The following is a 68,594-nucleotide window of genomic DNA, read 5'->3' on the forward strand; positions in this document are numbered from 1 at the left end:
TTTTTCATTTTTAAATCCAAATCAAAATGACGTTGTTTTGGTCCGTAAAAAAAAAGTAAACGAAACGGCGTCGTTTTGTATGTTTGAAAAAAAAAATGTATGTATAGTTTGTCCCACCCCCCACCCCCCAAAAAAAATCCATCTCTGTTTCATTTTTATTGTGGATATGCGGTCTAGCATTGAGCTTTCAGGTTTAAAAGAGATTAGAGACCTTGCCAAAAAAAAAAAAAAAAATTCAAAGCAAAAAATACAAGGTGTATTCGCTGGTTTACTTGCTTGTGACATTAGCACTAACTCTTCTAATTGCTATTACAACCGTTTGAACAGTATTTTCGGCCATGAAATTTTTGAAGAATCGATTGAGAAATCGGATAGGTGATCAATGGATGAATGATAACATGAATATTTTTATAAAGAGAGAGATATATGATGGTATTGGTAATGATGTTGTCATGCAATGCTTTTAGAACATGAAAATGCATCAATGGATATTGTAAGAGAATGTTGTATGAAAAACTTTATGGATTAATATATAAGTATTAAAATGTCGTACCCAGTGCACAAGGCTCCCGCTTTACGCAGGGTCTAGGAGAGGTGAATGTTGGCTAGCCTTACCCCCATTTATGGAGAGGCTGCTCCCAAGTTTCGAACCCGAGACCTACCGCTCATGGGCGAAGGCACTTGCCATCGCACCAAGTGCGATCTCTTAATATAAATATTGTGTTTAGTAAATTCTTGAGCTTTTTAATTATGACTTTGTTGTTTGAGGATGACCCTATTCATATAAATCTCTGGCTTCGTCCATGATTGGGGATGAGGGTTGCACTCAAGATCTTTGTGCATGAACAAATGTTCTTAATTTTTTTAACTTTTTGAACTTTAATTCATGGCAATGTTACTTATGATTTAATATACGATTATGATGCGCTCTGGTAACAAAATTGCATGTACTTATTTTGGTGCACTCTGGTAAGAAATTATGATGTGTTGCTCAATTGTACATAGAAGAAGAATGTATTCGCTAAAACAAGATTACGATTCACACTTAGCACAAAGAGCAATCCCAAGCTAATCTCTGGCTTAATATCAATTAGCACCAACTCTCAACCAATGATTAAATTCCTGAAACAGACCCAACTGATTCAAGCTAACTACAGCTGACAATCAACCAATCAAAATAAGACACTATGACCAATATATTTGTTAAGAGCTAATGAATGGCAGTATCCTAGCATTAACAACCACCAGGAAAAACTATATGCTTCAAGAAAACTGCTGAATGAGAATTATACATAGTTTGTTTAGTTATGAGATATTAACGAATTATTTTGGCATACTTAATTTGAATAAGAAATGAGTAAGTGCATAATATAATTTTGAATAGAATCATATCGATACTTTGGATATTCATTCATGTAAGTAAACATCCTCTAAACTCGTCGGATAACCGTAATTATCTAAGAGAGTTTTATTAAGGGTGTTCATTACGTTGTGGTGCCGTTTTAGACTGTTACCAAATGATGACAAAATTGTTCAGATAAAAATATATATAAGCAATCTTGGATGAAAAGAAATTCATCAGCTGGTTTGCCCGAGAGGTTAAGGGGGAAGACTTAAGATCTTCTGCACATAAGTGCGCATGGGTTCGAACCCCATAGCCAGCACCAATTTAGATTTTTTTTTTTTAAATTTCTTTCTATTGAACTTAGTATTTCAAAAACCAGGGCCCATAACACAACAGTCAGCTTGAATATAGCCCATAGACTTGAAGTCCAATTGTAAGCCCACATACTTGAAGCCCAATTTTTACAAGCCCAAAAATACAGCAAAATATCGCAGTTCCCAGACCGCCTCTCCTTCCATCAGCACCACAAAATGCCCACCCGACAGACGAAAAAAACAAAAAAAAAACCATCAATAATTATTTGTTCCTTTTTTTCTAAGAAAAGAAAAGACAACTCATTTTCCGTAGGTTGACGAGGAGTAGTCATAATTGAGTATTATTTGGTTCAGGTTTGGTTTGTCAAGGCATTCGCCGGGAATCCTTCTCCGACAGTCTCAACCGCCGCCGCCCCGCCGTCAAGCTTATCCTTCAGTCCTCTCCAATTGGATCATCTCTGTCTGTAAGTCTCTGTCTCTGAGCACTGCAATTTCGTTGATATTTAGGTTAAATTTTGATGTATACTGAATTACCTACTTTTTGTTACTGGGTTCGTTAAGGTTTTGTGAAAATCCTTGGAACCATGTTCCGTTTTTGTAGAATTTTGATCTGGTTAGTGATAATCTGTTAAATCCTTTTGGTGTACTTGTATCTTAATTGGGTTTAGGGTAGGTTGTGATTAGTGAAAGAATTTGGAACAAATGCTAATCTTTTGTATTTGGTTGGTGTTAAGTGCTTAATTCTTTCGACCCATGTTGTAATTTAATATGTCGGATAATGCGCAAGCTCATGTCACGAAAAGGTTGATGCTTTGTAACCGAAAGGTTGCTACTTTGTGACCGGTGGGTCACAGGTTTGAGTCGTGGAAACAAACTCTTTGCAAAGTAAGGGTAAGACTGTGTATGATAGACGTTCTCCCGACCCTGACAAAGTGGGGAGCCTTGTTGGGACGGGGTTGCCCTTTTATATTTGTTTGATATTGTGTTGAATCAATCTGGTGGATTCGCAAATTAATTTGGTCTGGTTTGATTAATTTGAACCTGTGTTTGTCTAATTGCAGAGAGAAATATCACGTGTTCTTCTGGTAATTAAAGGAAAGATGTCTCGGTATCTTATGGAATTGTATCAAAATAATTTGGAGTATAGTGGGGATGTGATGAGTGCAATAGTTCCTTTGATGAAACTTTTGTCCCTCACGGTTATCGGACTGGTTCTTTCGCACCCGAAAACTCAATTGATACCCAGAGCTACTTTTAAGCTCCTCAGCAAGCTTGTTTTCGCCTTGTTCTTGCCCTGTCTAATCTTTACCGAACTAGGTGAATCCATTACACTTGAAAACTTTATTCAGTGGTGGTTTATCCCAGTAAATGTGTTAGTGAGTACGCTTATTGGTTGCTTCCTCGGGTACTTAGTGGTGATTATATGTCGTCCTCCCCCACAGTTGAACAGATTTACCATTATCATGACTGCATTTGGGAATACTGGAAATCTCCCACTCGCCATTGTTGGATCTGTCTGTCATACTCCGAAAAACCCATTTGGACAGCATTGTCACTCCAGAGGGGTGGCTTATGTCTCTTTTGCCCAATGGGTTGCTGTAATTCTTGTATATACCTTTGTTTACCACATGATGGAGCCTCCGTTGGAGTACTATGAGATTGTTGAAGAAGGGGGTGAGAAGGACGAACCACCAACTAACGATATTAGCAGGCCTCTACTTGTAGAAGCTGAATGGCCGGGTATTGAAGAAAAAGAAACCGAGCATTCCAAGACACCCTTTATTGCTAGAATTTTCAAAAGCATCTCAAGTGTTTCACAGACCACTTTGCCAGATGTTGATCTCTCAGGAGAAGGTGGCGGAAACAGTCCCAGGTCGATTAGGTGTTTGGCGGAACCTAGGGTGGTCAGGAGGATGAGAATTGTTGCTGAGCAAACTCCATTACAGCACATAATGCAACCCCCAACAATCGCCTCTTTACTGGCTATCATCATCGGGACAGTACCTGTGTTAAAAGCTTTTTTCTTCGGAGAGGATGCTCCACTATCCTTCATCACAGACAGTTTAGAGATTTTAGCCGGTGCAATGGTGCCTTCGGTGATGCTTATTCTTGGGGGTATGCTTGCAGAGGGGCCAAATGAGTCTACACTCGGCCTCCGGACAACCGTTGGTATAACTGTGGCAAGGCTTTTACTGCTTCCTCTGGTGGGAATTGGTATAGTGGCGTTGGCTGACAAGCTCAATTTTCTGGTCGATGACGATGCAATGTACAGGTTTGTGCTTTTGATGCAGTACACGACACCAAGTGCAATTTTATTGGGAGCAATTGCGAGCTTGAGGGGTTACGCAGTCAGCGAGGCTTCGGCACTTCTCTTCTGGCAGCATGTGTTCGCTCTCTTCTCCCTTTCCTTGTACGTTGTCATCTACTTTAAATTAGTAACATTTGTCTGAGGTTTGAATAAGATGTGTTTGTTTTGTGAACAAACAACGAAAGTGGATTCTTGTGATCTGCTCTTTCACTTTCTCATAAGCCAGTGATGCTTAATCGTCTAAAGCTTCATTAAAACCAAAATCAGATCTGTATGTTATGTTTACTATGAGCCTATGAAACTTGTTACACAGAGACAAAGTCATTAAAATATTTAATTGCATCGTGAGCTTCTTGTAATTAAATACGACATTAAAGTGATTAGTTGTATAGAGAAAATCAAGCGAGCGACAAATTTATCAGCACTATTATTAATGAGAAGTACACAATTAAATTTTTAGAGTGCGAATGATAGTATTTGAATTAATTTTTGAACTATTAACTTCCTGAAATCTCAATTTGTATTTTTGTAGAAGTGCATTGCTGTATTCTCTCGTTGCTATAGAGCTTGTTTGGATATACTTTTAAAATAACGAAAAGCGCTTTTAGAGAAAATGTTTTTGGGTTCCAAAAGAACCTAGAGTGCTTTCTGCAAGAAACACCAGATATGTCCTTCTAGGAAGCTCTTTGAGTGCCTTTCTAGGTTTTACTTGTATTTTTACTAAGGATTAGTTCTAAAAGTATTTTCACCAAAAGCGTTTTCGATTATTTTAAAACCACATCCAAACGAGCTCATATTGTTTCGGTGGCTTTTACTTAAGAAGACAATTTCAAACCAAAAACAAATGCAAACCCTTTTATCTTGGTGCACTTTGACTTGACCAAAGCCTTCTTTTCGTCGATAGACTTCAAAGTCCTAGGTTGAACACGGACCATTTCTTACCATTTGCACATATGAACCTTGTGTTTTTATCTTGAACAAGACGATTTCCAAACCATCCGACATGTTACTGTCTAGCTTGGGCTTCAATAAGATTTGTGAATTTTTTTCGTTTATAAAGGCAATTACTTGAAATGTTAATAGTTTTACAGAAAAATGAGAAAAGCAAATGACCCACGAACTGGAGAGATCTTTCAGTATGCGAAACTGTACATAAAAGTCATAATACAATTATAAAAAAATGTATTGTTATATTTGATGTATCAGACCGTATTTCTGACGCACTAAAGAATCTCTCGATTGACTGATAAACGAGAAAAACCAAACGTGGAAGCCGACCAATCAAACAAATGAAAAGGGGGCAACCAATACCAAATTTCCCAAATTACGAATGCAACGCATGCACAATCAAATTGAGTTCCCAAGTAGATGCCCTGCACTTGCTTATGTCTTTTTCATGGACTACACGCAACAAACAAGTGTCTTCGTCAACAACTCCAACAAACAGCCTTTTTCCACTCATCTTAGAAAATACAATTAATTTTTTAGTGTTAATGAGACATTTTTGGTATTGTTTATTTTTAACGAAAAATCATATTTTTATATTTCCTTAGTACTATTTACTACACCTTTATTTGTCATTTTTCATAAAAATTAAATTTTTTTTAGACTTTTCGTTAATTTTTCTTTAAATTTTTAACGTCCGTCGCACAAACAATATAATATTATAACACATGTATGGTAATACAAGTTTCGTTACTAATCACGTAAGTTGTGGCCATAAAAAATAAAAAATAAATGTTCCCACATAATTAAGAAATGCTAATAATAAATAAATTTGTTTAAAACACATATTAACGAAAGTGCTTTTAAAATGACTAAAAATGCTTTATACAAAAAATATATAACTGGTACTTCTTGTGAAAAGTACTTTAAATGTTTTGTAAGCAAATCACATTGGGGAGTATGCGGAGATAGGGTGCCAGAAGAAAGAGAGGAAGGGAATACGATTGATGGGGGAGTACACAGAGAATTGTAAATAAGGGAATTGGAGCCTATCCGGATTTATTTTGTGGTCATTCATCGTATATCGTATAGTAAAAAATTATTTATTTATTTTTTAATTTAAAATTAAACATAAATAGTATCTGAAGAAAACTGACCGCACGATATACAATAAATAGCTAGGATATGAGGATCACAAAGTGGATCTGGAAATGATTATCTTCCGTAAATAAGAGGATGCAAAGCAAATCACCATGGACCATGCTTTTTCTAAAAAATAAAAATAATAATAAAAAAGAATAATAATAATGCATAAAAAGGGGTTAATCTGATTCGTATGGAATTCTATTCCTAGCCATTGATTTATTATATGCTCAAATTAATCCAAACACTCCACTCAACTCAAAGGGGCATAACTAAATGGATGTCTTTACCCGAATTTCTTATTTCTCGACGAATAAACAATACCATTTTCGATGGATGATGTTAATCGTCTTTTTCTTTTTTTCAAAAAAGGTTCGTTGACTAAAAACGCTTTTAAATAACCAAAGTTTGAAGAAAAATTTTCAATCTTTTTGTATTTTAGAGCCGTGTAAAATTTTACTTATTTTTATTTTGAAAATAGAAATATAAGGATAAGGGGAGCAGAGGGAGGTTTCAAATTTTAGTCATTTTTCTTTTTATTTGTTCCTCATGTGGTATTGAGGGACAACCTAAATACTCAAAATTGTATTTTCTTCCTTTTTCTAATGAAAATAAATACCTAAAACGAAATTAATCAGTAGTTACTATTGCATCCGAAACGTCAAATACCGTAAAAGTTTGTTAATTGTTGAGCATCTAAACAATCCAACGGATACACCAAATACCCCTTCAACTAAATTGCATTTGGCTTAACTCCAACCAAATGCAACTTCTTTTGCCTTTTTTTTCTCATTAACAAATTATGAACTAACAATTAAAGTCTAACTCAAAAACCTATGTCAATATAAGAAAAAGAAAATAAAATAGTACTTGAAAGAGTAGCCCCACAGGATAGGGTTCAATCGTGCCATACCATACAATAACACAAAGTCACAAAAAAATTAGGAAATTTTTAAGAATAAGCTAAAAAGACAATCTATTTCAATCATATTTTATAAACCAGATCACGGTATTAATACGCCCCAATCTCCTCCAACTTCAATTTTCAATGCAATTCTTTGCATATAAATAAATGCAAACATATATTTTCAATGCAAATTTTTAAATCCACCCTCCTGTTTCCCAGTTCCCACCACCTTCATCTTCCCCTATAAATACCACTCCTTTCCCCAACCCGCCTCCTCACAAACCCTATCTCCTCCTCCTCCTCCTCTCTCTCTCTCTCTCTCTCTCCCTCCCAAATGCTGACTGCCACACATTCCTAGATACAAAAGCCCTGACTCTGCTGCCATTTTTTGGTCTGCCCAAATGCTTGAATACCCCAAAAGATAACATTTTTGATTCATTTTCAATCCAAATTCTGGGTTTTGATTTTATCTATATTTTAGTATAACCCAATAATAGTTTCTCTTTATTGATCCCATTTTATTTTTGGGTTCTTCACAATCCGGCCATGGAAGCTGGGATTTTGTTGCCTTTGCCGACCTCCTCCTCCCCTCTCTCTCATCCTCCTCCTCCTCCGTCTGTGATTCTAACCCAGGACGAGTTGAAGAAAATCGCCGCCTACAAGGCCGTCGAGTATGTTGAGTCCGGAATGGTCCTCGGCCTCGGCACCGGCTCCACCGCCAAGCACGCCGTCGACCGAATCGGCGAGCTTTTGAAACAGGGGCAGCTTCAGAACATTGTAGGAATACCCACGTCGAAAAAGACCCACGAACAAGCCTTGTCTCTTGGAATTCCGCTGTCGGACCTCGATTCCCACCCTGTTCTTGATCTCGCGATCGACGGCGCCGACGAGGTCGACCCCCACCTCAATCTGGTCAAAGGCCGAGGTGGGTCCCTCTTGAGGGAGAAGATGGTGGAGGGTGCCTGTAAGAAATTCGTCTGCATCGTCGACGAGTCGAAGCTCGTGAAGCATGTGGGAGGCAGCGGGCTGGCGATGCCGGTGGAGGTTGTGCCGTTCTGCTGGAAATTCACTGCCAAAAAGCTCCAGGACTTGTTCGAGTACGCGGGCTGCGTCGGAAAGCTAAGGACTTTCGTCGAAAATAGCAAGCCTTTCGTGACGGACAATGGGAATTACATTGTGGATTTGTATTTCCAGAAAGATATGGGGGATCTGAAGGCGGCTAGCGATGCGATTTTGCAGCTTCCCGGAGTTGTGGAGCATGGAATGTTCCTTGACATGGCCACCACTGTGATTGTTGCAGGGGAGCTCGGAATCACGGTGAAGAATAAGTAGCCGGAAAGGCGAATTTGGTGGTAGTTGGAGATGGGTTTCTAACTTGTTACCGGTAGGAGTAATTTATATAGCCTTGGTTTCCAATCGAAATGTGGAAGTTCGATTGGGGTTTATTGTAACCAGGGAAGTTTTCTTCTCCTAGAGTTGGTTTATACTATTTGTTTGGGAGGGTCTCCTGACGTTTTGATATTTTCTTTGATCCAATTGAGCAAGAAATATTGGGAAGTTTGGATGAATGACTGCCGACGGTTGTCATATTGTTTTGATATAAACTCAGCCTCATTATTCATGGAATTCTCTCACATTTTACTAATAAACACATGTTGATTGTATTTGTTCAGATTTTTGAATTGTAGTTGACACCATGTTTAATTACTTCGTTCTCGTTGAGATTATATTTGACGTTGTAAATAATCTTTCGATATCAGAACAGGCCCCATATTGTTTAATTTTCCGTTGAAACTTGTACGGTATTCCCCATTCAGTTCATCAGCGTGGAGGAACGGAGTTGTAGACATGAAAAGACATGAAAAGATAAAAACTCAACGGGGTCACCCTCGAACCAGACACATCTTAGGAAATTGTTGTGTTGATCTGTTCCAAATGTTCTTAGGTAATTGTTGTGTTGATCTGTTCCAAATGTTTTTGTTGCAGCCTTAGCATTTGTTTCTCGCCAAGGTTTGATTTGCATAGGTTCTCATTGGTATCAATTTGATACTATCAAATAGTCTGATGTAGCAATAGCATAATCAGAAACATGTATTGAACAAGGAAAGATTCATATCTATCAAGCGTATGGTCGGATCATCTGGTATGCGACATATTTGCTAAAGATAATCTTCCTCTAATCTACCCGTCAATCTCTTGAATTCTTTAGCACACATCTAACCGTTAAATTTATCAATGTATGTCATACGTGAATTTTCGACTTTAACTGCCCGGGTTCATGCCTCCTGAATGATTGCCAATTCTCTGCGCAAGTGAGATGATAGCGGACTTTCTGAATGCTTGGTGAAATCATAGCTGATAGCTAATCAGTTGTGCTCCTCTCTCCTTTTTGAGTTTTTGCGTTTGATTCCCCTACTAATTTTATCTCTAGCTTAGGCCCAACTTACCAATATCTAAATTCAAGTGATTTGATCGCAAAATATGCAGGCCCTTTTTTTTTTTTTTTTTTTTCTTGAGTTGCAATGCAAAATGGTCCTTGATCCGTGAGTAATTAGTAGGCCATTAACCCTAAATATTGTGAATAGGCCGAATGTCGAAATTTTCTGGGGTTCAAATGCAAAAGCAGATGGTGATTGATAGATTCGTAGGCATCTCTTTTCCCTTTCTCCTTTAATTTTTTTGTAAGATTTTCTCCTCTCTTAATCCGCTTCTCTCCCCTCTTCTCCTACCACACTTTTTTTTTGTCTTTCTCACTATACAAAATTAATATAAAATGTTGACGTGCTTTAATTGTAACTGCTTAAATAAGAGAGGAGGGAAGATGAGAAAAATTAGGAGAAGAGAGAATCATAATTCTCTAATGGATGAGATTGCCTCCTCTCTTCTCACAGTTTTTTTTCTTCTTCTCTCTCTCTACTTTTTTCTTCTTTCTCTCTCTACAAGATGAAATCATAAGTGTTCAAACAAGAGGGAAGAAAATGGGAGGGAAAAAAAGAGAGAAAAGAATCTTTGTCCTGCTCCAATGAAGTATGGAGTATTACTATTAGGCCTCGTTTGACAGCTCAGACTGTACTAACTATTTTTATCAGATAAGATAAATAGCTACCGGATAGTACTGACTAAATTAATCGAGCGTTTGGTGCAATATTGGACTAATGATCGTATTATTTATACTGTGTTTGGTATTGAACCAGATAAGAAAATGGAAGGAAAAAAAATTGACAAATCTTTGTTTCTTTGTTTGTTAAGATCCGAAACGGAGCACCAAAGAGTATGCGGTGGAGGAAGCTGAGAGAGATGCAGTGGCGGAGAAGAGGGAGGGAGATCATGCAGTAGCCATAATAAGATGCAGGGAGAGAACCGAAGAGTTTGCGGTGGAGGAAGCAGAGAGAGATGTAGCTGCGGAGAAGAGGGAGGGAGGTATTGCGGTAGCCAGAAGAAGATGCAAGGAGAGAAGAGTCTTGTTTTGGGTGGTTAGATGGAACCTGGTGGTGGTGGTGGTTCATGGTGGCCGGCAGAGGAATTGGATTTTGGGATTTGCGGGATTCTTCGGTTTCTTGGAAGCTGCTTGGAAATTTGGAGAGTTTTGATTGGGAAAATGGAGGGAGTGTGGTTGGTTTTTGTAAACAGAGAAAGCGGCTGGGAAGAAGAAGAGAGGGAGGGAAACAAAGAAGAAGAACATAGGGAGGGGAAGAACGGAGGGAGGGAGAGAACGCCGACTAAATTGTCCCGTGCTTTTAGAGAGTATAATGAAGCGGACATCCACCGAATAAAATAGGTGGGCCGGATTATTTAATACGGTATGTCAAACGATGCCTTAGTATGTGCCTAGTTAGTTATTAAAAGATTCTCATTAATCATTAGTGAGCCATTAATACTTTTTGGTATGAATTATGATAATGGAGTAGAGTGGATTGATTACTAATTTGCTAGGTAGATGGTAAAAAGAAATAATAATTACACATTTTTATCCTTCTCTCGTACGCACTTCTTTATTTAAAGTCATTGAACAAATGAAACAAAAACGATCAGCAAAATTACGTAAAGATGTAGGGCAGAAAAAAGTGTGGGATTCTCATCTCACCAGAAAGTAAATGGCCAACAATGTAAGAAAATCCACCCAAGCCTTCCACTAACAAAACTAAAGCCAACAGCTGACCACATAAAACCATTGATAGGTTCACATTCTCGGAGTTGTCCTTTCCATCCCACAAACACCAAGATGCACATTATGCTATTGTCGGTGACTGATTCTAGCAAACCATCTTTACCTGTTTAGCCTTCTTTTAGTGCTCAAAACAAATGTCAGAATCTCGATTCTCATGTCACTAATCAATTGAGCGTTTGATTTTTTTTTATTATAGATGTATATGAGACTTACATTTATTAACGGTTAAAATTATTTTTTCATTTTATGGTGTGAATGTCATACATCAACATCTACAAATGATTCACACTCAGACTGGTCCTAGCATTGTCCAATGCTACTATTACACCAATGGACAATGGTGCCCATAATCAAACGGCAGATACGATAACATTAGAAGTCTACACATATTTCGTGTCACAAGTGTATACAAAAACATAAGAAATGTTAGGTGTCGCTTGGGTTAGATCTAAAGACAAATTATAAAGAACCACCTCCACCACCTTGGAGCTTGACCTAAAGGCATCCAATCAGTGATCACATGCATGCACACCTTTTCAACTTCCCCTGGTCCCCCGTGTCATCTCTTTTTTCCACAGCTAGCTTGCAGATACAATAATGTGTAGAGATCATTTTATATATACTAGCATATGTGTGTGTGCGAGAATTTTTTTTTTTTTTTTTTTTTTTGTCTTTGAAATAGAAGGAGAGAGGAAGAGAATGAGAGAATGTGGGAGTGAAAAGTTTTTTTATTTTTTTTATTTTTATTTAATTAGAGATATGTTATGATTACATGTAAGTGAGGCTTTGAAAAAAAAACAGCAAAATTTGGTTGTGTGAAATTACATTTATGCCCCATATTTCTTATTCATGTTCTGTTTTAATTAGAGGGCTAAACTAGTAATTTCATAAGGTTTTGATTGACAATAAGTTTTATTAATTAGTAGAGATATATGAATGGGTATAATGTTAGCGTCTCGAGCTAATAATTTAAGAAAATTGACAATTCATTAAATATGTTATTTCGTGAGAATTTATAACCTAGCGCCATACCTGTCAGTCATTACGTCCCTTTGTAGGCCTTTGTTCCCTTGTCTAGCTGCCACGTCGCTCAGAGTTGATGTTTGAATAGGTCTGCTCTTAATATTCGTGGAACCTTGTCTCTTAAAGATGTCATTGACCAGCTTGCCATCTAGTGCTCAGGAAGCACTAGATGAGGAATTGTTTGGCGTTGATAAGACCCAACGTTAATAGGTACTCATATCATTAATTTGTTCGATGTATTTGAATACTTAAATATTCTCCGATTTGACTGATTATTTTTGTAAGAATAATATGCATGGTGTGAGTGTGAGTGGGAGAGTGATATATATAGTCACTTTCCAGAATTGAAGATAGAATTTGACCCCGGCGTTACGTACCAGTTATGCCATTTTTCTCATATACGACATTGGAGTACGTTTATACATGAGACGTTTATAGATGAAAGAGTGCTTCATATGTCTTTTATTAGGGTCATAATCCGATTGCCGTGAGAAATAATTAACATGATTGGGACTATGATGAGACTAAAACTGTATGAAGTTGAATGATAAAGTAATTTAGACGTGCATCGGCATATGTGTTAGTTAGCAATGTCCCCATCTCCCTCTCCTTGATTTAGACCTCAAACAACTCAATGTAAAACGGCTAAGCCAAGTTAAGTTAACCTACATTATCCTAACCAACTACAAAGAATAACAAATCTTCGTTTTGCTTTGATTCGAACTTTAGACAATTTCTAATATTGAAATAATATTACTAAATTAAAAGTTAGAAGTTGAACTAGGTCATCGTTTCTGAATGCAAGGTCAATCACACCTTTAAATTTTGATATCAAATCTCAAAATTTAATCTCATATATTGAGCAAAACAGTGAACATTATCGCTCCTTAAAGTGGAGAACAAAAACACACTCATATCCTTGCTCATTGAGTAACTGAAAACAAATGTGACTGTTCAAAATAGAAAAACAGGGATGACGCAAGGATTGAAGATCCACAATGTTATTTTATATGGTCTAATTTATTTATAAATTTAAGAAGCGTTAACCCATTATGTAATTTTTTTTTAATTAAAAATCCCCATTAGCAATATGTTTAGCGCAATAAACACACTGCTTTAATTAAAAATCCCCATTAGCAATGATGTTTGTTTGGGGCTGCCTAATTCCGTCCCTTAAGCTTAGCTTAGTCCTCCTAATCCACAAGCATACACACTGATTTTAAAAGTTGTTCACGTTACTCATATTTCATGCCCCAGTAAGAGATTTTAAGTTGTATTTTGACAAACTGGATATCTAAGTTATAGTAATAGTTAATTATTGCATGATTTTTTTTTTCTCAAAAATTTATTGCATGATTTAACTCAAGTTTTTTACAATTTACAATTTAATATGTGTGTAAAGACTTATTATTTTTGTATTTACTTTTTATAAGTTACTTTGCGTATATGTCAAATTGTAATTTGCAAAATAACAAATAGCCCCAACCCAAAAAAAAAAGGCAATATTCATTTTACGTACAAAATCTTTGGCGTTGAGAAGATGCGTTTTTTATCTGCCATGAATTAGCATATTAGAAAAGTTGTCGCTGTCTTTGACTGATATCATCCATCCCTCTCTAGTCTCTAGTGATAAATATAACACAAGACTATGACGTTATATGATCAAAATAACAAAAAAAAAAAAAAAAAGGGTTAGCAAATGAAAATTGAGAGATAAGCATGGAAAGCAACATTGTCAATTGTCAAGGGCATATTTGTTGATTTATCATCTTAACTTGTATAAAGCTGTCAATTTCTTATCTGGACTTTAATTTTAGCTGATTACCTATTTGAATTTTTATAATTAGCTAATTTTCCCCTTGAACTTTAATTTTAGCCGATTAACCATCTGAACTTTTATAAATAGTCAATTTCCCCATGCCTTAGATTTTAAAAGTTCACATCCAATTTCCCATCCATCTTGATCACGGAAACAACATATGACAACTATATGAGAGCAAAAAGGATGAAAAATTGGATGGATGAAAAATTGAATGAAAGTTTTTAAAATCTAATGCCAAAGGGAGAATTGGCTATTTATAAAAGTTTAATGGGGTAATTGGCTAAAATAAAAGTTCAAGGAAAAAATTGGCTAATTAAAAAAGTTTAAGGAGGTAATCGGCTAAAATTAAAATTCAAGAAGAAATTTAACAGCTGCATATAAGTTCGGGGGCAAAATAAGAAAAATACCTCATTGTCAAAATATGCTGGTTCTGTCACTCTAGAGATACTTCCGTTTTGTTCTCATCCTCCGATTGAATGAGAGAGTTCCCCTTTCCTCATGCTTGGTAATGAGAGACTTTTCAATGTATGGACACACGGTTTCAATAATAATATAATTAATTGAAAATTAAAAAAAAATTCTAATTTATTGTACTAAGACATTTGATGTATCCGTAACTCAAAACACTAAAAAATTTCTTTTTGATAACATTATATTATTATTATTATTATAACTAATTAATTAGGGACTGCCTTTTATATCAGTACCCCACAAGAACGGAAGAACCTGGAGAAGAATGTACGCATTTATTTCGTTTACAATGGCAACTTGGTTTAAATAAACATGAAAATATTTCTGAGCTGCCCCTACAAATGTAAGACAAGAACTTGTATAAGAATGCCGTCTACTTTTTTCTTTCAATTTTTTAAGTGATGCTCTTCATCAAGTATTTGGTAGGCATGTAGTCACGCAGAACAAAATTGCTCACTTGTTAGTTTATGCTCATAACGTAAGTGGCATTTTACCATAGTAGTGAAGAAGAGTTTTGTTCTTGCATCACACTGTGAATTCGAACTTCGTCGACTTTCTAATCTAACAAATCTATACAAAAAAATTCATGCTCATAATGTTATAATTTGAATAAAACAATCACACTAACCACCACAAAATGGCCTAGTAGTTGGGACAAAGTTTAGGTCTGCATTTCACACGACACATTTTGAGTTCAATTTCTAATGCTGGTGAACCGTATTATAATTATTTAAAAAAGCTGAAATGTTCTTGTGAGTCTTTTCAGTTTTCAAAAAAATAGACTACTCATAAATTACTATGCTGACTTAGTGTTAGTGTTTCAAGTACACGTCATAAAAGTAAACAGAATAAAATGGAAGAAAAAAAAGAGGAAAAAATGAAAGGGCAAAAAAAGAAGCAGAAAGGACAAAATTAGAAAAGTGGCATAAATAAATTAATAAATAAGTAGGAAAGCAAAGAGGTATGGGTTTATGGCTGTTGGGTTTGCTTGCTTAATGCAGTCACACCCGCCTTTTTCGGTTTTTTTTCTCTTCTCTAATCATCGGCCTTTACTTACCCCACCTCCCCATGTGCCTTTGGTTCTTATAAATCTCCCTCGCCACCAACAAATGTAATCATATTACAACACTGACACACTGTTAGTTAATAACACCTTTTCGAGATTTGGGTTTTCTTCCAAAACCAAATCTTGGAAATGGGTTCGATTCGTATCCGGATTTCTGTCTGAGAGTTTTGGTGAACGGAGAGTGTCAAAAGACTCTGCCAATGGAGCGCTTGCCGGTTTCCTCCACCGCCTCTCTCCGCTTCTTCTTCTTCTTTCTGGGTTCTACTAGCTGCGTGTCGGGTCTGACTCGGAATGGACTCGGACCCACCAGAGACCTTCTCAAGTTTAGTCTAGGTACGTTTCTGAATTCGGTTTTTGAAACGGGTTGGATCTCGCATGCTTTTCCGGTTGCGGGGAGGATTTAGTGGTAGAAGAATTGGAAAGTTGGATTTTCTGGAGCCATTGTTGTTTTTGGTTTCGAGACAAATGTGAGAATACATAACCTTCGGGCGCAATTCATTTCACTTTTGGTCAGCAACCAAACAAGGCCGATGCTTTTTCTGTGATAAACCAGTAGCCTTGGAGTAGCTTGAACTCAAATGCTTATTTTCCTCTGGTTTTTCTGTTTGCTAAAGTTCTGAGTGCTTTTATTTTTCAGACGCAAGCTCGAATTCCCCTTCTGTAGTTTGTGTAGATTAGATTAGAATATCGTTCGAATAAAAATGTTTTGAGTATTTTTTAAGTCTAAATGGTTGAATCTCAGCTGCTCAAAATCTTGCAACTTTCTAACATTGTAATTTTTTGACCTGTGTATTTGCAGTGGATGAAAGTCCGGGGTCGTGGAAAAATGGGATCTCGGAGACTGCTCGATCTCCAGGGCCTTCAAGCGATGCACCGCAAGGTAGGCTTGTTTTGGCGGCGAAAAGGACCAACAGGCCGGATATTCTCAGAAGGTTTAAGCATTATCGGGGAGGTTGGGACATTGTGGATCGGCATTACTGGGCTGTAAGTCTTGATTCCTTGTTGCATTGTTTTGGTGGACCTCCAGTATTGGTTTAAAGATGCAGAATTTGGTTGTTATGTCACGAATTTTTTGTTCTTTCTTTTACCTTATTAATATGCTATTTTAGGGAATAAAAAAAAGGATAAATTTAGTCACCGCCCATGGTGGTAATGTTTACCACCCTATTCATCACCGTTGGATGATTTTATATTTTGAGATTTGTGTCTATACATTGTACAGATCTCGAAATTAAACTCATCTAACGGTGATAAATGAGAGTGGTGAGCATTACACCACTTGAGGGTGGTGTGAAATAATCCCGAAAAAGTGATGCTTGTTACAATGCGAAGGTTTTAACTGATAAAGAAATAGTGAAATCCATCTTTTGATGTCCCTTCTCGTTCCATTGTTTTAAGTTGTGGTTACTTACAAAGATAAACCACTGCTTTGTGAATAGGAATTTTGAAGGATTATGTTGTTACTTGTACGTTTAAGTTTACCATCATTTCCGTTGTAATGTGGTCGCTATGTTTCTGCAGTCTGTTGGATTTACAGGTGCTGTTGGTTTCATTATTGCCGTCCTGTGGTTTGTTGCTTTTGGCATGATACTGGTGGTTCATCATTGCTGTGGATGGAAGATAAACATTAAAGATGAAGGATCACACCGCTTGCAGAGGATATGCTTGATTATGCTACTGGTCTTCACATGTGCTTCAGCGTAATGATCTGAACTTCGTATTTTTGGCTTAAGATTGTATAATGAGGATTTTTATGTAGTGTAGGAAAGTTTTCATACTATGGTTAGGCAGCACCTGATAGTATTGGCCATCTATGTCTCTTGTGCCCCAGCTCTAACACGATAAACTATATCACACAGGACTGGATGTATTCTTCTTTCTGTTGGGCAAGATGAATTTCATGACGAAGTGATGCATACTTTAAATTATGTTGTTAACCAGTCAGACTACACTGTGCAGACCCTGAGAAATGTCACAGGGTATCTGACCCTTGCAAAGGCTATTAACGTGGCCCAGGTATTCTTACCTTCTGATGTCATGGATGATATTGACAAGCTGAATGTGGATCTGAACACTGCAGCGGACACACTAACGGAGAAGACAAGTGAAAATTCTGTTAAAGTAAAAAGAGTCTTCAATATTGTGTATGTGTCCATAAACTTCGGTTCTACACTTTAATTAATGGGTTATACTGACTCCCCATGTTTTTAGTGGACTAATTTTTAGTTGATTGTTGCAGGCGTTCATCTTTAATCACCGTAGCAGCAGTGATGCTTCTCTTAGCTGTGATTGGTCTTTGTACGTAACAACCTAAACAACCTGATGAATGAAATCTATTATTTATTCCTCTTGTTTATTGGTATTTTTGCCTACTTTCAATTTCAACTAATTGATGTATCTTGTTGCAGTTCTGTCCCTCCTTAGGCACCAACATGCGATCCACATGTAAGTTGCCCTTTTACTCGGCCGTTTTGCTGTGCTTGTACTAATTCTACGACTCTTCACATTCTGGGGTGTTTTCATGTTTCTGTCTGACAAAGCCATGATGTTGTTGCAGATTTATTGTTAGTGGATGGCTACTTGTGGCAATTACATTCATTCTTTCCGGAGGTTTTGTTATCCTCAACAAGTAAGAATATGTAATCTTTGATGGAAATGTTTCTGTTTTGGTATATATTTGCTTGTCTAGTGAATCAGTAATTCAACACATTTCTATGGTGATTGTGTTTCAGTGCTGTTTCCGACACCTGTGTAGCCATGGAAGAATGGGTAGAACATCCTCACGCCGAAACAGCACTTAGCAACATCCTTCCATGTGTTGACCAGAGAACCACGGACAAGACCCTTAGTCAGAGTAAGCAGATTATCATTGACATTGTAAATGTTGTCAACCAGTTCATCTATACCTATGCCAATACGTACCCTTCCCCTGCAAGTCCATACCCATACTATTACAATCAGTCGGGGCCTCTGATGCCACCTCTCTGTTACCCGTACGATTCTCAGCTGAGAGACCGACAGTGTGGGGATCAAGAGGTGTCTATTTCAAATGCTTCTTTGGTAAGAATTGTCGACTTTGACTATTAATTTGGTGTCTTTGTATATTCTACTGGAAGCTGCTTGATTTGTGGAATTAATAGATTAGAGAAACAATTGACGATGGCTTGCTTAGTCCCATCTATTTGGTTGTGTGAATTCTTCAGGTTTGGCAGAACTATATATGTGAAGTCTCAGCATCCGGTATGTGCACAACTGTCGGAAGGGTGAACCCGGACATCTACAATCAGCTTGTTGCAGCTGTTAACGAGTGCTATGCACTTCAGCACTACACCCCGCCATTACTGAACCTCCAGGATTGTAATTTTGTTCGAGACACATTTCGAACAATCACATCAAGTTACTGTCCTCCACTGGACCATTACCTGAAAATTGTGAATGCAGGATTGGCCCTGATTTCAGTTGGAGTCTTGCTGTGCCTTGTTCTCTGGATACTTTTTGCAAACCGCCCCAGAACGGAGGAAGAGTTTGCAAAACTATCCTTACCAATAAAAGGCAGGAGCAAAAGTAGCAGTTCCGGCAATAATACCAATAATAGCAGCAGCAGCAATGCATTGTCATCAGACACATCAAATGAAGTCTAGTAGTACTAGGTCTCAAAGAGTAGAAATTGGTTGTAGAATTAAGGTTTGTTATCGTCATTATTTTTCCGAATGAAATATCAAAAAGAAAAACCGAGTGGAGCGAAGTTCCATTCTGATGAGAATTCTGGTCCTGTATCTGGTTTCTTGTGTATAGTAAAAGCAATTTAGATATCGTTGATCATCTCTGTCTTGCCTTTTGATTCCGAGTATGCGTTCATCTCAGTTTTGAAAATTTACAGGTACCAAATTATCGTCGACAAAATTAAACAGTTGAAATCAGAGGTACTGCAGAACTTGGTATTGTTTCAGAACGAATAGATCATCGTTCAGTCGACGAAAAGATCACATTTTCAATTGAAATTATCAAAGTGAAGCTTGAGCATTTTACTAATCTACTGAATTTGCCTCAAATTTGCTCACAAAATAAATCATGTAAAAATACGAAGACTATGAATTTTTCACTGAATTGATCTTTTCATATGCTAATTTTGCCCCCTTTGAATCACATCAGATACAAAAGAACCAGTGAAAATTACAAGAAAAGTCACCAACTTTCCATCTAATTACAAGAAAAGCTAACGACCCAAAAATTTCTTCGGTAAAAAATCGAACTTGTTTGCAAGAAATTTCCAACAATTAGCAGAAGAAGCTGTTCTCAAAATTCAGTATTATCAAACGGCACCTCATCGTCGGTTCTTCCACTTCCCGGCGAAGACTCATCGGCATCTTCCGGCGTCTCTGGCATCACAAGAGTCTCGCGGAGGCCGTGAACGACGAAGGTGTCGCCGTAGTACATGTTGGCGAAGAAGACCGGAACTCCATTCAGTAGCAAAACGTCGCCTTTCCTCGAGATTGTGATGGCGAAACCCTGCATATACGTCGGAAGCACAACGCCGTCGTTGAAACCTGCCAAATCGCTCCACATCAGCCGGCACGGAACGACGTGTCGGAGAAAGATCGAGGATTCTTGCAGTGGGTTGTCCATCGCTTGGTCGAGAGGAGCGAACACGGTCATCGGATTCGAGTTCTTGAAGCCAAGAAGTTGCATATCGAGGAACGACGCCATGACATTGTAGCCATGGGACCTCAGCATCTCACTCGCTTCTTCGAACCAGGAAGCTCCGGGAAACCCAGCTGTGGCTGTGCCGTTGGCGGAGGTTGGTGGGGATGAAGACCCACAAACCGGATCTGGAAGGGGGATCCGAGTCGGTGTCGGGAGATGAAAATTGAGGTCGAAGAAGTTTTCGATTCCGAAAATGATTAGGAACCCGTCGTCGTAGATAGGCGACCCGGAAGTGATCTTGACGTTGTTGAGCGAAATTGGAACGCCGGAGGGGGGCGTGGTGACGGAGAGAGAGTGGCCGGAGAGTAAAGTCGGGATCTTGGTGCCGGGGGGGAGGGATTTGAGGGTTTGGAGGGGCAGGGGAAGAGGGCAGAAGTGGTACTGGAGCAGAGAGAGGGCAGGTTGACCTGATTTGGTGAAGGCGGAGTCCGGCGGAGCGAAGATGGTAAGCGAGGGGGACTGAGGGATGAGGGACTCGGAGACGAGCTCAAGAGTCATCGCCATGGAGACGTAGCCGGAATCAGAGAGGATTTCGGCGGCATCTTGGACGGCCTGGGCCGGGAGGGCGGATGAGAAAGAGAGGAGTGAGAGGAGGATGATGAAAACGAGAAGCGGCTCCGCCATTGATGGGTGGTTGTGTGGAGGAGCTTCAAGAATCAAAAGGAGGAAGTTTGGTTTCTTGGAGTGGGATTTCGTTGGACTGCAGTTGCAAAGTGCGAGTGAGAGTGACAGTGGCATTCAATGTAAATTTAGAGACGGTTGGTTCTTGAATTTGGCGGTAAAAAGTGGACGCGTGGCGTGAGTGGGTTTGTTGATTCTCTGGTGTTCGTTACGAGGAGTTTGTTAGGCGGTTTGTCTTCAACTTACTGTAATACCCCTTTCACATGAGCATCTCTTCCGGGTTGAAGTGGTTGGCAGGCAAAGTCTCCGACTCAGACTAGTAAGGTCGGTGAATTAGGTAGGAAAGCGTAGGTCAGCGCTGTTGAGATAGAAAAGCTGACGGATGTGGTTCGCGATGGTGTCGAGAAGGTTGAGGGCCACCGGTGACCGTGCTTTCTTCGTTGCGCTCCCCCTTATTGTTAGTCCTCTTACCATACACCACTACCACCAACCATTAGCACAACTTCGAAGAATAACTTTTTTACTGTATACAACTATGGATGTTGTTCATATGCGACTCCCGCTAGCCGTAAAGTACTGGGTTCCAAACCTCACCATTGAAACGATTTAAGTTGCTTCTTAAGTTTAGTCCAAACTAAACTGGAGTTAAAACTCTGGTAGTGAGGTCATATCTCTGTCTTGAGAAAATGCTTTCTTTTAGCAGGGTCTAGGGGGTCTCGCAACCCTCGAAAAAGACTCTCATTGGTGGGAGGATTCATTCTTTATTCCTGCAGCTTAGAAGCCTCAAGCTCCACCCCCCTTAACCAGACCCGCCTAGTTTGAAAGGCTCAGCAAGAGGAAGTCTCTAGTCCAGTCTAGCGATCATGTTTGAATTCGAACTAGTTGGGGATTCGCACATGACTCTACACAATTTCATGATGCAAAAGTCCGACTAAGCCCTAAATGAGTAAGACAACCAAGAAATAAACCTAGTTGATCAAAAAGAATTTCCGCTTTTGACGCTATCACTTCTAGCAAAGCTGTGAGTTCATGAGTAAGTGAATGAACGAACCATGTTCCTAAAAGGAGTCCCCCCCCCCCCCCCCCAAAGCCCCTAGGTTGGGCGCTAGTGCTTTACTAATACAATAGTAAGGCCCTTTCGCTGAGCGAAGCTGCACCCTTCTCGAGCCTACTTAAATAGCTTATGCTTACAAAGGCCTAACCAGAGCACCAATTGAACCAGTCCTAGCCAGCATCCTTGTTATTTTGAGGAGGCATTCATGTTTATATTACAACTCTAATCTGTATGTCGTTCGTCTGTAGCATGTAGTCGAACCTACTTTAAAGAAATTTTTTACCCAAAAAAAAAAACCAAATTAATACGGACCGTTGAATTATATGACAATTGGAAATCCAACGACCATATTCTACCAGGTGTTCCACAACATGCACCATCGTCCCGACATTGCTTTTTTGTCTCTTGACGCGCCACCCACGCTTGTGTAACACATAAAAATAAGAACGTGTTTGACGTTACCATGACATTTAGATAAAACTCAGACAAGAGGGTGGGCAAGATTTGCCTGATGGCCCGGGTTTGTCCGGCAGGCTTGGGCCCACTCAATTCCCCGTCTTTGGGTCATGGGCTGGAGCATTTTTCTTGAGTTTTTGGGTAATAATTGCCTATTTGCTCGACTTTCAGGTATGAGCTGGACATGCTCGTATGAGAATGTCTAATCATCAAACCGATAAAGGATTCAATGATCGCCATTTAATAATTGAAGTATGATGCATTGCATGAGAAAGTCGATCGTCAGCCCACTTACTCAACTCTCCATTCCATCTCCATCATGCAACATGCACCAATTAAACGTATGCGTCTTATTGACCAAAAAAAAAAAAAAACGTATGCGTCTTAATTAGTCCACGTACATTAGTTATTTAATTTATTTACGCAAATAACTTAGAAACTAATTGCTTCGACAAGTCAAATAATAATATTTGATGCTCTTTCAGTCGACGTCCTGCAAAATCCTATCAATGTTTGTTGATCAACCACACCTTACCTTCTTAAAGTACACCTAGAAAAAAAGATAAGACCGAATTATTAGTCTAATGTTTTAATTTAAATATGGTTTACGTCACGAAAAAGGAAATGAAAATTGGTTTTGGTGATGCGACAGTTCAGGACTCGGATGTGGCTGGCCCTCGTCCAAACTCCAGCTTATGGGCAAAACCCTAATGTTAAGTTAATGGTCAATAATTAATTAAAATATTAATAAGTCGTGATAAAGCATCTAATTATGCATGAATATCTGTAACTAATCACTTTGAGTTTGAGGTTTGCATGTTTAGGTTTCTCCTGGCTACCTCCATGCACGGAAAAAGGAAATATATGGTCCTAATAACTAGGGAAGTCAGAAATTATTCGGGGATGAGCAAATTTAAAAGAGTGCAAAGTTTGAAAATATGATAGCCACCAAATTCTTTTATGGTAATGTCCATAGTTTATCACTATTCACTACAAACAAGTTACAATTGTTGCCGACGAGGTTTTATATTATGAAAATGTCACATAATAAGGTCATTATCAATCAAAGCAAATACATATCTCAATGTAAATAACCATAATATCACTAAACCATTGATCTCTCATTTTGTTACACAATTGTGTTTTCACAATCTTAATAGCAAAAAAAGCCCTCTCCACCAAAGCGCTTGCGATCGGTAACACCAAAACCAATGTAAGAAGTTTATACACTAACTTGTAACATCTAATCTGTGGGACTGTTACCAACTAAATTATGATTAATCAAAGAGATTAGGAATTAATTTGATCATTGTCAACCAAACACAACAATTAGGGGAGAGATTTTTTAGTGTGACCAGTACATGGGATGGTACACCACGTGTCACTACATGAATGGTGGGATATGTGTGTTAAAAAGTTAATAACTTAAAAAATAAAATTTCCCACCACTCTTATTAAAACACGTGATGTACCACTTATATTCTTGTCACAATAAAAAATTTCTCCAATTAGAGGAACTCACTAGAGCTGCTCCCAAAGGCGTCGACCAAACACGTGTCAAACATATAGAGCTTCGTATAGAGCCAATGTTGCCTTCATAAGTCAAAATGTCATGTAACTCGGAGATCAACGTCAAACTTACCTAAAAATAATCTTTGACTGGTTGCCTACATGATCTCCTCTCCTCCACTCATTCTACTTTAAGATTTGAATTGCGAGATTGGATATCATACTTAAATATATTTAATATAATTATCATCTGACCGTCAAGTATATTTATGTGAATATATATATTTAATGCAATCATAAATATTATTATTGAGATGATGATTGAGTTAAAATACATGCAAGTATTGTAGTCAAATCATTAAATTGCATATATTCATCTTAGACTAAATATTGCGACAAATTTACATTTTATCAATATGATGTTCTGAATTAGTCCAATTTACGGGAATGTTCAAACTTATTGCAAAAATAGCACATTGCATTGATCAACTGATCTCCGACATATGCCTTTGGACAAAAAAACCTTGGTTAAGCAATTTCGACGCAACTTTTCTTTCTTCCACATATTCATGTTTAGTTATGTTCTTCGGCTTTCATTTGATTTACTCAATACAAACTTCATAGTTATTAGACGTATGCAGATGAAAAAATGGTGTACACAAATGAAAATTACCTTGAAAGTTAAGTTGATGAAAACCTAAAACGGCAATAACGGTTAAAGTAAAGGAATCGTGGAAGTCGCAGAAGCTTGGCCTTCCCGTTAGATAGAATCTCTCTCTCTCCTCTCTCTCTCTCTCCCTCTCTCTCTCTCTCTCTCTCTCTCTCTCTCTCTCTCTCTCTCTCTCTCTCTCTCTCTCTCTAAGCTTACTCGTTATCCATATATAAATACAACACATCAACATGAACATCTTGCACAATAAATAAGAGAGAGAGAGAGAGAGAGAGTTGTATTAACGCCACTAACTTAGAACACACATGTTAATTAATCTTGGATTAAGATGCAATACCATTTGTGTTTTGTGAATTGAGCTCCCACAAACAAGTCACCCAATCTCTTTGCTTCCAGAGTACCCTAACTTCTTCGTGTACGTCTCAGATTCTTCCTTCCCTGTTTTCTTGATGCCTTTGAGGCCTTAGTTTTCATAAAGGTATCAACTTTCTGGCATCTCACTTTGTTCTCTTTTCCGGGTACTTTCTTCTTCCTTTTCTTTTTTGTTCTTTTCGTTAATCATTGAGATTTCTCTACCTTTACTTAATTTTGTTGTTTCATAAAGGGGCACCTCTGTTTTGGTTCAATTTTTAGCTGGTTCGTGTCGTTTCGAGCTTCACTGTTTTACCTGTATCCATATGTCATACGTACCGATAGCCGCGTTACAATTGTTAGATAGAGTGCCTTCCAAATATGTTCAAACAATTTAAATCCGTGCACGTTCCTTCGTTGAATTCTCCTTCTTGTTGTAGTGAATTATGTATTCTATATTTTTCAATATAGCTCAATTTGTCATGTAGTAACCAAAATGGATTTGTATATTTTCTAGGGGGTTTCCTTGAAACATTGTGAATTCCTCTGTTTGTTGTGGAGATTTTAAGGATGGGGGATCACTTTGTATTGTTGGTGGATCGATTGATCACTGAAACCACGCTAGAAGCTGCGATCGAGAGCAGAAACAGATCGATGCAAGCCACATCCTCAGCGCTCGAAGATGGGAAAATCGATGTCTCTTGTCAGAAAATCGATTTGAAAGATGTCTCCTCCACTCGTGGAAAGCTAGCAGAATGCAGGATATGCCAGGATGAAGATCAGGATTCAAACATGGAGACGCCGTGCTCTTGTTGTGGCAGCTTAATGGTCAGTTAATCTCATTGCCAATCCCCTACTTCTTAAACTTCAATTTTGTTGTGTGACATCCTTGTCGTCCTTTCGAGGATTAATGGATTCTAACCAGAACAACTCAAAAGCTAAAGATGTATCGTTCATTCCCCGTCCCACATTTGAATTTCGTGCGTGTTTCCGTGGTTGAAATTGAATTTAACTGGAGTCCTGATCTTGCAGTATGCCCACAGAAGATGTGTACAGAGGTGGTGTAATGAAAAAGGTGACACAGTTTGTGAGATATGCCATCAGCAATTCAAGCCTGGTTACACAGCTCCTCCTCCGCTGTTTCAATTGGGGCGTATACCTATGAACTTCAGGTAAATTATTTTACCAATCTCCAAGCGATGAGGCTTTTCGTAAGTAACTCTCTTTCTGAATAAATTTTTGTTTCAAAAACAGGGGAAACTGGGAGATTTCAAGAAGGGACAGTCCGCGAATCATAGCAATGGTTGCAACTGATCGCGATTATCTTAACCCTGGCTATGATGATTACTCAGCTTCTACTGCAAGAAATGTGTTCTGCTGTCGTTGGCTTGCTTTCATTGTAATCTCTCTTCCTCGAGCAAATAATAAGCTGATGAATTCTGCATTTTCTTATCCTGGTGATCATATCTGAACATGTTTTGGCTTTGTTTCATGGTGTGCAAGCAGTTCATGGTTCTGCTTATTCTCCGGCATACGCTTCCTCTCATCATCAGCAGAAACAAAGAGTGCTCTCTCCCACTTGTTATGGTAAAAACATTTATGAATTAGCTTCAACCCTGCGTCATGAATTTCAAGATCAACGAGGTGCAAGGTACAACATCTGTAAATCTAACCTTCGATTAATTTCTCGCTTGTGTTTGTGCAGTTGTTATTGTTACGAACTGTTGGGATTGTACTGCCGATCTATGTAATGTTGATGGCAGTAACTGCTCTTCAGCGTCGGCGAAGCCACCAAGTATGTACATGCATGTTCTCTTCCTAGTATTTGTGTATGCATGTGATATACAGTAACGCTAACCAATTACTATGTTAACAATGCACTAACTAGTTCATATGTTGATATGGCTGGTGAAATTCGATTAGGATCTTTCGAGTTCATCAGCAACCTCCTCAGATGAAGAAACAGAGCCAACAATCCTGCAGCTTGAGCCGGAGCCCCAGCCCCATATCATTCGTGTTCGCTAAATTCAGTCCAACACCAGAAAATCGAAGTGATAAATTCGAAAGTAAGAATCTGGTATTGACTTCGTAACCATAAGGAGAAAGGAAGTTTCACAGGAGGCATCAATCAAGGCGGAAAAAGAACGGATCGAAATCCGCCTGCAAGGCTGACAAATCAATACTACTGTATATAAACAGAAATTATACTGAGAAAATACTAGTCAAGCAACCAAGGCTGACAAATCATATGTAAGTTGGAACGTAAATACTACCAACATTCGGTATATAAAAGGTTGATAGAGCAAAAGAAACTGAATAATATATCATCTTTTTACATTCAAACTCGGTATTTATTTTGGAGGTGGATATTCCAATTCGTACACATCTCTGTGAGAAATCATGTCAAAGTCTTCATCTTCCCCTACCACATCGTAGTCTTCGTCTACCACTTCGTTGGAAACAATCACATCAAAGTCTTCCTCTTCCACTTCCTCTTCCACTTCCTCTTCTTCTTTCTTTTCCTCTTCCATCGCAATCTCTGGATCTGTTTTCCGGAAGAGATGCTGCATCATTCCATCCAAGGAGAGTCTATGGTTCACTTTCCTGGGGCCCTTATCTGTATTTATAAAACACGAAGCTTCCTCATATGAAACAAAAGCATCCAAGCAAGCGTAGCGAACCTGAGTAGGATCAAGGTACGTTTTGTCCCAGTCACTGTTTCTCACACTATTAGGCTTCTCAGGCTTCCTAACCTCGATGAATTGGCTAATGTCGATCGGATATGCCATGTCCAATTTAAAGTGCTCATTCAGTTTCTCCTTAACGTGCGTCATTCTCTCGCTAACAAAAACACAACTCTTGTTGGCAAGATAGTTAATGATCGATTGCGGAACCGCGTCACAATCCTTAAACTGAAAGATAAGACATCTATAATCATTCCCACCACCCTCCTCGAGGGAAAAATATTTTGTTCCTGGAGAGCGTTGGACCGTGCAGAATTGCAAAGTGGAAGGGCGAGTATGATCTCCTGTCAACGATTTGGAACGCCATTCTATGTCGAGTCCTATGATGTTGATATTGTCGTCACGGCTTCGCATGCATCCTACCCAAGAATCCACGACTTCGGGTGTTCTGGTGACCAAGGTTTTGATGGTGGTGCTGCCAAAAACCACGTCGTAAAGCTGGTGGGTATATCTGTACTTCACTGACCTAATGGAAGATTTGGCATCTGCAGCGGGAGAGGCCATCTATATGGAATGAAAGAGATCATGTCAAGATACAAACTCAGGAAATATCTTCGTAACGAATGCCTCCCAAATCAAAATACAAAAACTCTAAAAATATGAAGGAACCATCTGAATTCTGCATGGGAAAAAACCCTACTACCAAAGAGCATCAACAAATTAGAGAGAGAAAGAGGAGTACCTGTTGGATTTATCCAATATAAATCAACCTTTAAGTGGTCTACTACATGTAATAGGAATGTAATATTGGAGAATAATGTTAATTGTGATTTGATCTCTTAAAGATATCAATCCTATATAAGGTGTCTTATATTGGAAATAGGATTGATGGAATCCTTAATTGAATATGATTATGATACTTGACTTGGAGGCTAATAAAGTAAGTTTAGGTTTCCTTTATGGAAGGAAACCCTAGCTTTTAGCCTATATATAAACACCGGTCCCTGCTAACCCTAGAGACGACAACTAAGGCTTCCCATAGAGCTTTGTCATAAAGCTAGGAGTTTACAGAAGAGTTGGTGTTTTCTGTTTGTCACGGCAAATATAAAGATTAGAGTTTTATCGATTACGTTTTGCTTGCATGGCTGCTGCATCTTCAATAACTACCATTGGAATCAGGTCAGTCACTCCTTCGTTTGTGTTTTAATTGTATAACCTTATAAGGCTAACAATTGGTATCAGAGCCACTGGTTATATGATTAAAACCTATTAAGATTGAAGTTTGATTAAAGTTGTCGAGAAAAAAAAAAAAAATTGACAAAATTGATGCAGAATCAGGTTTCTTCGTCTTTACGGCGATGACTAAGAGCTGATTAAGAAGGGAAATCATGATTAGGCAATAGCATTGCGCAGACTTTTCTATATATATAATTCATTGTATTATTAAGTGTAGAGAAATACAGTTCACATGTCTTGAAAAATTTGTGCATTCGTTTAACCCACGACATCGATTGCCATGAGTGACATCATCATATTTGACCGCCGTATTCCTTTTCTCTTGCGGCAACACAAGGTCACAAAAGAGCATGGTTTTAATCTCTGCCAATTTTAACTGGATTATGCTAATTAAAATCATATCTATATCACCATGTTTTCGTTCAGGCTGAATAAAGTCATCTACCATAGCATAATGGTTTGTTTCATTGACTTCAATTTTCGTGATGGTTTATGGTATTGTATTTTGGTTGATATCTATTTGGTTGGATCCCTGAAGCTTAAATTGGTTATAAGTTTAAAATACACTTGCATGAGTGATGTGTTAATATTGCAGCAGTGCCGTCCTAGTAAAGAGGCCCATATGGTCGTCTCTCTTAAAGCCAACCATACACAAGAAAACACCTTCCCGAGAGAAGACTAGTGGTAACAAGCCTTTGGGGGTGATGAGTATACCTCCAAAAGTAGGCACTGGGGATCTATTTCCTTTTGTGAAGTACGGCTCATGCATTTATTCCACGTCATTTTTGTGTCTTCATATTTGGGTCACAAACTAGCGTTAATGAGCTGGGCAAATGTATAGGTTATATACATTTGTAATATCAAGTTTTTTATAAGCATGTGTACGCATTTACATTTGTTCTAACCTTGCATTGGAGAATTTCTTGAGATTCCTCTGCCGAGCAAGCCCAATGGGGAAGGACATCGGCACATGAGATCATGGTATGATATTTTCTTTTGGTCTTCATGTTCAGTTATATACAATAATGGTTGTGTTGGATTCAAGAACCATTGCTTGATGATCTAAGCAAGTACATGTAATTTTCAAAAGCCAATTATGCATATAGAGCTTGCATTGCACGTGTAAATTTTATCATAACACCAATATCCAAATTGTATGCATAAAGAAGGCATACCGAGAAACATTGTTATATGCATAGATTATCATACTCGTTTGAGACTGTTTTGTTGGATATTCCGACACTAGTGCAAGAGCATATATGTCGCCTATGGCTTCGCGTTTGAAAGGTAAATTGAATAAAGTTCAACTCCAATTACCTAATTATTACAATTAAGAGATGGGCATGAGATTTCGAATGTTGCTTGACATCTTTCTAAATGCAGGAGACGGAATTGGTTCACTTTTAAAGTGTCTCAATACTACTGTTGGTATATAGATTGTGCCTATATATATGATTATGATAACATATATTAAAGTTGCGTTTCAAGGATGCATATGCTAAGTTATTCACATATCAACTTTATACATGCTTGTTAGTGAATTTGATGTATTTATGATACATGAAAGTAAGTCATCCATATTTTGGTAAACATTTGTTAAGCAAATGGCGTGTATAGTGTTACTTGTATGGCTATTTTGGTTCAAGCATGTATGAGATGATGCAGTTTTGAACATTGCCGTGAGCTTGGAATGTGATGAATTGTAGCTTTTTGGTTAATCATGTGATTATAAATATGTTTACAAAGAAGTGATGAACATATGAAGGCATGAGGTATGTAATCCATTCAAAGTATGTGGCTTAATTGATAAGCATGAATTTTCAAACATGTATTATTGTTTTGTGGTTTTTCCCTATGCCTAAAGAATTTAAACAGTGCTTTGATTAGTAATTTTTTATGTCATAAGGGGAGAAAAAAAAAAAAGAAACTTTTCAAGGCTAATGTAGGGCATATACTGGAAATGTTTTCTATGGAAGAAAATAATTTTGGTAGTTCCTTTATATAATTGGTATTTACAAGGTTAATGCACGATTTTGATGCTAATGTTTTAGGAGCCTTGTACTACGGAAAGAAAGGTACAAAAGAAAAGGAACTCGTTTGACTTAAGAAAACATTTGAGCGATTTAGCTTTTAAATTAAAAGAATGTATTGTTCTCTCACATTACATAAAGTATTTCTATTAAGTAATTGACTCCATGACGATAAGTTTTGACATTCTTGTGGTGGAATAAAACTTGTTCTATATGTGATTAATCTCTTTCAAGTATGCTGTCAGGTTTCTTGAGATTAATTTAATGTCAAAGGGAGTTATGAAGGAATTAGTGCCATTTGTTGGCAAGACTCGAAGCTCGAACCAGGTTATCATAATTTTGTCACTTACAGTTAATTAATCCATGTGACTTCTTGTATTGTTTCAGGGCGGAGTTGACCAATGCCTTTTCAACTAAAGGAAGCCGCAACGGCTCAGTTGATGATGAGACTGTATTTTTGAGTTACTTCGGTCAACTTTGCATCTTAATTAGAATAAAAGGGATAATCTTCTTGCCTACAGGTGTGGATTACTTCTTTTAGTTTAATTAAGATGGCATAGTATGGGTTTTATTTCACAGAAGTTGTGAAAACCTTCATCTTGCCTACAGGTGTTGAAGTTTTTCATGAAGGAACTTTTGTGACATAAAATCTAGTACTAGAAACTAGTTAATTTTCTTGCCTACAGGTGTAAATTAATTTAGTTTCATGAAGTTTATTGGGATAAAGTTTCATGCCATTAGTGACAAATATTTCCACAATGAGCCCCATAAAAGGTTTTGGTTTGAAGGCATGGAAATCGGTTGCATCATGATGTATTTTGTATCTCTTTATGAGACTTGTTGATGCAAAGTGTTGGATCCATGAAGGTTAATCAATGATTGCTAAGGTACGCATTGTTTAAGTCTTATGCTTGTAAATCTTTTCAATTTGAATTATGATGTCGGTTTAGAGGATGAAATTTGACTACTAAAGTTTCCTTTGGACATCGAAATTGAAATGATATGAAATTGAATTTGTTATGGATATATAAATTCATGATAGATGCACATAATTGTTTCTGGCAGATTGCGTGTCTTGATTTAAATCGGGTGAATGACATGTCTAATGATCACCAAATGACCTGAATTTTGGATATGTTCAACATATAAATGTCTACTATGTGTCTGAAAATTTTCGTAATTTTCTGCCATGTATGTTAATTATGGTGAATTTACTAGTAACCCATGCTCGTATAGACAGTTTTTACTGGCAGATTGTGATGTTTTTTGAGACGTGACTTTAGACTACTATTTTGACCCAAAATGGCTCTGTATTTCTATTTTATGAAGATTAGTATGTCTTTTTTGATCAATATAAATTTGGTAGCAATCAAGCTTGTAAATTAATTATGATAAATTCTAAAGTAAGTGTAACTCATTGCTGAAATTCTGTTTGACAACTTTATGTTGGTTGAGATGTCTATTTTATTATGTCTAAAATATAGAACAATTTTCTTTAGGAACATCTTTGAAAGAATATATTAACGAGTGTTTGCCCAAGTGGGAGAATTAGTGAACGAAAATTGGGCTTCACACTCATTAACTTATTTGCAAGTATAAACTCTGAAAACTTAGTGGGAGTTTTTTGAGCATTAAGCGGATTTGCATGAATTTATTAAAGCATTATTCTATCTTCCATGTATTTGTGTTACTTGAATAATAATAATATGTTTAAGTTGCACAAATGGCTACTTAGTATATGCGTACATTTTTCTGTTACTTGCAATCATTTGGATTTTTTGGTTGATCATTCGTTTTGAGGCTCATAAGGACTTAGCATAAATGTGGACTTATTAATACATATAAGATGGTTGTTAGATGCATGTTTTTGTGTAACAGTGATGAATGCTTTCATGCTTAATTGTACCTTTCATTGAGGTAATATGCATTCATTGACTAAGTAAGGCTATTCCCAAAGGCATATTTTCAAAAATATGATTAAAGTATTGATTTACAAATTAAGTAACGATGTTGCAGATCAGTGGGAGTTTGAGTTTCATGTTAGTAATGCCTTACAGTTGCAGATGACCTATAAGTATGTATAGAATCCATGTATTCATTTTAATCTCCAGTTGGATTCATTAAGTCACATTTTTCGTGTGCTAGTCAATCATCTGATAAAATATATATCAGATATCAAGTTGTTATCAAATTGCATATTAAATGGCATGGCATGGTTTATGTACTACATCAGTTGTGAGGATTTCCATCTTGCCCGCAGGTGTTGGAAATCACTATGAAAGTAACTGGTATGGTGCATAGATTAGTGTCAAAAACATATTAATTCATCTTGCTCACAAGTGTTGAATTAATTTGTTTTATGAAGTTTTGGGATATTTTACTTGGACATGTGCCTATTTGGTATTTTCAGTTGTGTCCGTTGGTTACAAACATTGTTTGTATTGTTATCGGTCTAATGAAACTGATGCATGATTGTTTTGGAGATGTATTCACACCTGCAGGTTATGGTGGTTTCATTAGATGAAGGATATCTGCATTGGCAGATTTAAGGCTTCGAAGAAGCATAAAGTGTAACTTGTGAGTTACAATAAGGTGGACCTGAGATGATATAAAGTAAGACATTTTGGTTAATTTAAAGTTTAATTTTAAAGTTTCATCTCTTGATCATAATTTGTGTTTCATGTGAATGAGGATCTTAGCATGTGTGATTATGAAGGTTCTGGGTTGTGTCAACTCTACAACCTTGTTAGTTCCATGTTAAGAAATGCATTTGACAGAAGTTGCATTAAGGACGAGATGTAATCACTGTTACATGGCCACTAAAGTGACATTAGTCTCCAATCTCAAGTATAAACATGAATATTACATTTTGTAGACCAAGTGGGAGAATGTTGGATTTATCCAATATAAATCAACCTTTAAGTGGTCTACTACATGTAATAGGAATGTAATATTGGAGAATAATGTTAATTGTGATTTGATCTCTTAAAGATATCAATCCTATATAAGGTGTCTTATATTGGAAATAGGATTGATGGAATCCTTAATTGAATATGATTATGATACTTGACTTGGAGGCTAATAAAGTAAGTTTAGGTTTCCTTTATGGAAGGAAACCCTAGCTTTTAGCCTATATATAAACACCGGTCCCTGCTAACCCTAGAGACGACAACTAAGGCTTCCCATAGAGCTTTGTCATAAAGCTAGGAGTTTACAGAAGAGTTGGTGTTTTCTGTTTGTCACGGCAAATATAAAGATTAGAGTTTTATCGATTACGTTTTGCTTGCATGGCTGCTGCATCTTCAATAACTACCATTGGAATCAGGTCAGTCACTCCTTCGTTTGTGTTTTAATTGTATAACCTTATAAGGCTAACAGTACCTGGTTGAGGAGAGAGAGAGAGAGAGAGACGCTGTTAAATCAATCTCACAGAGATTCCAAAATCTCACAAAATTGTCTGCTTTCTCAAAAGCCAAAGGAAGGAGAGACTCAGAGGCTATGTTGCAACTTGCATCCTTAGCCGTAATGATGATATGATCTGTGATTAGCTTAATCACACTTAAGGATTAATTAGATGTAATGAGTTTTTTAATTGTTTTTTTAGTAAGTTGTTTGAGTTGCCAGCTGGCAAATGTTGTGTGGGTGGGTTGTATATGAGGAAGAGGATCCTCTCCAGATCCACTTTGTGGGGTCTTAGGAATCCTCATATCTTAGTCGTTCATCGTATATTGTACGACCAGTTTTCGCCAAGTACTATTTGTGCTTAATTTTAAATAAAAAAAATCAAATTAATTCTAACTGCACGATGCACGATGAATGACTAAGATGTGAGGATCCTTATAATCCCCACAATTTAGATCCGGATGGAATCCAAATCCGTATATGAACACACTTTGGGTGTGAAGCTTGTAACTGTCATTTAAATTAAAAATAATATTACAAAAATACTGGAGCTCAGCTTCGTCTTCTCTCTTCCTTCTTCCCTCCTCCATAGCTACCTTGAGCTACTGGCAGTCTAGCAGGTTGATTAAGGTCCTGAAATTTGGATCTTATCGAATAACATATTATGTGAAACAAAACTGGGCACGTGAGTGGGCTCAATTTTGCGTGATGGGCCCATGATTGGGCTCTATATCACTTGAGCTCCAATGTTGGTTCTTGACAAGTTTCATCGTCTAATCAACCACGATTTTTTTTATTTCATAGAAGTCATTCTTCTCTAACATAGCAACAACGTGGCAAATTTTAACATTTTCATTCAAAGTGTTTTTAACATGTCAATATACTCTTAAGGAGTCTTAATTTGGTATGGTGCATTTGCTCGTAATCCGTGATAAAATTTTAGGTTTAAGAATCACTTATCGTCATGTGGTATTATTAATCAGCATATTACAATACGAGTTTACTTGGTGGATACGTTATAGCACGAAGAAATTGGTAATCCCACGTGCAGTGCCAACAATTTCTATTCTTTCAACGGTACTTGATTGATGAATTGATCGTGATTTGAACAATGAAGAGAAACCCATTGAAATGGGGAAGAGCTTCATCTGCTTGCCATGGAGGGAGGGGTTGGGTCCATTTGCAAAGTAGGGTTCATCCTCCTTTCTGCAAGTGGCTCGGGTACATCCTGAATTTGGCACCGGAGGAAGCAATCTTTCGTCATTCCGATGTTCAAACCCAGAAGTTTTGCAACAAATCATCGACGAAACAGCATTCATACAATTTCACTCTTAATCATGAAGAAATTCTTGCGTATACTGGATATAACAGAATTAAAGAGCAATAACAAGAGTCTATCAAGACGATCGTTTTCGCAATCTTTGTCTAGATCCACGCCGAAAACAGATAGAAACACAGCCACATAGATCTAGAACAATCTCTTCCAAAATTAAGACGGGATGAATCTGTACAGCCATCATTATGTGTGGAAAATGAAAAGCTCAAATAGGGTACAGAAGAGGACCTCAAGCAGGCCAATCTCGAACAAGGTTGTATCGTGTTTTCCTACAGAGACTGATTTTCCACCCTCTGTTGCAACAAAATTAGCTCCAGCTTCTCCTCGGCCTGAAATTCGGTGGAAGAAAAATGAATAAGAAACTTTTAAAACCTCCTAACAATCTCTCACTCTCTCCTCTTTTTATGAAAGAGTTCATCACCCTCCTAATAATCAAATGTTCTTTAAAGAGTGGTGGAAATACTTCCGACTCTTCTGCTGTGAACGCCAGTAGCAAGCGAGTGCTCCGAATGCACAACTAGCAACAGCAATAGCCAACGCAGCCCCAAGAGGCACCACAAGCGCATTTGTTGAGGGTACCAAGTCTTCAAGAGCCCCACTAGTCTCATCATTCCCAACAATACCCTTATCTTTGTAAAGAGAAACAAGGGTTTTCCCGTAATAACTGGTCAAAATTTTGAACACCTCATCCTTGTGCCAATCAATTTCGTTGTTTTTCTGGCTCGAGGAAAGGTAACAAGAAGGACAAAGCTGCCTTGGAGGCCAAATCATCTTTGGGAATTTCGGATCAGCAGTTCCTAAAGAGGATTCCTCTTTAATTAATCTCTCATTGACTTTATTGTGAGCACTCCACAGCCAAAGCACAAAGTCACGGGATTTGTTGAAAGGACTAGAAACACTGAAAGGAAAGTCATCGAGTTAGATAAAACAGCATTAAAATTGTAAAAATGGATTAGTTCCAGTTGACTTCACCTTGAACACATATCATAAAAATGTTGGCGACATTCCTCACAGACGAAGAAATTGTGCACAAAATCACATATAGTGGTGAACGCAAAGTTGCTTTCTCCATCCTCAATTCTCACTGAAAGTGAATGCAGAAGAACCCATAACCCACAGCTGTCAAAGATAAAGAGGGTAAAAGGAAATCTAGTTAAATGCATGTTACTGCTGGAATTTTGAATAATTGCATTTATAATCCACATGTTATTTGGAACAACACTAACATAAGAAACATATAGTGCTAGACGAGGTGTCTCCTAGACACAGAGATCTCTAATAGCCCAATCTAAGCTTGTTGTGATCAGTGTTTCTAAAAGCACAATCCACTAGAGACCCATCAAATAACAGTCTAACAGATATTATTGCTAATATCCTTTACAGAACTATAACATTTGATGTTTTTTTGTCATTTCTTCATGGTATACACAAAACAGAATGGTCTCTGGACAACAAGTTCACATGCATTTTACTGGATCGTATTCATGGTCTCACCACCGAACAGTATTTCCCCAAGAAACCAGATGCACAAGTGACCATATGATTGAACTTGGAGCAAGGATGGTGCTCCTTGTCAACTATCAACATTAAAAAAAATCCAAAGTATCTAGAAGCATATGTAAAAGCATCACAGAGAAAACTACTTAACAGGAACATATATTTGGTAATATTGGAAACAAACATTACCTAAAGCCCCTGGTATCATTTTTGCTGCCACGGCAAAACATCTGTGAAGAATACCGAAGAAAAGCATAGGAAATAAGTCGTCTATTTCATAAATTTAAGAACTTTTTTTTTGTTGTTTTTCCTGCCAAATACAGCCTTTTTGAATACCTACCCAATATCCACGAGGAACATCTTTACCACAAATCTGAAATTTCTGCAAGGCCGCCTGTACATCTTGGTCTCCCTGCCTGTCAGCTGCCAAGATATCTAGCGGGTACAAATCATCAAAATTCACAAGCACCTCCGCACTTCCCTTTCGGCACCTACTACAAGTATCTAGGGTGAAACAATGAAATAAAATACTGGGAAATGTGTAAAGAGGAATGAAAAAAGGATTGATCTTTCTTACCTCCTGGAGGGATGATGAGCGACCAAAAGTTGAAGAAATTTTACTAGCGAAGCCCGTGTTTTTGATTTGATCATCTGGAAGATACAGAGATATAGTAAAACATCTGTAATTAAATGTACAAATGACACAAGAAACAACAAAGAGAGGGAAAAAAAGGTGGTCTACCTTGTGCTCTAAGATGATTTCAAAAGCAGTTGATGTTGCTTCCTCAACATCATACACAGCCCGAGCAATCTTTCACAAGTCATGCGTTGCAAAAGTTAGTAACTTGAATAAAGTAATCTACTTCAACTGTAATAGTCCGAAGACAACTTTAAAGCCATGTTATTTAATGACCTGTTCGGGGTCAGACGCATTTGACGAAATATGCTCATTTTCAAATTTCTGATCATCCAAGCTGAAAGAGCTGGAACCACAAAGTGTGTAAGGAAAAAGATATAAAATGCAAAGGGGAAAATTCAACGATGTCTCTGACCCTAATGAAGTGAAATTGTTCCAAATATTCAGTATAATATCCTACTGCAGTCATATTGGTACTAACTGCTGAAGTTTCCATTGTGAGCTAAATTGCTAGGAATTGCATGGGAAAATTCAATGAAAAATCCATGCATTTTGGGGGTTGTAAACTTGTAAAGCATAAGAGCTTTCCTATGATTATAACTGCCTATTGAAAAACATATTTATAAAACCCAAAAAATATATACCATAAATGTTCATAAGGTTGCTACCAATCAGGATGCTTTCTTTGAGTTAAATATTCAATACTAAAACTTTCAATTAAGTAAACAATGAATGTAAGGACCTCATACCTGCCCAATTGCTTGTTGATCCAACTAAGCAACCGATCAGCTGTACGTCCATTGTCAATTAAACGTATATCACTTTTTGCTTGATTAGGTTCCCAACTAGCAGATACAAATTTAGATGGAGGTCCCCAAAGCAGCATAGGATAATGACCGACAGAAAAGTTATCGCAGAGTTTGGTATTTACCTGTGCTTTCAAACAAGTTAAAGGGTAGGGTCTAATGACCGAGCTATGCTTGGTGATAAATTCATAATCAAACATAAACAAAGCAATATGTGAATTCAAAGGAGATGAAAACAGAACAATATCAAACTCAGCATAACGACAAGAACATAGACTAGAAAATTAAACATGAATGAAGCTCTAGTCATGCTATGTAAATCGTATATAAGATGAACTCTCTCCCTCTCTCTTAATGGTGTATTCACATTACTAGACTCTATTTATTTTCTCCCCTTAACAAAATGAAACACATTTACCACTCATCTAGCAACACCAATGACAATTGTCTTAATTTCCTGGAAGCAAGCTGCATAATGTGCAAATGTATAGACATTATAATTCTCAGAAAATAGGCCATCTTTTACAGCGATAAACTCTAAGTTTAAGAAATCAAATTACCATTTCACTCGGGCAGTATAAAGTTCGAAAAGGGTAAGTAAATAGACACACAAAAATGTATATACCTTCGATGCACAGTCCACCCTGGTCATCAAAACCATCCCTGGATGCACAGCATCAGGTCCATTGAAAAGCCTAGCAACCTTTTCGTAATGGGGCTGCAAAATTGAAGTTTAAACAATAAGTTTAGACAACATTAACTATAAAAACAGCTAAAAACACAAACTGGGATTATATCACACCTTGTAATTTCTGCAAGCCGGACACCTGTAATATCAATAACGACAAAAAGATTAAAATCTTCAGAACCAATTAAAAAAAAAACGAAAATTTAGAGATAAAAACAAATGGGTAGCCTCCAAAAGATCTATTATCCAGTGAGTAACACTGAAAGATCAATACTTTCAGCAAAAAGAATACGGGGTTCAATTTATTTCCCTTATAAAATCAAAGGTTCCTATAGAATTTAGAAAAGCTGACCAGTGAGCGAAGAATTCGACTACGGCAAAGGAGGCAGGGGTGTCGCTGAGGACTGCATCGAAGCTGCTGGCGTTCAAATCGACGGCAAAGTCTCGAACATCAGCGTTGTCGTCGTTGACAGCGCGGAGGATCGAGCGCGATCCCGCCGCAGAAGAAGCCGACGCGGGCGCGAGTGCGGAGGTGAACGAAAAGAGGCTCAGAAGCAGAAGGCGAAGTGCAGGAGACATGAAATTGGATCAAATTGTTTGCGGCGGAAAACGAAGCAATCGAAATAGGACCGTTGCAAAAGAGTCGTGGGTTTTGTTGGGGAGGGCGGAGGAGATCTGCGAGCGCGAGTGGAAATTTGCAGAGGAGGAGGAAGGTGTGGTGGGAAGTGGAAATTGGAAAATGAGTGCGTTTTACGTATTAGTTTTTGCAACGCTGCCGATCTCAGCGAACGCACGCCGCGCAGGGGGCACGAGGGTTTTACTCAATTTTTAAGCTTTTGGACCATGCTGTTTATTAAGTTGTTTTTTTTTTCTTTCTTTTATTTAAGTTCGTTATAAAAAATAAATAAAAAGTTTCGAATGACACTCGAGCATGATATTTCTTATTTACGGTGAAAAAAATAAAATCATATTATAATTTTAGAGGCTAAAAATGGCTAATTATAGAATTAACTACTTTCTTAATCAATTAAGTTGGGATTTTCACGTATTTAATTAAGGACAGCTATTTTTGTCCATTGACCAATAACATCTTTTTCTGTTAAATTTCCATCTTAATGAAAAATTATATAAACTATCACATTATTTTTATTTTTTCAAATACAAACTCTAACATTTCTAACGGAGTAGGTGTAAGTTAGTTGGAGTTGGAATCCAATAAGAGTCCTTTGAAGGCTTTGCTATTTAATTAAGTTGACTGAAATGGTCAGAAAGTGAATCTTAATTATTAAATTGATAAAAATTAAATATCGACAAATATAACAATGACATACTAAAAAAAGATTAATGCAACAATTTTTCATACATAGGATGAAGAAATAAATTGATATCAAACTTGTCACTATCAAATTCAAACTTAAACATTTCACGAGTATTCTCAAAATAAAATTAAAAATGAAGGGCTATGCCTATTGCAATAAATAGGCTTTCACTCTTGAGGCCCAAAAAAAACAAAGGAAACATTAACAGTCAAATGCTGAAAGTCCAGTGGGCCGGATGGATGGGCCGGCTCCCAATCATTTCAGTCGACCGGCTGATCCTTATCCACTAGTCAACTGTCCGAAATGATAGACACGTGGCGCCCGTCCAATAACACACGCTAAAACGGGGGGCTTGACCTTGAAGAGTTATACACGAAGCACCAACCGAAAAGCAATTCAAAATTTGGAATATTCGAATTTTGGGTGCTGTCCGAAACTTTCCGGATCCCGTTCTTACCGAACCCTAACGCCCAAATCGGAACTCTCGTCGTCTTCGGCTTTTCCAATTCGTTCTAATTTCCTCTGAGGTACTCCCGCCTCGCCATTTTCTCCTCTTAATCCAATTTTTTGCTAATTTTTCGGTATTTAAAATTTAAATTTAATCCAATTCTCAGTAAATGCTTGTAGTTCATGCGCTTAATTATGTTTTTATGATTATTTTTAAAATTTTATATTTTGATTTGTATCTGTGGAGTGTGTGCTGCGAATTGTACAAATGTGATTGCAATTTGAAATTATCGTAATTTTTTTAATTTTACAGGATCTCCTTTTTCTCTAGTAATTGAGTGCTTTCGACATTCGCTGAGCATGAAGTTTTTGGAATACACCCCGCTGGAGCGGTAAATTTGCAATAGCAGCCACTTAATTTAGTCCATACATTCCGATTCTGTGCGTTTCTGTGAATATAGTAAAGTTCTGGGGATTTACTTTTGCAGATTAAATGATTTCTTTAGTCATTTGAATCTCGGAGAGCGAACCATTAAGGGTTGTCTTGAAGCTTACTCTTGTAAGTACAATTTATTTATTTTATTTTTTTGAATTTTTCCCCTTAAAAATGTGTGTGTGATTTGTTGCAGAAAGACTTAATTTCTGTTATGTTTTAATTACTAGGCAAACACACCGGATCCGATAAGAAATTGTCTCTCAGTTTGGAGAATGAGGTAAAATATAACAATTTTTATAACTCTTTGTAGATTTACTCATCTGTATATGTATCAGATGTATCGATCTGATTATGTATGTAAGCGATCCTTGTTTTCTGCATATCGGCTTCCAGAATCTGAAAGTGTTCCTACGTATTCTTACTTTTCATTCTTTATTTCATTTATTGCCATTCCCATATTTTCTTGCGGTGTAAGTGATAGATTGATCTCTATATTATTTTTCTGTCGAAATTTCAGATTCTTGATTATCTTGGGAAATCGTCTGACAGTGATTCTTCCTCGCCTGCTGAATTCCTGCTGACTAGATCCAGGTGACCTATGTTAATTAGATAGATGTGGAAAGTTGCAGGTTGTTTCTGATCGGTGTTTAATTTGTTATACTTTATGTGCATTCCAGCCGGAAGACATTGATTTACCTGGTTTTGACACTCTATCACTTGTATCCGGACTATGACTTCAGGTATCCCTGTATCTTTGGGCTTTATTAAACATATTGTATTTCATGGAGGCTTGAATAAGAGATTATGGGTAATGCCACGGTCAGCTTATTGGGCGACGTGGCAACCCGCTTTATAATCATCTTCTGTTTGTATTGGGAGTGTTGTCAAGAGGTTTGACAGACAGTTCGAACTGTCGCTCTGCATGGAGCTGAGAGTTCAAGTCTCTCCATTTCCCAAGTGAAAAAAGTTGAACATTTGTGTTGTGGATTTTGTTTTTATTTTGCACTTTACAACTATGAAGTGCATTGTACTCTGATGCATTGACGTGGAGTGCCTTTTTAATAGTGTCCTTGTAGTTTGTATTGGTGTATTGCCTACATCTTTGTGGTTTCCAGTGCAGTAAATGCTCATCAGTTCTTCACAGAGGAAAGCTGGGACAGTTTTAAGCAGATTTTTGATACCTACATGTTTGAAGCATCAAAGGTATTGCTGTGGTGACAAGCGCACTTGCTTTGTTGTATGAGTATATTACTTTTGTGCAGCTACAGTTACATTAACTTTGCAATCCTCCTGTTGAACAATTTAGAGAGACACTAATAGAACCCCCCCCCCCCTCTTCTTTCTCCTCCTTTTCACACAGGCACACAGAGGCACATAGCACTGATAAAAAGGATAAAAATATTTCCTTGCATGCAATACAGGTTTTCAATTGTTTATTTTGTGTGCTCTTAGCTATTCTGAACGATAAAATACAATGTTACCGTCTTTGTTAAAATTTTCTTTTCAATATTTTTCTTTTGGCGTAAGGTAACATTTCATTTTCATTGGTTCATGTTAGATAATAACTTGTTGGTACTCTTTGATTCCTTGCCTTCTCTTCAAATGGACATGAAAATATTCTTAATAGGTGGTATTTCGTTGTTCACTGTGACTAGATGCTGAGTCTAGCGCATTGTCATTTGTCATGTCATTAAGTTTTTATAGAATATTGACGGCTTTATTATGTTGAAGGCGTTGTTGACCTGTTTCTCTGGTTTCTTGGGACAATTCAATTCAGGAATGGACAGAGACAAATGAGGGCAGTTCCTTGCTGGAAGCCCTTTACAAGGCTTTGGATGAGGTAAGCATATGGTCAAGGGAAGTGAATGTAAGTAATTCAAGGAGGCAATTTTCTGATACCTTGCAAATGCAGGTTGTTAGACTAGCGGAATGTGAAGTTTACAGTTACATTCCAGACTCTGATGCCGATCCGTTTCTTGAGAGAGGATCTATGTGAGTTTTCTTTCTGGTTACTTGATACATTTACACATGCACCAAATGTGATGTTTATGTACCATCATCACTATACACCTTTCAACATCATTGGGCTCTTTTGTTTCCTGCAGATGGTCGTTCAATTTTTTTTTCTACAATAGGAAACTTAAGCGTGTCGTGAGCTTCCGTGTCTGCTGTTTAAGGTGGGTAACAATCATCTCAAACTTCTTAAAAAGTTAACAAACTCTCCCACAAAGAACCAACGGCTAAAGGGTTTTCTGTTTACTTGCATTTTTTCGCAGTAACTTGGTGGCTGATGGATATCTGATGGACGAGTTGGGGTATGATGGAGATGGAGAAATTTTCGACAACATGGACATTTGAGCGCAATATTCTGTATTGCTGTAATTTCTGTGCAGTTAATATGTCAAATATACTTGTCAACCATCTGTCGTTCTGTAGCTTTAAGACTGACTGTCCACCCGTACTCCGGGAGGCCTGAGTAGTTGGTTTAGTAATTCGTCACCAAATTTGGATGCTGTTTGTTATGTACGTAAGGCCGATGCTTATGTATATTCGTGTCAAATTCAATAAATTGAGGCTTGTGAAACTCTCGTAGAAGATGTCGGTTACCTACCGTTTAAAGTTAAGAGTAAATTGTACTAATGCTCCTTCAATTTTAATCAAATTGGAGCAATGGTTCTTCAATTAAAAATTCATTATCTTTGGTCCCTTATCTCATCAAAATATGTAGTTATGATCATTTTGGTCAATTTTGTTAGAATTTTGTCAAAATAAGTTATGTTGGAAGGAACATTGCTACAATTGGGGTCTCTTAACTTATCAAAATGTGTAGCTGTGGTCATTTTTGTCAATTTCGTTAGAATTTTGTCAAAATGAGTTATGTTAGAAGGATTATTGCTACAATTAGATTAAAGTTGAGGGATCATTGCTCCAATTTGATTAAAATTAAAGGACTATTTATCTAGTTGGATTAAAGTTATGGAACAAATGGTAATGGATTTTAGTTGAGGTGCACATTTTGATGAGTTGAGGGACAAATGTTAATGAATTTTTAGTTGAGGGACCATTCCTTCAATTGAGTTAGAATTAAAGAACCATTGCTACAATTTATTCTAAATTATTCTTTTGAACTATCAAGTTAGAAAGTAATTGCTATTTTTAAGTTTAAGGGGAATATTTTTGCTCAAGTGATAGTGTTCCTCAAACGCTCTATTTATTACTGTTATATGATTTTAAATTTTGAAATCTGATAACTGTAGACACTAATTTTAAAATTTGAGCTCATCGAATGGTTATAAATAGGGTATTGACCATTATTGCTGGGAACCAAATCCCCTCCTGAGCATTGGGTGGGGGTCCTCCTGATCGGGTCATATGGATCATTGAAATTTGATCAAACGGTTACAATAATTATAACTTTTAGAGGGTCCCTCTGTTTGTAGCCGTTGTATCAAATTTCAATGGTCCAGATGACCCGGTCAGGAGGATCCCCACCCTATGCTCAGGAGGGGATCTGGTTCCTTATTGCTACTATGTATTTACCAGAAATAATAACAAACGTTAGAGGACGCCACTTAATTTTCTGTAATTTTAGACAACTATGCTTACAAAATTGGCATGGGCAGTGTTATTCATACTTTTTTTTTTACCTTCCCACCTTTTTGTTATTATTGTTATTTGATATTTTTCAATTCATTCGATTTAATGGTAAAAATTGAAAAGGGGTGTGGAAGGTATCAATGTATGTTGACCCATCTATAACAAAGTATGTTGTTTGTACTATACCTGACCAATCTTGAAATTACCAAGTACCGGTCAACTTTATACCTTCAAGGACCTACTAAAGAGTTCATGCTGAGGCATCATTGCCGAAGCACAAAATTTTCCCTCCACCCAGAATGTCAATCATAATTCGACACGTGTCAACGTCAAAATAAAACTTTTAGAGTCCCACATTGACGCGGACAAAAGCCAAAGACTCTCATCAACTATAAAAGAAGACTATTCTCCTACAATTAAGGGGAAATGTCATTATTGTACTTAAACTAGTTATTATAACTCACTAATGGTGATTATACTTAAACTTATGTATTTGTGTAAACCCTTCACTATTAATGAGAAATCCTCTACTATGTGGACGTAGCCAAACTTAGGGTGAACCACGTATATCTTGTGTTTGCTTCCCTATCTCTATCTTTTTACATATTAGCCTCACTAGGTGACCGGAGCAACCAAGTGAAAATCACAAACTTGATATTTTACGTTGTTCCAAAGTCTCCCTGATTTGTGCATCAACTTATGTATTAGTTTGTATATTTAAATAGCAACATTTTTGTTAATTAACACATAATTTTCTTTTTCTTTCTTTACAATCACTTGTTCTTTCTCTTTCTTCATAATTACAAGATTATCTACACTAAGGAGTCTTAGCCTCACAGTGGGATAACAATAATGTGGTTCAAATTCACATTTGTCGAGAATCAAACCTAATACATGTCACTTATAAGTGAAGAAGAATATCACTAGACCGTAGTACTAAGTGGTAAGATTTCTTATTCTTTGAATTCCTCTGTTCATTCGAGCAATATTTTAATATAATATGAATTACAAAATGGTGGTTTAATTTTTTTTTTTTAACAAGTTATATTATCTAAATTAAGAGGGTGGATGAATGAACTAAGTCTCACAATAGGCAAACCATAATAATGTGGTTCAAATTCACATTTGACGAGAATCGAACATAAGACATCTTACTTACAACTGAAGATGAATACTACTAAACCGTAATATTAAGTGACTGGTGGTTCAATTTGGGTGCAGAAGAAAACATATTGTCTTACATAACTTAAGAATATTTTTGCTCACATCCTATTTATCATCGTTTGATGAGTTTAAATTTCGAAATCTATGTAGTAGATAGATTACAAATCTCAATAATAAACTCAACCAATGGCAATAAATATGGTGGAGTTTAGAGATTTGTGTAGTGGATAAATCACCAATCTCAAAATTTAAACTCATCTAATAAAAATAAATTAGGTGTTAAACACTTGAATGTGATGAGCGAAAGTGCATCTTACCTAACTTGATTATGCTCAAATGTGAAATAAATTTATATTTAATTACTCTGCTATATAATATGATCTGAATTTAAATTCTTTTTTTTTTTTTGACAAAGTAAAAGACTTGGTGCTCTACCAACCGTGTTCCTTGCTTTACCATTCACATTGCAGTTATGTGCCAAGTCACAAATTAATACAAATCTATCTTTGTCCTTCTCTTTGAAAAAATAATCACTTGAGTCTTGAGAGCTATCACATGGAAATGGATCATCTCGGAATCCCTTCTATCAAATCCACTAATTCGAGTTTTTAAAATTTGATCCAACAGTTAAAGTTATTATAATTTTTAAAGATGACATTTATTTTTAGTCATTGTATCAAATTTCTAGAACCCGAATTTGTGAATTTAGTGAAAGGGATCCGCGTACCACATTAGAGCTACCATACAAATTAATAAGATATTAATCTCCGTATTAATCTAGTATTAACGATCTAAACATCATAAACTGAAACCCAGAAAAATGAAAATCCAAACGAAAAATGATGATTAATTATCTAGAACAAATCTGCTCTTCTTTGATGGTTTCCAACACCGGCTTCCTTGACCTACACGCAGCTAATCTGTACTGAAACTCCGCCACTTGCAACCCCTCTACTCCGTCCAAGCTCAACCGCAATGGACCTTGATGATCACCTTCATGATCTTGATCGCCAAGATTTTCTTTCCCACTTTCCACCGCGCCCACTTCTCCTCCTCCACTGCCGCTCTCCGGCAAGATCCTAACCTGTCCGCCTGATATACGCTTGGCGGCGGAGTTGGCCGCCATGAAGAACACCGCCATGTCAGCCGCCGTGACTATGGAACTGAGCCTCCTCATTGGAAACATGATGTACACGTTCCCAAACTCCAACTCCTCGTCGGCGCTGAGGGCGGAGAACCTCCTGCCGATGTGGAGAGACCTCGAGTTGGCCAAGAAGGTGTTGGGACACTCCAGCATGAGCTCCGCCGCCTTAACCATCTCCCGGAACTGCCGAACGTCGCCGTTGGGGAAGATCACCCTCGCTGATTTGGAGCTCTTGATCATAGGCGTGGCCAAAGTGCATGAGATGTAGTTTCCCATTTGAGAGTCTAGAGAGAGAAAGTAAGAGAGAGAGAGAGAGAGAGAGAGAGAGAACCCGAACGTAGACTTTGTTGAATTGGAGTTTGGTTAGACAGTTGGTTGGTTTGTGAGAAAAGGTTGTGCAGGGTTTTTATACAGGGGAGAGAGAGTCAATCAAAGTCGGAATATTTCTAATATTATAAAGACAAACACTCGTTTTTATATAAAATAATAATATAAAAAAATGATATCATGTGTGTTAAAAAATTAGGCTTGTGGAAGTGGCGTGTGGTGCTTACTTGTTTGGTACTTTACCAAAAATACTTGATTACAAATTTGCTCCTTGATTTTTAGTGGTTGCTTCACTTTGCTCCTCGAATAATTTCTTTTGTCCAAATTTAGTTTTTAAACTTGCCAAATGTTTTAAACACGTACAATATGGTGATGTCAATTGTAAAGGGTGTCGAGAGTTGATCATCCCACATCGGTGAGAGAAAAGTTTAGTTAAGGGCTTATATGATCTTGAGCTACTTTCCATATTACCAATTGGTTTTATGATGGAATCTTAATTTTACCGAAAGGAAAAAACAGCAATAGAGAGATTGGTAGCGTTGTGTGTGTCAAAGTTTTTGTATATTCTGTAAAAAAAATAAACGCCTAATTACAGACTTAAGCAATCATGTATAAGTAGATGTGGAGCATTTTGGTCATAGTCGATGAGTTATTAAAATGCCCTTCCAAATGCGGTCACATTTCACTCTGTCAAAGTTGATAACGAAACTTATTTTCTGTTCTCATTGGGCACACTTTCAAAGTTAAAAAACGAAATTGGAACGAAAAAAAAGTCGAGGGACTAAAGTGAAAAAAGAAAGAAAATTAAAAGTTGGGAAAAGGAGGCGAAGGAGCATGTGTTTCAAACCTTCGTTGTCTTTCCGGTTTCCGTCTCCTCTTTGTCATGTGAATTTTCGCTGTGAATTGCGCGTGGGACCCAATTCTGACTTCCGACTTCCAGCTATGGTGGTGATTCACCGGACTCGCTCCGCCCGACTGTTTACTAGAAGCTTTAGGGAAAATTCGAAGTCAACTGGAGTTGTTCAACGCGGACCAAGGACCGAGTTTATCACCCTGATCATTGGAAACGACAGAGTCTAATGCGTCGTCCATTTGTCGGAAGAGGATTCTTTCCAGATTCACTTTGTGAGATCTCTAAATCTTAGTCGTTCATCGTACATCGTGCGATCAGTTTTCGGCAGATATTATTTGTGTTTAATTTTAAATAAAAAAAATCAAATAATTTTTTATCGCACGATGCACGATGAATGACTAAAATGTGAGGATCCCTAGGATTCCCACAATTTGGATCCGGATTGGATCCAAATCCCATTGGTTCACTCTTTTGTCATTTGGAGATTTATTTACTCGTTTTTCATTTTTTACGTGATGAAATTGCCTTTTAATTTCTTCCAAAATACATTGTTTAAGTTACTTCTTGATGATGGATTTCATCCATGGATGAAAAAAAGTTTAAATTTTCCTTTTTGAATCCTAAGGGTGGTTGTTTCGAGCAAGGAAATGATTTCTGCACATTTTGTGTGTTTTTTACACACTCGTGTTTAATTATGCATATTATTTTCGTTTGATTTATTTAATCAGACAACTATACAAAAAGATGAGTGAATAAGAAGCTAAATCAAACAGTGTGAAAATAAGACCATTTCGAGTATATAATTAAAGGAGGGGAGCATCAAATTAAACACATGACCTTGATTGTAGGACTAAGTGTTTTTAATTATGTAATAGATTTGTAACTTAAATGATTAAGACCATTTATCTTTCTACCGAGCTCGCGGGTCAAATTCCCCCTTTCCTACTATAACTTGTGTTAAAACATCAAATACCATATTATTAGTATATGCATAAAGTTGGAATGGCCGGGGGCGTTCACATTGTTGACAATATTATTTGTCGGTGGGTTTCACACACACACCACGCCCAACACGGTTGAGAAGGTGTTTTCGTCATGAATCAAATGGGATCATACAGTATGCGGGTAATACGGATAAGCAAGGTGTCATTTCTTAATCAACGTCCGACACCCTATCCTAATCCCATCCCTAATAATAATCAATCCAATCGATCCCCCACCAATTTTCTGTCTCTATTTACTAACTTTTATAGTGGATTTTCAACTGAAAAATTTAGTGAGTTAACTATGTTTAACCAACCAATCAATTACGACAAGTGGTCTAATGACATAGTGTGAACAACAATTATTTAAAAGATAAAACGGAAGGTCCTGAGTTTGAGACTTTGTAAGTTGTGAATCTGTTTGATTGTGGTCATGAGTATGATGCAATTCCTAACTAGTCTCATTGAGATCCGAAAAATATGGACATCTGTCGTTCTTCACTAGTTGTCATCCTAACAAAAACCCCAACCAATCATGTGTACGGTACGCTAGCTACTAGTACTTACTACTTAGTATTAATTTGGTAGCAAGTCCTCGTCAAATTTACGTTTGAACTTTAATATGTATTTATAATATTGCTGTTTGCATATGTTATTTTGTATTTAATTGATTAATATATAAAATAACAGATAATTATACTAAATTTAATTACTTTTAGTGCGTACGACTTGAAAACTGTCTCTCTTATTTGGCTTGAAGAAGTGACTTTTGTCTGGAGATTTAAAACGTTAATATGGTCATATGATTTGAGATATATAAAATGAATTAGATGGACCCGAATATGAATTAGAACGGACCAACAACGTTGTACTATGGGCATGACTAGGAGTCGAACCGTGGAAATTTCTCAAAATTACAAGATTGTGTTGAACCATCAATAGAGTTTGTAATTAGTTTACTCATGATCAAGGGAAACAATCAAACAAGAGAGGGTGATGTTGACTAAGGTCTTCAAATTAAGGTCATCTTCAACCGACCTAGTCAAAGGGTTATAGGGCTAAAAATAGTTTGGAATGTCACAAAAACCGTTTCCAATTGAGGGCTAGGCCAATGGGCTTATGGGCCTCACCAGGCCAAAACCACCAAATCAGGCCAGCAAGCTAGCCATTTCCAGTCAACCATCCAGCTCAACCCTCTTTGAATGCCAACCGTTGGAATTTGAAATATTTTTTTTGGACGAATTAAAAAAAAATCTAATTTTTTCCCTATAAATACCTAAGTCATTCCTATACCATTTCTCACATACTTTTCACTTTAGGGTTACTCATTTTCGCGACACGTGTTACTCGAAATTCTATCCGAAAAATTATTGAGATTACATAAAGATAAGAAATTTGGAGAGTTACTCACGTTAGCGACACATGTCACTCGAAATCCTATCTAAAAAATTATTTAGATTATATAAAGATAAAAAATCCGGATGCTTATTCATTTGGCGACAAGTGTCACTCAAAATATGTCCAAAAACCTTATTTTTATGTGGTAGTTTAATTTAATTAACTATATTAATTCGATTAAAATAATAAATTATGTTTGATTTATGGCTCTTTGGCCTTTTCGGTTGGAGATTATTTTTTTGTCAAATAACTATGTTTGACCTATGGCTCTTTAGCCCCCTTGGTTGGAGATGATATAAAATATGATAGGATACTGTTCATTAAAATATAATTTATTTCAGGACTATAAGGTTAAAGGAGCCCTTTGACCCTTCTTTGATTGGAGATGGCCTAAATGGTCTAATTTGAGATTTCTTGCCAGCCCGCAATGCCTTGGATATGATCTTTAAGCATGCCCTTGGATATGATCTTTAAGCATGCTCAGATGGATGGAAGAAATCCCAGAACAAAAACTCACTGGGCTTCGAACAAATCGTATAGCCTTCGTTCCAGCACTGAATCGATTCTTCCTCACTCAGATCAATCAGTTAATTAGCATGTTTGTTTTTAATATAATATCAGTTACCATACTAAGGTGTAGGAGTGGCTTGAAATTACTAAACAATGTCATAGACTGCATCATAATCAATGAAAGCGTTGGGGTACTTAATCTATTTGTACCATGTTTCTAATATTGATGAAACATATATGCATTAGTAGGCTTTGCCTCTAAATATAGCACTACTCTTTATAATTGTAAGTTTTAATCCACAATTCCGAATATTCAAACTACCATGCCAAGAAAAAATATTTGGGTTTTTCTAAAAAAAATCATATTTGGTCCACTTGAGGTAACATTGCAGCCCAACTTCGTAGACGGGGCTATTTTATCAAAGGTGGCTAGTTTCTCGTGATACGACCCGGGCCATCGTTTTATTTGAGTGTTTATCATTAATAGCAAAAACTTAATATCCAATTTCATAAATATTAATTTTATTTTAAAAAAAACTTTCAAGCAGAAAACTCATATGGATAGACCTAGATACCCTCAAAATCTAAAACCTAACACTTAAATAGATCTCATCGGCATTGTTGTTCAAAGTGCGAGGCCACCAGAGAAGGATTTTAAGGGTAAGGACGCTGCAGCCAGTAAAACATCCTCTACAGTCAAACCTAATGTCGTGAGTTCCACAGAGAACTAGTTGAGTAAGTTGATTGTTTGAGAAGAATCACTCTCTAATTCAACAAAAGCGAAACACATTCTCCTTGCAAGACTAATACCTTCAAGTGCCGCCAACATTTCAATCTGGGTAACAGACCTAATTCCTACATTGTTCCATGCACCAGCAACAGCAAATTAAAGCAACTTGCCAATCCCTAATAATTACATCCACTCCTCCCAGACTACTCTCTAACCTTGTAGCTCCATCCACGTTCACCTTAACCCAATTCTCTCCAGGAGTCTTCTACCGATGTTGCAAATTTGCCGTGGCGACGACGAGCGAGAGACAGCTGCCATAAATTATTGTAACCATGCAATAGCCCACTAAACAACATCAAATGGGTGACCAATCCTACCTTTCCACACTCTAGAATTTCATGCAAACTGAATTAAAATTCTTTGGTTTATATTTATTTGGTTTTAGTTGTGAGGGTTTAATCTCTTCAAACAAAATTTGAGGGTTTAATTCATTGAATTTAGTTTATGTTTATTTGGTTTTAATTTTGAGGGTATTTAAGTCTATTTAAGTAAATTTTCTGTTATTTTTGAAAGGTTTTATAAAATGTGACATTTATGAAATTTGATGTTAAATTTTAGCTATTATCGATAAAAACTCGTTTTATCTTAAGCTTCAATTGTTCGGGCAGACGAAATGACGTGTTTCGAATCGTTTTTTTTTAAGGAAAACTAATGAAAATAGCTTGAAAACTTTGAGTTTTAACGATAAGAATAAAATAAAGGGTAAATTAAATAGTATCAGGATTGACTTTTTAGTGTAAAAATATAGTTTTTCGTTAAACCTCGGTGTTAATAAATTGCTTGTTCTCAAGCCCTCTGTCTGATGTGGGACAATTGGGATTCCAACACTTCTCCTGCATGCTAGGTGGAGCCATGTTTGGGCTCATCCATTTGCGCACTCTATCTGATGTGGGACAATTGGGATTCCAACATTTCCCCCCGCACGTGCGACCCCTACATGCTAGGTGGAGCCATGTCTAGGCTCACCCATTTGTGCACTCGGTCTGATATGGGACAATTGGGATTCCAACACTTCCCCCGCACGTGCGACCCCTACTTGCTAGGTGGAGCCATGTCTGGGCTCACCCATTTGCGCAGGGCCAAGGGAGTCCACCCCTACATGCCTAGGTGAAGCCATGTCTGGGCTCACCCATTTGCGCACTCTATCTGATGTGGGACAATTGGGATTCCAACACTTCCCTCCGCACGTGCGACCCCTACATGCTAGGTGGAGCCATGTCTGGGCTTACCCATTTGCGCACTCGGTCTGGTATGGGACAATTGGGATTCCAACACTTCCCTCGCACGTGTAACCCCTACTTGCTAGGTGGAACCATGTTTGGGCTCACCCATTTGAGTAGGGCTAAGGGAGTCCACCCATTCATGTGGCACGGGCCCATCCTTGGGTCTGATACCATGTTAAATTTCAGGTAAACGAGTCAAAGACCCCACTCCAATAACACCGATACTATTTCCACTTGATCACCTGCTCAATCGATCAGGTGTGAAATTTTATTACAAAAAATCAAAAATGGATGAGAATGAGGGATCTTCATCCCAAGGCGGTGGCGGCTGGCCTTCAACAGCCACAAGATCGCCATGATACACCTGTTTTGGAATTGCCGTGGTCTAGGGTCGGACACGGTAGTTCGGGCCCTTAATGGGCAAATAAGGGAGCACAGACCCTCTATGATCTTTCTATATGAAACAAAGATGAAAGATCATAGAATTACAAGGGTGATAAGGCGTATGGGATATTTTAATGGTTTCGATGTGGCTCCGGTTGGTAATGCTGGAGGTTTGAGTCTTTGGTGGGATGATTTGATCCAGGTAGATGTGATGGATTCCTCTAAACATTACATTGATGCCCGGTGCAGTATTGCAGAATCGCATACTATGTTCCGGTTCACAGGGGTTTACGGCACGTTGTATCGAGCGGAGAATGAGGAGTTCTGGAGGGGTATGATTCAAAATTTTAGCCCGGATCGAATTCCGTGGATTTGTGAAGGAGACTTTAATGAAGTTTTATGGGATCATGAGAAAGCGGGAGGTGCTGCTTTTTGTTACAATAGTCCAAGATACCTAGAGGAATTCATGAATAAGGTGGAAATTATGGATCTCGGTTTCAATGGGAAAAATTACACCTGGAGGGGGATTCGCAATGGTCAGTTGGTGGAGGCTCGCCTTGACAGGAGTTTGGTGAATGCGAGCTGGCTGTCCTCTTGGCCAAATTCTATGGTCACTAATGGTACCTGGAGGGGATCCGATCATAGTCCAGTGTTGGTGAAGTTTGGGTTTCAACCTGAAAAGCGAAAAAAATTGTTTCGTTTTGAAGCTTTTTGGACAAAGGAAGAGGAGTGCAGAGATATTGTGCGTGGAGCGTGGAATGTTGATAGAGATGGGAATCCCCTTGAGCGATCGAATTCCAAGATTAACTTTTTCCGTGCAGCTCTGATTAACTGGAGTAATGGAAAGTTAAAAAATCGCAGTAGGCAGATAAAGAAAATGGCGGACCAGCTGGGTGTTCTGCAACAAGATTGGAGAGGGCATTCTAAAGAAATTGAGGCTCTAGAAGTTGAACTAGACAAAATATGCAAACATGAGGAATGTTACTGGTAGCAGCGATCTCGTGTTCAATGGTTGAAGGAAGGGGACGCCAACATGAAGTTTTTTCACCAATCCACCATGCATAGAAGAAGAAGAAATAGTGTGGTTTCCTTAAAGAACAACAATGGAAACTGGGAGGTGAATCCAACACAGGTGAGGAGGCTTGTCGATGAGCACTTCGTGAATCTATTCACTTTGTCGGGACAGCGAGAGTGGGGAGATCTACTTAGCTGCGTCAATCATATGGTTTCAGATGAAATGAATGAAGCCCTCTCGAATCGGGTCTCGACGGATAAGTTGAAGATTGCAGCTATGCAAATTGGGGGTTTGAAGGCCCCTGGACCAGACGGATTCCCCGGAATATTCTACCAGGCCCATTGGGATATTCCTGCGGCGGATGTCAACGAGATTATTGGAGCGACGATGCATGGGCATGTAGACCCAAGGCGTATCAATGCTACTCATTTAGTGCTAATTCCGAAAGTTCAAAACCCGGTTTCTATTTTGCAGTTTAGGCCTATAAGCTTGTGTAACTACTCTTATAAGGTTCTTTCCAAGGTTTTGGCCAATCGTCTTAAGCAATTTATGCCGGCTTTAATTTCTCTAACCCAAAATGCCTTTGTAGCTGGCAGATTGATTCAAGACAATATTGGCATTGCACACGAGTTGTTCCATTTCCTAAAATCTAGGAAAGCGAGACACAAGTTTAAGTTGTGCGTCAAGTTGGATATGCACAAAGCCTACGATAGGGTTAAGTGGGACTTCTTATTAGCAGTGATGGAAAAAATGGGGTTTGATAGTACATGGAGGACCTTAATCTTGGGCTGTATCTCGACGGTGAATTTCGCTATTCTCCTTAATGGTCATCCTGGACAGAAATTCGTTCTTTCCCGTGGGCTTCGACAGGGAGACCCGCTATCTCCTTATCTTTTCCTTTTGGTTAGTGAGGTTCTCTCGATTCTTATTCAGAAAGGTTGTGAGAGGAAACAGATTAATGGAATTCAAATGAGCTCATCGGGTTCGACAATTTCCCATATTCTCTTTGCTGATGACACTCTTATTTTCCTCAAGGCGGAAGAGGACAATTGTAGACAATTAATTATGCTGATTGATGATTACTGCTTGGCTTCGGGACAACAAGTTAATAAGGAAAAGTTGAGTGTCTACTTTGGTGCAAATGTTCCTGTTACTTTTGCCCAAAGGTTGACGGTTATCCTCGGTATGGTGAGAGTTGGAGAGTCGGGCTTATACCTTGGTGTTCCGGCTATCTGGGGGTGGTCAAAGAAATGTGGGCTCGCCTATGTCAAAGGAAAGTTGTTGGGCAAGCTTCAAGGATGGAAGAAAGCAAGTCTTTCACAAGCAGGGAGAGAAGTTCTCATTAAGGCGGTGGCACAAGCCATTCCAGCTTACCCAATGAATCTGTTTAAATTTCCCACGACTCTGTGCAGCGAAATGGATGCCATGATCACCAATTTTTGGTGGGGACAAACCGAGGGTGCGAATAAGATCCACTGGTTATCACGAGAGAAGTTGGGTCGACCAAAAGAGGTGGGGGGTTTGGGACTAAGGAACTTTGAATCGTTCAACGAAGCCCTGTTAGCGAAGCAATGTTGGCACCTGTTAATGGAGCCGATGTCTTTATGGGCGAAGGTGCTTAAAGCCCGCTACTTTCTGAATTGCTCTTTCCTGGATGCTAAGCGGGGAGGAAGAGCTTCTTGGGCGTGGTCGAGTCTTCTTGTGGGAAGAAATATTCTCAAGGAGGGTGCTCACTGGCAAATTATGAACGGCAATCATGTTCGAGTCTGGATCGATAGATGGCTTCCGACTATCCCAGTAGGAAAACCATCCCCATTGGGCTCGGTGCAGGTGTCAAGAAACTTAATGGTTAGCTCTTTAACTTGCCCGGTCACGAAGGAGTGGGATATTGATTTACTGAAACCTTTCTTGGAGTTGGAGGAGTTTGATGCGATCTTGGAGACACATCTTGGAGAACCAACGTTAATGGATAGGCTCGTGTGGCCTTTTGAGAAGAGAGGTATGTATTCGGTCAAATCTGGCTATCATTGGGCGCATCAAAGTCTTCTGCCCCAAAGGAGCCTTAACTCTCAATCTTCTGCTTCTGTTCCCGGGGCTCTGTGGAAGTGTATCTGGCAGCTGGAGGCTCCCCAAAAAATTCGATGTTTCATGTGGAAAACCCTGCACGCGGCGATTGCAACTATGGCTAATCTATATCAACGCCACTCCTCCACAACTTCTCTATGCCCCATCTGCCAAATGAGGAATGAGACCATCATTCACCTATTCCTTGAATGCCCGTGGGTGGAAGTGGTTTGGTTTGGGGGTTCTTTGAATTTACGAATAAACCAAAATGAGATAACAACTTGGGCCTGTTGGCTGCTTCAAATGTTTGATTTAGCGAATGGTGCGAATGAGGCAAGAAATCACTTGTTTTCTTATATTGCATTTACATGCTGGCATATTTGGAAAGCAAGGTGTAACTTTCAGTTCAACAAACAACACATCTACCCTCCTCAAGTTATAGCTGCTATCTGTTTTTCGGTTTCTGCCTTCAGGGAAGCAAAATCAAACCTGCCCCGTCCCCTTGTGGTCTGTCCGCAGGTTTCTGGTGGAGTGGTCAGTTGGGCTCCACCGAGTTCTGGATTCGTAAAGGTGAACGTTGATGGCAGTTGGGTTGCATCGGACGGGATGAGCTTTACGGGAGTTGTGGCCAGGGATGCGGATGGAAAGTTCTTGGCGGCTTGCAGGTATAAAGTGAAAGCCACAAGCGTGGCAATGGTGGAAGCAATGGCCATTATGCACGGATGCAACCTGGGGATCAGTAGAGGGTGGCGTTTGATTGTGGTTGAGTCTGATTCTTCTGATTCTATTTCCTGCTTAAAGAATTCAACAAGGAATGGCAGTTGGGAAGCCTTTCCTTTTATTGCGAAATGCAGTAATTGGGGGGGGGGGGACCTTTCAAGAGTGCACCTGGTCTTGGGTTCCAAGATCAGCCCATTCGGCAACGGATCTTTTGGCTTCGCGGCGTTGTAAGGAAGTATGTGATCTTATTTGGGTCCACAGACCCCCATCTTCCCTTGTTCATGTGTTGTGTAACGATGGTCTTCCTTGTCCTCATTAGTTTTTTGTAGTAGTGTGAGGAGGGACGCTTTAGCACTTGGTGCGGCTTCCGGATTTCTTGTAACCTCCTTATACTACTTTTTCTAGTCTGTGTTGTTGGCTGTTTGCCTTTGTGTGGGCCTTCCTGTAACCTCTGGCATCTTTGCCCGGATATTGATATATCTTGCTTCCAAAATTAAAAAAAAAACCTCAATGTTATTTTATATAAATTGCTTGTTCTCGTTCCCTCTATTCGATGTTGGACAATTGGGATTCTAACACTCCTCGATTTCATTCCTTCTGGTAATTTTTCCATTTACCCATTTCGTTTTAGTCTCTGTGAATACCATTTGAAGCTGCCCCATGATTGTAAACCTGATTTGTGCGTTCCTCTTATGTGGGTTTTCGTTGATATGCTCGTTTCAGCTTCGAAGTTCCATTTTTGGGCTACATTGGTTCATATATGCTTAAAATTTGAGAAACAGTTGATGGAATCGAAATCTCCCACTATATAGAAGTGTTGTTTTCTGTAATGATAATGCCTACAATGGTTCTCGAATCACTGTCACTGCTAATTCCTTTGTTATTATGTTGTATTTGTATCTCATTTAGTTCAAGTGTCCAACGTTGTGTCTTATACCAGAGCAAAGAAAACTTCCGGCCCAACGTGCGAAATACAAATATACTGGATGTGTTGCCAGATTATAGAAAAGAAGCAGAGGATCATCTCTCAAAAGCTGTAAGAAACAATGCATTGTGGCTTCCTGTAGTTGAGCATGTTTGTAATGTTTTCGGTTCAGTTCCTGATTGCTTTTTGTGGTTTTATTCCAGTGACCTCTCGATTCATTGTACTGTAAACTTTATGATTGATACGTATATTGTGTTTGGATGCAGGGTCCAAACAAGCAGATACTGTCAACTTTCGATGCTTGAAAGAAAAATGTGTTAGATTAAATATAGCGGAAACTAAAGAACTCAACATATCCAATCAACCACTAACCTTGAGAAGACATTGCAGCAGAAAAATAAAGGTTCTTCTCCTCTCAACACTATCTGTATGCACTGTCAATCAATGGGGCTTGATATTTTCTGTTTGCGTGTATTGTGTGAGAGTAGGGACTAGGGACCCTTTACTTATAACTTAAACAGTGGTCTTTGATAAGGATACTTCCCATCATGTAATCCTTATCAAAGTCATCAGTCTGATAACCCTTATCACTAATATCCAAAGCATCCATATCATATTGGTTAATACCAATTGCATCGGGACTTCTTTAGATTATATTTCAGTCTTTATACATTCCTTAATAACCAACAAGTATTGTCATACACAAACTCTTATGATCTCAATCCCTCATGCACGTGCTAAACAAGTGTGTAGCTCTCATTAGACTTACAAAATGGCTCAAGGCAACTTTTTATCTCTCAACTTGTTCTCAACTTGTTTTGCCTGTTGTTTTTCATGATGTGTGCGTCATTATGCTTACATAATTTTCATCATTTTACAAGGTACCGACAATGAGGCAGAACTTGTTGATGAAAGCATTCAACATGCCAAGGAAGCCATAACTCTTGATGTCAAGGATGGGAATTCATGGTGTAAGATCTAAAAAAGTTCTATATTCTTCGGTTTTGAGTAAGATTTATACTTGATAAGTTGTATAGCATGTAACACTTAGTTCGGTTTGCCATTTACCTTGGATGTTTGCTAGCGTGCTTATGGTTGGCTTAGTTTGACTGCTTGATGATACGTTTGTGACTGGAGATGCATGTCTTGCAAGTTTCTTTGTGACTGGAACTTGGGACCATTCGAAACTTCTGCAATCTTTGAAGGCATACCAAAATGCTATGAGTGCGTAAAGTAATCTGTTTCCTGCTGATGGATCTTCTGTGGTTATGGGTGTCTCAACGATCATGTTTAGGGGAGCTATTCATTTGTATATATGTTGTATTTCTTGTAAGTATGGATCTTCTGCGGTTAGAAGATGCTCTAATGTTTTATGTTGCGTATCAGGAAAAGGATGAAAGAATGCAGTCCAATCCAGACCTATATTTTAACTGTGCTACTGTAAGCTCAGTTTTCCTTGTGTTTTGTCTGAAATTACTCACAAGTTTCTCAATTTCTCAATGATGATTTGTCAGTCTTTGTCTCTATAAGTCAGCGTTTATATAGGTTAAAGATGGAGTTGTGCTAATACAAGTGGAGAGAATAGGAAACAGCAATGATAAAGGGGTGTGATATCCACACACCCCTTTTTACTTCTCACACACCCTTCTAATTTTCGACCGTCGGATCAGATGAAATGAAGAAGATCAACGGACATAAATTAATAATGGGTGTGTGAGAAGTAAAAAAATGTGTGTGGATAGCACACCCCATGATAAATTGTTTTCTATTTCTGTTTTTGTTAAGTTTGTATAAAGTAACTTAAGTTGCATGAATCTTAGAAAGACATGCTGCCACCTGATTGGGTCCTTAGTACTGCTCAATATCTCATGTTTTGCACAATTATAAGATTGGGTTATTTGGGTGCCTTCAATGTTGAGATTAAGTTGGAAACTGGGGACTAAGCACACTTAAATAATATGTTAAGGATATTCTACGGCAAACAGTTTTTAGATCAACATGATATATGTCGGTTCTTGACCTTATATAATTTCTGTTTTACAGGGGCATGCTAGATCTAAACGACTTTTGTCATTAGGATCATCTCTGGCTGCTGTAAACTGTACGCTTCATTACTCTTTCATGCATTTTGGTTTATTGTGATTTGTAATTTTCATTGAGCCTGGCTCATTGCCCTTTCTTTCCCACGGGAATATACTAATTTTCTTTGTTTGCATCTTCGATTAGTGAACTCCTCATATCGAAGAGCTACTGTAGATATTCTATCAGAGGGTCTGAACTGAACAAATCAGTAGCACTAGTGGGAAAAGTGCTATTCTTTATTAAGCATGACAATGTTGCTCCACTGTAAGTCCTCTCGAAGCACCTTTCTTTTACATCCACTGTGAGTGCATTTGAATTGTCAGTGCTTTTGCTTTGTTCTTGACTATTTTATCCTTTCATCTCCCTTGTTAGGTACTACGTGGCATGCGATTCAAATCAAATATGCTTCGTCGTGTCAGTTTATGGCATTCAATATGATTCCGCAAGACTTAGCAGCGTAAGAATAAAAGGAGAAATAGAAACCACATACTTTCTTACATCCCAAATACGGATTGGTTTGACCTTCATTTGTATTGAGCAAATATGTTATCGTCTCTCACCAATTCAAATGCTTAAGGGTCAAACTGTACCTTGTTCTCACAGAACAAAGAAGGAGATCAGCTAACAATACTGGAACCTTTTCATCGGCATTTCAACTTTTCTTGGTAAGAAAAGGTACTCAACAACAACAACAACAACAACAAAGCCTTTTCCCACTAAGTGGGGTCGGCTATATGAATCCTAGAACGCCATTGCGCTCGGTTTTGTGTCATGTCCTCCGTTAGATCCAAGTACTCTAAATTTTTTCTTAGAGTCTCTTCCAAAGTTTTCCTAGGTCTTCCTCTACCCCTTCGGCCCTGAACCTCTGTCCCGTAGTCACATCTTCGAACCGGAGCGTCAGTCGGCCTTCTTTGCACATGTCCAAATCACCGGAGCCGATTTTCTCTCATCTTTCCTACAATTTCGGCTACTCCTACTTTACCTCGGATATCCTCATTCCCAATCTTATCCTTTCTCGTGTGCCCACACATTCCACAAAGCATCCTCATCTCCGCTACACCCATTTTGTGTACGTGTTGATGCTTCACCGCCCAACATTCTGTGCCATACAACATCGCTGGCCTTATTGCCGTCCTATAAAATTTTCCCTTGAGCTTCAGTGGCCTACCACGGTCACACAACACGCCGGATGCACTCTTACACTTCATCCATCCAGCTCGTATTCTATGGTTGAGATCTCCATCTAATTCTCCGTTCTCTTGCAAGATAGATCCTAGGTAGCGAAAACGGTCGCTTTTTGTGATCTTCGCTAGATTGCTCCGATCATTAGTGTGGATAAGTATATAAATGGATAGAGATAGGAAAGCAAACACAAGATGTACGTGGTTCACCCAGATTGGCTACGTCCACGGAATAGAAGAGTTCTCATTAATTGTGAAGGGTTTACACAAGTACATAGGTTCAAGCTCTCCTTTAGTGAGTACAAGTGAATGATTTAGTACAAATGACATTAGGAAATATTGTGGGAGAATGATCTCGTAATCATGAAACTTCTAAGTATCGGAGTGTGGTGTCGTCTTGACTTGCCTTATCTGTCTCATAGGTAGATGTGGCATCTTTTCTAGAAGTACTCTTCCTCCATCCAGGGGTGGTATCTTTAACTGGTGGAGATGCACAAGGTAATGTATCAATTTCACTTGAAGCTTACTTGTAGTTTCAAGCTTGGTCAAGCGCGATACAAACCATGTAGTAAGAGTCCCCCAAGTCGCTGAGCTAGGGGGTCTGCTGAAAGAGGTGACAGACAAGGTAAGCAATCAGAGCTCCGACTGATTGTTCACCTTCTCCCCATCTTGCAGCAGCATGAAGGATAAAGAGAAGAAAAATGAGAAGAGATGATATGAGATACTTTTGCTTTTGAAGAAGTAACTTTCCACAGGCTTATTCTTGAACTGAGCTGGAGGGTTTTCTGGTTTCGTCCAGAGTATAAGGCCGACTGAAGAATTTGAGGGTCAAAACAAGTCCATCAAATCTAGAGTACGTTCTACCCTGCTGATATGGGATACTTGTGCTTTTGACAGAGTAATGGATGTATCGGCACGTGTGCTGTTACGCTTGTCTCCACATGCTTCCTTATATCCTTCGCACTTGCCCTATCTGTTCCTCAAACAGATGCGGAATCTTCCCTGGAAACATAAGATGTTGAAGATGAGTACTCGAGAGCAATGCCAGGTAAGTAATCAGGTAAGGGGTTCCAGGCAGTCAGTTCCTGGCTGGAAGCTTGATTCCAAGTGCTGACTAATTGCTCTCTTTCTCCTTGTCTTGCAGGTAAAAAAACAAGGCCAAAGGAAAAGACAGGGAAAAAGCATGATATGGGATACTCTTGCTTTTAACCCTGATGATATGAGATATTCTTGCTCTAGTATAGCTTGTTTGCAGAGGTATTATCGGGGGGAAAGAAAGCTGAATATTTCGAAAGGCTTCGTTGGGAGTGCCCTCTCAGATATGATGAAGGGTTGAGCATTTTTGCAGGTCTGCCTGTCCGTTGGGGATGGAGGTCGACATATATAGGAGTCTCCCTAACAACAAGTAGTAATGCTATTCATTTACCCTGCTTGGTCATAGCACGGTAGTGAGAGCTGCCAGTTTCACATGTTTTAGCTCTGTCAGAGCACTTTGAAAAAGTGGTCTGTGGTATCTGGCTCTCGAGATTCGGAGAACGATGCCTCTTCGATTTTTGAGAAAGCAATCATGCTGGGGGTCTGGCTCTCGAGATTCGGAGAGCAGTGTCTCTTCGATTTTTGAGGAAGTAATCATGTTGGGAGTCTGGCTCTCGAGATTCGGAGGGCGGTGCCTCTTCGATTTTGGAGCAAGCAATCCTGTTGGGAGTGTTGTCTCGAATGTGAGTAAAGGTTGGGCATGTTTGCTAGTCTACCTTGCCCCGAAGCACAAAGGTTGACACACAGGGACTTTCCAATTATCTAGCAATGGTACTGTTCCTTTACCCTCTCTTCGCTTTTGAGAAAGTAGTCATGTTGGGGGTCTGGCTCTCGAGATTCGGAGGACGGTGCCTCTTCGATTTTGGAGCAAGCAATCTTGTTGGGAGTGTTTTCTCGAATGTGAGTAAAGGTTGGGCATGTTTGCTAGTCTACCTTGCCACGAAGCACAGAGGTTGACACACAGGAACTTTCCAATTATCGAGCAATGATACTGTTCCTTTACCCTTGTGGGTAATAATATGGTAGCTAGACCTTCAAAATTTATGTGTCTAAACTTTGTTAGTTCTGTTTCTTTGCTATTCTTTTACCTTTCTTGGTCAGAGCGATGTAGTGGGAGCTGCAAGCTTCACGTGCTCAACTTTGGCAGAGAACTTTGGCAAAGTTATCTGTGGTACCCATGAGCTATTGTTGCGTGTGGGAAGTGGGTGATTGAACAATAAGATTCATGTGCTTTCTACTTCACCAGAAGTCTTCGACAGAATGCCCATAATTTCTGGAAAGCTGAGTGTGCGTGTGACAGGTGCTGACAAGGCTAGAATAGTAGGTGCCTCTTCGATTTCTGAGATCGGCCCTCGTGGTCTCTGAGCAGCCCAGCTTTCGAGAAAGAGAGCGCCTCTTCGATTGATTCGGAGAACGATGCCTCATCGATTTTTGAGAAAGCAATCATGCTGAGGGTCTGGCTCTCGAAGATTCGGGGAGCAGTGTCTCTTCGATTTTTGAGAAAGTAATCATGTTGGGAGTCTGACTCTCGAGATTCGGAGGGCGGTGCCTCTTCGATTTTGGAGCAAGCAATCTTGTTGGGAGTGTTTTCTCGAATGTGAGTAAAGGTTGGGCATGTTTGCTAGTCTACCTTGCCACGAAGCACAGAGGTTGACACACAGGGACTTTCCAATTATCCAGCAATGGTACTGTTCCTTTACCCTTTCTTCGATTTTTAAGAAAGTAGTCATGTTGGGAGTCTGGCTCTCGAGATTCGGAGGACGGTGCCTCTTCGATTTTGGAGCAAGCAATCTTATTGGGAGTGTTTTCTCGAATGTGAGTAAAGGTTGGGCATGTTTGCTAGTCTACCTTGCCACGAAGCACAGAGGTTGACACACAGGGACTTTCCAATTATCCAGCAGTGGTACTGTTCCTTTACCCTTGTGGGTAATAATATGGTAGCTAGACCTTCAAAATTTATGGGTCTAAACTTTGTTAGTGCTGTTTCTTTGCTATTCTTTTACCCTTCTTGGTCAGAGCGATGTAGTGGGAGCTGCAAGCTTCACGTGCTCAACTTTGGCAGAGAACTTTGGCAAAGTTATCTGTGGTACCCATGAGCTATTGTTGCGTGTGGGAAGTGGGTGATTGAACAGTAAGATTCATGTGTTTTCTACTTCCCCAGAAGTCTTCGACAGAATGCCCATAATTTCCGCAAAGCTGAGTGTGCGTGTGACAGGTGCTGACAAGGCTGGAAAAGTAGGTGCCTCTTCGATTTCTGAGATCGGCCCTCGTGGTCTCTGGGGAGCTCAGCTTTTGAGAAAGCGAGCGCCTCTTCGATTTCTGAGATCGGCCTTCGTGGTCTTTGAGCAGCCCAACTTTTGAGAAAGCAAACGCCTCTTCGATTTCTGAGATCAACCCTCGTGATCTCTAAGCAGCCCAGCTTTTGAGAAAGCAAACGCCTCTTCGATTTTTGAGCAGGCGCCTCTTCGATTTCTGAAGCTCCGTCGAGTGCAGATTTTTATAGGGGCTGGCATTAAGTTCCAAAGCACACTTGAATCTCCACCAGTAGAAGCTTCATTCTTACACTTCTAAGATCTTGATTTGTCCGACCTCTTCTCTCTTCAACACCTTTGAAAATGTCTGGCCCCTCCGACCATCGTTTCGACTTGAACCTTGTTGAAGAGGCAGCCCCGCCTTCTCCAGACAACATATGGCGCCCATCCTTCGTCTCCCCTACTGGTCCTCTTACCGTTGGGGATTCCGTGATGAAGAATGATATGACCGCTGCGGTGGTGGCTAGGAACCTTCTCACTCCCAAAGATAACAGACTACTTTCCAAACGGTCTGATGAGTTAGCTGTTAAGGATTCGCTGGCTCTCAGTGTTCAGTGTGCAGGTTCTGTGTCTAATATGGCCCAACGCCTATTTGCTCGAACCCGCCAAGTTGAATCATTGGCGGCTGAAGTGATGAGTCTCAAACAGGAGATTAGAGGGCTCAAGCATGAGAATAAACAGTTGCACCGGCTCGCACATGACTATGCTACAAACATGAAGAGGAAGCTTGACCAGATGAAGGAAACTGATGGTCAGGTTTTACTTGATCATCAGAGATTTGTGGGTTTGTTCCAAAGGCATTTATTGCCTTCGTCTTATGGGGCTGTACCGCGTAATGAAGCTCCGAATGATCAACCTCTGATGCCTCCTCCTTCTAGGGTTCTGTCCAGTACTGAGGCTCCAAATGATCCCCCTCCGGTGCCTTCTCTTTCTGGGGCTCTACCGACTGCTGAGACTTCTCCTAAGCAACCTTTGTGAAGGCTCCCTCTTGTGTGTTTATTTTGACTCATGTATATGTACATATTTGTAGCTTATCGGGGATATCAATAAATAAGCTTTCCTTCATTTCAATGTATTGTGTTAAATACACCAAAGCCTTCTTCGCTAAGTTCTTTGAATTTTCTTTTGTTGAAGCTTGTATGTTGAAGCTTTATGAGTGGAGCATGTAGGTTGGGGTAGTGTTCCCTTAATTTCCCGAGTGAGGAAAACTTCTCGGTTGGAGACTTGGAAAATCCAAGTCACTGAGTGGGATCGGCTATATGAATCTTAGAACGCCATTGTGCTCGATCCTGAGTCATGTCCTTCGTTAGATCCAAGTACTCTAAGTCTTTTCTTAGAGTCTCTTCCAAAGTTTTCCTAGGTCTTCCTCTACCCCTTCGGCCCTGAACCTCTGTCTCATAGTCGCATCTTCTAATCGGAGCGTCAGTAGGCCTTCTTTGCACAACACTGTCTAATTTTCCCTTAATTTTGTTTTCTGGTTCCCATGTTATCGGCAGTTGTACGAGTTCAAATCATTACATGTGGATTTCATAGAACAGTTGCTTGTGAACGGAAAGGCACTTGCTCCTCACGAAAGCCGTCCGTACCTCAATTTATGCACGCACAAACCATATACTGGTTTCGAGTGAAATATTTGCAAGTATTGTACTTTTGCTTAGGTTTTGTTTGTCTGCCCGTGAGTTTTTATGCTGTATTCTTTGTGAATAGAATAGGGAATGAAGAAGGACAAGGTGAAATGCCATCAGTGCAGAGAACAGGAAAATACTACTACATTTTAATGGATTTTTCTTTTGGCCCTCTATTTGGATGGAGACTTTTTTTTTGTGGTCAAAGGTAGAGAATAATATTACTCTAATATTTATATGGGTACATTATTTGCTTGCTATAATTTTGTATGGGTACATTATTTGCTTGCTATAATATTTATATGGGTACATTATTTGCTTACTATAATATTTATATGAGTACATTATTTGGATGGCGGCTTTTTTATATGGGTACATTATTTGCTTGCTATAATTAGTGAAGAACAATATTACTCTAATATTTATTTTTAAGTATTTATTATATTTTAAAAATATTATTTGAATTTGTTTAAACTTCATAATTTGTGGGACATTAAATGCATAAATGCATGAGCTAAATCTTTTAAATGATGTTAAGGACCTCGATCAAAATATTTAAACAAACAAGGTTTCAGTCTAACAATTAGGTTGATTAAGGACCGGAACCAAAATGACCTTATTTATTAAAACGAAGTCCAAACGGACGAATTACACCTTACAAAACCCCAGAAAGAACCATCACATATAAAAAAGACGTCACTTATGCAAATAAAGCATGAGTAATGGTTTTTTACTGTTGCAATTACAAAATAGTACCTAAATGAAAAATCATAAACGGTTTTTAACTCAAAAGGTAAAGTCCTCCACATAAACCCAAACAAAAGAGGCTAAAAAATGGCTAGTAGAGAAAACCTTTAGGGGCTGTTTGGTGGACTGGTTGGGATAGGTTGTGACCAATTAAAAGGGATTGGAGTTTAGTATGTTGTGTCAAAATGTGAGGTGAACCGCATGAATTATGAATCCACAATAGAGTAAATTATTTAACCTATCCATATAAACGAGTTGCAAGTCCTTCCTAATCAATTCATGCCAATCCAATTCTATCTTAAGGCCCAATCTTATCCAGCCACCAAATGGGTAATAGATGACCAGTTGCATCTGTCACATCCTGACCCAGGGTCCACCACATCCCGAGCCCTCTCCACCACCGTAGCACAATATTGTCCGTTTTGGGCTCCGACCACGCCCTCACGGTTTTGTTTCTGAGAACTCACGAGCAACTTCCCAGTGGGTCACCCATCATGGGAATGCTCTCGTGCGCTACTCGCTTAACTTCGAAGTTCCGATGGAACCCTAAGCCAGTGAGCTTCCAAAAGGTCTCGTGCTAGGTAGGGATGAAAATATACATTTAAGGATCATTCCACTAGGCGATGTGGGATGTTATAATCCACCCCCCTTAGGGATCCGACATCCTCGTTGGCACACCACGACCAGGTTTAGGCTCTGATACCAAATTGTCACATCCCGGCCAGGGGTCCACCACATCCTGGGCCCGCTTCACCACCGTAACACGATATTGTCCACTTTGGGCCTCGACCACGCCCTCATGTTTTTGTTTCTGGGAACTCACAAGCAACTTCCTAGTGGGTCACCCATCATGGGAGTGCTCTCGTGCGCTACTCGCTTAACTTCGGAGTTCCGATGGAACCCGAAGCCAGTGAGCTCCCAAAATGCCTCGTGCTAGGTAAGGATGAGAATATACATTTAAGGATCATTCCCTTGGACGATGTGGGATGTTACAGCATCTACCCAGGAACCGGAAGTGACCGACAACCCACATTGCCAATTCCGCACCAAAAGATAACACTTGTGGGGCCCCTAGGAAAGAGCGATATTGTGAATGGTGAACTGGTTTCTCTCGAGAGGG

General features: G+C 38.6%; 10 protein-coding genes, 1 long non-coding RNA gene and 1 other non-coding gene across 24 annotated transcripts; 8 read left to right on the top strand and 4 right to left on the bottom strand.

The window, feature by feature from the left end:
* Positions 1-1,581: 1,581 nt before the first annotated feature.
* TRNAL-UAA (transfer RNA leucine (anticodon UAA)) lies at positions 1,582-1,664 on the top strand. Its single transcript has one exon. It is a non-coding gene; the product is annotated as a tRNA-Leu (tRNA).
* Positions 1,665-1,878: 214 nt separating this feature from the next.
* LOC103451597 (protein PIN-LIKES 2) lies at positions 1,879-4,315 on the top strand. The gene is made up of 2 exons (XM_008391008.4): positions 1,879-2,123; positions 2,721-4,315. The coding sequence occupies exon 2, from the start codon at positions 2,760-2,762 to the stop codon at positions 4,107-4,109; it is 1,350 nt and encodes a 449-aa protein (XP_008389230.1). The 5' UTR covers positions 1,879-2,123; positions 2,721-2,759; the 3' UTR covers positions 4,110-4,315.
* A 2,689-nt stretch (positions 4,316-7,004) lies between these two features.
* LOC103451598 (probable ribose-5-phosphate isomerase 2) lies at positions 7,005-8,626 on the top strand. Its single transcript, XM_008391010.4, has one exon. It carries the CDS (start codon positions 7,509-7,511, stop codon positions 8,292-8,294), a length of 786 nt encoding a protein of 261 aa, XP_008389232.1. The 5' UTR covers positions 7,005-7,508; the 3' UTR covers positions 8,295-8,626.
* A 6,791-nt stretch (positions 8,627-15,417) lies between these two features.
* LOC103451599 (uncharacterized) lies at positions 15,418-19,334 on the top strand. Of its 2 annotated transcripts, XM_070810943.1 has the most exons (10): positions 15,446-15,845; positions 16,312-16,496; positions 17,034-17,212; positions 17,372-17,656; positions 17,752-17,810; positions 17,921-17,957; positions 18,070-18,141; positions 18,245-18,366; positions 18,519-18,572; positions 18,716-19,334. In XM_070810943.1, exons 1-10 carry the CDS (start codon positions 15,713-15,715, stop codon positions 18,736-18,738), a joined length of 1,149 nt encoding a protein of 382 aa, XP_070667044.1. In that variant the 5' UTR covers positions 15,446-15,712; the 3' UTR covers positions 18,739-19,334. The 2 variants fall into 2 exon arrangements, with proteins under 2 accessions (XP_008389233.3, XP_070667044.1); XM_008391011.4 differs by having other exon boundaries at positions 15,418-15,845; positions 18,245-18,572.
* A 325-nt stretch (positions 19,335-19,659) lies between these two features.
* LOC103414384 (putative fasciclin-like arabinogalactan protein 20) lies at positions 19,660-20,958 on the bottom strand. Its single transcript, XM_008352775.3, has one exon. It carries the CDS (start codon positions 20,952-20,954, stop codon positions 19,809-19,811), a length of 1,146 nt encoding a protein of 381 aa, XP_008350997.3. The 5' UTR covers positions 20,955-20,958; the 3' UTR covers positions 19,660-19,808.
* Positions 20,959-24,640: 3,682 nt separating this feature from the next.
* LOC103452258 (uncharacterized) lies at positions 24,641-27,220 on the top strand. 3 transcript variants are annotated; one of them, XM_008391772.4, is made up of 7 exons: positions 24,641-25,044; positions 25,395-25,705; positions 25,910-26,049; positions 26,132-26,276; positions 26,384-26,464; positions 26,583-26,672; positions 26,801-27,220. In XM_008391772.4, exons 2-7 carry the CDS (start codon positions 25,448-25,450, stop codon positions 26,900-26,902), a joined length of 816 nt encoding a protein of 271 aa, XP_008389994.3. In that variant the 5' UTR covers positions 24,641-25,044; positions 25,395-25,447; the 3' UTR covers positions 26,903-27,220. The 3 variants fall into 3 exon arrangements, with proteins under 3 accessions (XP_008389994.3, XP_028947849.2, XP_070667045.1); XM_029092016.2 differs by having other exon boundaries at positions 24,801-25,004; XM_070810944.1 differs by having other exon boundaries at positions 24,806-24,941.
* Positions 27,047-34,345, bottom strand: LOC103451600 (uncharacterized). The gene is made up of 2 exons (XM_029092015.2): positions 34,209-34,345; positions 27,047-28,125 (listed from the first exon to the last, which is right to left on the bottom strand). Exon 2 carries the CDS (start codon positions 28,123-28,125, stop codon positions 27,229-27,231), a length of 897 nt encoding a protein of 298 aa, XP_028947848.1. The 5' UTR covers positions 34,209-34,345; the 3' UTR covers positions 27,047-27,228.
* A 1,222-nt stretch (positions 34,346-35,567) lies between these two features.
* LOC103423735 (sulfhydryl oxidase 2) lies at positions 35,568-40,030 on the bottom strand. 6 transcript variants are annotated; one of them, XM_070810567.1, is made up of 12 exons: positions 39,546-40,030; positions 39,308-39,332; positions 39,131-39,223; positions 38,449-38,630; positions 37,976-38,045; positions 37,805-37,873; positions 37,640-37,713; positions 37,403-37,553; positions 37,252-37,292; positions 36,538-36,684; positions 36,029-36,463; positions 35,568-35,894 (listed from the first exon to the last, which is right to left on the bottom strand). In XM_070810567.1, exons 1-12 carry the CDS (start codon positions 39,770-39,772, stop codon positions 35,873-35,875), a joined length of 1,536 nt encoding a protein of 511 aa, XP_070666668.1. In that variant the 5' UTR covers positions 39,773-40,030; the 3' UTR covers positions 35,568-35,872. The 6 variants fall into 6 exon arrangements, with proteins under 6 accessions (XP_070666668.1, XP_070666666.1, XP_070666667.1 ...); XM_070810565.1 differs by having other exon boundaries at positions 35,987-36,463; positions 39,546-40,016; XM_070810566.1 differs by having other exon boundaries at positions 37,403-37,556; positions 39,546-40,011.
* An 839-nt stretch (positions 40,031-40,869) lies between these two features.
* LOC103423734 (uncharacterized) lies at positions 40,870-43,979 on the top strand. The gene is made up of 11 exons (XM_008361812.4): positions 40,870-41,039; positions 41,273-41,351; positions 41,448-41,518; positions 41,623-41,672; positions 41,913-41,986; positions 42,073-42,135; positions 42,511-42,598; positions 43,173-43,235; positions 43,308-43,387; positions 43,501-43,572; positions 43,672-43,979. Exons 2-11 carry the CDS (start codon positions 41,320-41,322, stop codon positions 43,751-43,753), a joined length of 675 nt encoding a protein of 224 aa, XP_008360034.2. The 5' UTR covers positions 40,870-41,039; positions 41,273-41,319; the 3' UTR covers positions 43,754-43,979.
* Positions 43,980-47,006: 3,027 nt separating this feature from the next.
* On the bottom strand, positions 47,007-47,576 carry LOC103423846 (uncharacterized). Its single transcript, XM_008361927.1, has one exon. The coding sequence runs from the start codon at positions 47,574-47,576 to the stop codon at positions 47,007-47,009; it is 570 nt and encodes a 189-aa protein (XP_008360149.1).
* Positions 47,577-53,739: 6,163 nt separating this feature from the next.
* LOC139190432 (uncharacterized) lies at positions 53,740-54,759 on the top strand. The gene has a single exon (XM_070810729.1). It carries the CDS (start codon positions 53,740-53,742, stop codon positions 54,757-54,759), a length of 1,020 nt encoding a protein of 339 aa, XP_070666830.1.
* A 3,372-nt stretch (positions 54,760-58,131) lies between these two features.
* LOC108172077 (uncharacterized) lies at positions 58,132-67,045 on the top strand. 5 transcript variants are annotated; one of them, XR_003767815.2, is made up of 9 exons: positions 58,132-58,603; positions 58,759-58,895; positions 59,374-59,716; positions 59,879-59,932; positions 60,536-60,593; positions 60,719-60,838; positions 60,947-61,031; positions 61,178-61,239; positions 66,599-67,045. It is a non-coding gene; the product is annotated as an uncharacterized lncRNA (long non-coding RNA). The 5 variants fall into 5 exon arrangements; XR_003767813.2 differs by having other exon boundaries at positions 59,374-59,932; positions 61,178-61,249; XR_003767811.2 differs by having other exon boundaries at positions 59,374-59,932.
* Positions 67,046-68,594: the final 1,549 nt, after the last annotated feature.

Source organism: Malus domestica, chromosome 13 (assembly GCF_042453785.1).
Source record: "Malus domestica chromosome 13, GDT2T_hap1".
In the NCBI taxonomy this organism is placed as follows: domain Eukaryota; kingdom Viridiplantae; phylum Streptophyta; class Magnoliopsida; order Rosales; family Rosaceae; genus Malus; species Malus domestica.

Bases quoted from the DNA above. Each gene is read 5' to 3' on its own strand.
- LOC103451598 (XM_008391010.4), top strand. From the start codon at position 7,509: ATGGAAGCTGGGATTTTGTTGCCTTTGCCGACCTCCTCCTCCCCTCTC.
- LOC103451600 (XM_029092015.2), bottom strand. From the start codon at position 28,125: ATGGCCTCTCCCGCTGCAGATGCCAAATCTTCCATTAGGTCAGTGAAG.
- LOC103423734 (XM_008361812.4), top strand. From the start codon at position 41,320: ATGAAGTTTTTGGAATACACCCCGCTGGAGCG. The intron at 43,236-43,307 runs GTAAGCATATGG...TTGCAAATGCAG, and splicing joins TTTACAAGGCTTTGGATGAG to GTTGTTAGACTAGCGGAATG. The intron at 43,388-43,500 runs GTGAGTTTTCTT...TGTTTCCTGCAG, and splicing joins TTTCTTGAGAGAGGATCTAT to ATGGTCGTTCAATTTTTTTT.
- LOC139190432 (XM_070810729.1), top strand. From the start codon at position 53,740: ATGATACACCTGTTTTGGAATTGCCGTGGTCTAGGGTCGGACACGGTA.
- LOC103451599 (XM_008391011.4), top strand. From the start codon at position 15,713: ATGGAGCGCTTGCCGGTTTCCTCCACCGCCTCTCTCCGCTTCTTCTTC. The intron at 17,213-17,371 runs GTAATGATCTGA...TATATCACACAG, and splicing joins GTCTTCACATGTGCTTCAGC to GACTGGATGTATTCTTCTTT. The intron at 17,958-18,069 runs GTAAGTTGCCCT...ATGTTGTTGCAG, and splicing joins CACCAACATGCGATCCACAT to ATTTATTGTTAGTGGATGGC.
- LOC103423846 (XM_008361927.1), bottom strand. From the start codon at position 47,576: ATGGGAAACTACATCTCATGCACTTTGGCCACGCCTATGATCAAGAGC.
- LOC103414384 (XM_008352775.3), bottom strand. From the start codon at position 20,954: ATGCCACTGTCACTCTCACTCGCACTTTGCAACTGCAGTCCAACGAAA.
- LOC103452258 (XM_008391772.4), top strand. From the start codon at position 25,448: ATGGGGGATCACTTTGTATTGTTGGTGGATCGATTGATCACTGAAACC. The intron at 26,050-26,131 runs GTAAATTATTTT...TTTCAAAAACAG, and splicing joins CGTATACCTATGAACTTCAG to GGGAAACTGGGAGATTTCAA. The intron at 26,673-26,800 runs GTATGTACATGC...AAATTCGATTAG, and splicing joins AGCGTCGGCGAAGCCACCAA to GATCTTTCGAGTTCATCAGC.
- LOC103451597 (XM_008391008.4), top strand. From the start codon at position 2,760: ATGTCTCGGTATCTTATGGAATTGTATCAAAATAATTTGGAGTATAGT.
- LOC103423735 (XM_070810564.1), bottom strand. From the start codon at position 39,772: ATGTCTCCTGCACTTCGCCTTCTGCTTCTGAGCCTCTTTTCGTTCACC. The intron at 39,224-39,307 runs GTGTGATATAAT...TCAATTTTGCAG, and splicing joins CGGCTTGCAGAAATTACAAG to CCCCATTACGAAAAGGTTGC. The intron at 37,293-37,402 runs GTAGGTATTCAA...TATTCTTCACAG, and splicing joins ATGTTCCTCGTGGATATTGG to ATGTTTTGCCGTGGCAGCAA.